General features: G+C 39.5%; 1 protein-coding gene and 2 long non-coding RNA genes across 3 annotated transcripts; all 3 read left to right on the top strand.

The window, feature by feature from the left end:
- The first annotated feature begins 21,034 nt into the window (after window positions 1-21,034).
- On the top strand, window positions 21,035-42,914 carry LOC130471885 (uncharacterized). Its single transcript, XM_056842226.1, has 6 exons — window positions 21,035-21,040; window positions 21,221-21,362; window positions 21,556-21,653; window positions 23,386-23,460; window positions 42,232-42,246; window positions 42,354-42,914. The coding sequence occupies exons 1-6, from the start codon at window positions 21,035-21,037 to the stop codon at window positions 42,912-42,914; spliced, it is 897 nt and encodes a 298-aa protein (XP_056698204.1).
- A 2,562-nt stretch (window positions 42,915-45,476) lies between these two features.
- LOC130472002 (uncharacterized) lies at window positions 45,477-46,146 on the top strand. Its single transcript, XR_008932213.1, has 3 exons — window positions 45,477-45,562; window positions 45,648-45,749; window positions 45,877-46,146. It is a non-coding gene; the product is annotated as an uncharacterized lncRNA (long non-coding RNA).
- An 18,080-nt stretch (window positions 46,147-64,226) lies between these two features.
- Window positions 64,227-66,176, top strand: LOC130459700 (uncharacterized). The gene is made up of 4 exons (XR_008919282.1): window positions 64,227-64,398; window positions 65,093-65,298; window positions 65,395-65,549; window positions 65,874-66,176. It is a non-coding gene; the product is annotated as an uncharacterized lncRNA (long non-coding RNA).
- Window positions 66,177-72,089: the final 5,913 nt, after the last annotated feature.

Genomic DNA, 72,089 nt, shown 5'->3' with positions numbered 1-72,089 from the left:
TTTCTTTCTTATTTTTATATCTGGGCAAAACATGGCTGGCAGAAAGATTCAGCGCCCAGGCTGGGGCGTTAAAGATATCGGCGCCCAGCCTTGGGCGTTGAAAATGGTTTCTGGGCAGAAATTTGACGGTTTTTTTTTATTGATTTTTTTTCGCTTTTGCCTTGGAACGAGGTAGACTGTGTAACGGGCGCTTGTAGGGCGAGCGTTATGTGCAGTAGTTTGATCGGAGTTTTGGTGACTCGCGATTTTCAGTTACCCTTGTTAGTGGGGTGACTTTATATATTCTAAGTAGTGTTTAGAATTTGGGAGGGGTTATAGCCATTCTAAGGTTCGTTTTACACGATTAAAGCTTAGGATTGAGCCCCTATGACATATGTATAGCATTAGCTTCGAGAATTTACCATAAAATCGTCATTTCGAGCATTTTTAGAGTGTTTTTCTCAAGCCCCCAATTGTAGCTACGGGATTGGCTTGGTGCTATAATGCTTTACATAGGTCTTTATGCATTCATGGTGACATGGATCATAAATAGTTTGAACCAGACTCGTTTAGTGCGAGGTACGTTCGAGTAGTGACCTGCTACTTCTCTTGTAAATGTCGTATTACGCGACATCGCCATGGTCAAGGTAGTAACATGTGGAAGTGTGCTTTGACCAAAAGTTAGGTGCCCTTCTTTACCCATAATCATATTTAGAAATTTCTTTGACTCGCTTGTAACATTGAGATAAACGCCTACTTAGCTTAAACCAACAACACTCTATTATGTTCGAAGAAGTCTTTGAAAATTATTTGAAAATTATTTAAAATCCGAGTCCTATTGTGTACAATCCGAGGTGTCCTAAGTAGGTTGACTTATAGAAGGGTTCGTACAGGATTACATGAGTGAATCAAAATACTGTTACGATTTTTTGAATGCTGTCTAAGGATTTGCTGGAAGCCAGGGTGCAGGCGTCAAGATATACTTGTGCCCGTTTGGCGTATGCTTTAGGCTTTTAGGGCCGTCTTTTCCAGAATTTGCGGGAATATAAATCGTTTTCAAATCGACTTAGATTTACTTGGTGTATGTCTGCATAAAAGGTCAAGGTATACTTAGTTCTTTCCCTAGCTCTTCATTTCAATTTTTAGCCCCTAGTTGCTATTATGTCTTCCCATTAATGATGCTTTTAGATTTCGATTTTAGATGCCCGTGTCATATGTCTGAGTAGGGTGAGCCTTGGTTAAGTGCCAAGTCCTATTGACAATGTCTGTTTTTTTTCTCTTTTCAAAGGGGATTCGCAAGCACTTGAATTACCATGAACGGGTGCCCTGAGTTCGAAGGAACGATGGGGTGATGCCGTAGAACAATCCTCTTTATTGCAAGCTTACTGCCCTTACTACTTGTCGGCGACTATGACTGTGTCTAGGGGTGAAAGAAGGTTTTTAAGCGAACGACTATGTCTAGTGGTGAAAGAAGGTCTTTTAGTGAGTTAGTTCACTTTAGGGAGGGTCAAGTTGAGTATTTTAGAGGTCATGGACGATTGCGCTAGCCCCCATTCAATTGAGGCAAAGCGGTCTTTTGAGTCTTGGCTAAGTGCCTAGGAGTGTGAGTGCTCCTTCTGGCAAGGGTACGTGCCCTTATTATTTCAATGTGTGCTCATTAATTTTGGCATCTTGGTGACTTGGATTCTTCCTTTGACTTAATTTTTTTCTTTCGACTTGGGTTGCAAGTAATTAAATTTCAATAAGGGACTTCTATTTTTTATTCTTGTTTTTCTATAGGCTTTAATATTTTTGCAAATTGGTTGGACCGAATCATGGATTGCCTACGTATCCGCCTTAAATAGATTTAATTTGGAATCAGGTCTTGCGTAGTTCTTAGCCTAGAAAATGGTTTCTTAGAATGCCGAATTCGATAAGTATGTTCTGAGGTGGAAACATATTATTTGAAACGGTAGAATAAGTGAAGTTTATTATTATTTTAATCTGCTGCCCTGCCGTAAGCCAAAAATTTGTTTTTTTTTTTTTTTGAGTACATGTATATTTTGGTGGTACGTATGTCTGAATACGAGCACTTCTGGACAAATTTTAGCAAGCAGAGAGAATCGGCGCCCAGACTGGGGCGCTAAATATTCCGGCGCCCAGCTCTGGGCGCTGAAAATGACATCTGGACAGATTTTTTTGGTTTTGTGCCAAATATTTGTGAATCTTTTTTGTGCGCTAAATGTTCTTTTTCTTTTTAAACGAATTTTTAAGGGCGCTTTGCAAAGTTCGCTTATTTATTATTTTTTTGTACTTTTCATTCGTTTCCTTTTTTATTCGTGACTCGAGATGGTTTGATAGGATAATTTGTATTGGTCAAGCATGAGGATTAAATCTGCTAGGACTCACAATTTGCAGCCTCAAGCTAGGGCCATGAGTTTACATCAACCAAGGCTAATGAGTAGCATGGGGACGGCTCAAGGGTATATCAACAGGATGTATCCAAACAAGTTACATGGTCATTATGCTGATGGTGGTGTAAGAGCAGGTTTTGGGCTTTGGAAATAATGGGCATGACGCACGTGTCAATGGCCGTGCGTGGTTAGCGGTTGATAACAAGTTCAAAAACAAGAGTTGAGGTAATGGTTTCTTGGGTTATGGCAATGAGAACATGGATGGGTTAAATGAGCTGAACAGGGACCCCAGAGCGAAGGCGTCTAAGAGCATAAGGATTGGAGAGGGTAGACATCGTAGAATTTTATGATTTGGATTGGTTGAATCAATTCTTTTCCTTCGTTTACTTGGGTAGATTTCGCACTTTGGGAGGTACGGGCTAAGTATTTCATGGCTCTTTTCGCTCTCCCTTTTCTCTTTCTCTTTTTTCTTTTAGCTTGGGATTTCTCCCCAACATAAATCCTTCAATCAATTTTTTTGTTTGGGCTAAAAGGTAGATGGTTGTGGTCTTTGAGTCACGAGGCGAGACTGAGTGAGCCTCGTTTGGTAGGCCTATAGTGGACCTTTAATTTTAGTAGGCCTAGGGTCGACCTTTAATTTTAGTTGGCCTAGGGTGGACCTTTAAATTGTCTTACTTTGCAAGCGTATTTACTCGTTTCTTAAAATGTTCAAATAGCGTAGATTCAAAATGTTGTTTTTACCTTATTGAAATTTAACGAAAGAATTACATCGAAAATGATTTTTTTTGTTTCTTTTCAGACTGCAGTTTCTGGGATTTAATTGGAAGTTGTGATTTAGACTCAAACTTTCATTAATTTTTCTGATTATAACCCGTGTATGAATACAAGGAGGTGGCCTAGACTCAAAATAATGATGGGGCGTAAGCTTATAACACTTGACCAAGCGACTCTCAGACTTAGGCTAATTGGACCATAACTTTCGTTGGTTGACACTTCAGATTTTAACCCTTGGGTATTCATTTGTCATGCGCCATTTTGCTTAATGTTGGCAAGGTAGTTAATTGGGGAGATCGAATTTTTATTTTTGCAAGGCTAGAATCATTAGTGCGGCTTCTCTCGTAGTGTGTATTGCTTTACCCCAATGGTAGCCTTATGGCATGCCGATTTGGGTATTTTCATGGTTTGTCATGTTGCATTCATGGAAAATCTTTTAGTCCGTACTTAAGAGTATTTAAAGGAGCGAGTGGCTCGAGAGGACTATGATAGTCGTGACCCAATGTGATCATAAGCCTTGAGGCCATTAATTTTTTGCTAACGGTATTGACACCTTAGGTTCACTTTGGGGGTTGTGCGACTATGGGGGAATGATTTCCAGAATGTGACCGTTTCCATTTTGCAAATACTATAATATATTCTTTTTATTGGTGAGAGAGCATTGAGGCCGTGGATTCCTAGCAAGGGATGACAATTACATATGGGTGCTCATTGATTTAAATGTTAGGAAGGGAGACTCAATATGGTTTAACCTTTTAGCTTGCAGAACGACACCAAGTATTAGGACCGATTCTATGGATAAGACAACTAAGACTTAGGATTTGGATTGTACTTTGGTATATCCTAGTCTAGACTCGGATTTATTTGAACATTTATTTTTTTCTTGAAGACTTTATTCGAACATTATTTTTTGAATATTTTGCCCATGTGACATTCAAGGTCGTTTAATTAGCATGCTCGGTTTTGGTGCCGAGCATTGTCGTCGTAGGAGGCCTAACAACGACACAAAGAGTTATTTATTTTTTTATTTTTTAGTCACTTTTAGAGTCGAGTGCCTTTTCATACACCCTTGCAGCAATTTTTACGAAAAGTTTTTTTTGCTACGTAAATTTTTTCATGCGCGGGCACCGAGGCTGTTGTGCCTGACCAAAAGGCCAGGCAGCAACTTCAACGCCCAACAGTGGGCGTGAGAAATTGTGGCGCCCAGCCAGGGGCGTTGAAAATGCGTCCCTGGCTGGTTCTCGTTTTCTGTTTGCGTATACTTTTGTTTTTGCGACTTTAATTTTGCGTGCTTGCCTTATAACGTCCTTTACGCGTTGTGCAGCGTTTGTGGGATTCGTTACAGGCCATCCCGAGCGTCGCTTATTTTTGTGGCGATCGTTCGGGTTTGCGGAACACGTATTTTGGTATAACTCTTTGGCCAATTGGTTTATGAATGTTTGGGTAATTTTTAAGGTCGTTGGTTTTTCTAGGATAGTTTGTCACACACAATCACATATTTCGCTACACATAACTAACATTCATCATGAGGCGATAATAACATGTCATGTAGTTTATGATAGGCTTCTATGGGTAGTTATTTGCGTCTGGCTTGGTACCGCTTCTATCGTAGATCCAACACATGCCCCGGTCGAGGTAGTGTCTTCAACAGACGAATTTCGTTCAAGAGGCCAACCCGTAAGTGCAAGCCAACGGGGCATGCAGGCGAGAGGGACCTAATGAGCGAGCGATTGGGTTCGGGATAGGTGTACTACCTGCACAAGTACCGAGTGGGCAACATGCGCGGTGTATGCACCCCCCTATTGGCGGAAAAAGGTATCCTTAGTCCCTACTCCCGAGGGAGTCGAGATTCGTTATGCTGTTCTGCCCGTTCACATTAATATGCTGATTTTCAGGTCGTCCCAACTTGATGGGGAAATAAACGCGGGGTAGGATCGTTTCATCCTTCGGCTATTTTGATTACCTACAAGCACGAGTATTTCCTTCACTATCCCCAGTGGAGTCGCCACTGTGAGGGGGTCGAAAAAGCACGAGGCTAATGCGTGACCTCGTCCCTCGTGGGTGTGACGATTCTTTTATTCAATCAAGTGTAATTGGATTTCCTGTGAGTATACACCCAATTGACTAGTAATATAGGAGTCGCCATTCAGTTTTTAACAACAATGAGAAAAACTGACAAAACCCGGTTATCGTGACATAAAGGGAGTGCAATTATGTTTGACCACGACGGCCGTAGGTTCCCTTATGATCCCTCGTGTGGGGATCTCTCAACATACACCCGCAAGGTAGAGATTGAGGGTTCGGGGGACTGTAACTACCGAGAGGAGTACTTCGCTCGTCGATAACTCCAGAGGAAGGATATCCTTACTAGCTCAGCATAAATAATTGAAGGGACATGCGTTAACTATTAAACTAATCTGAGTTGATTTTAGCAATATGCAACATATAATACTAGATCGATCGTGATTATCTGATTTAAATAGTATTAAGGGACCTAGCATGACAATCCAATTTCCCAAAAATATTATATTTGTTAGGCGTGATAGAACAATCAAATTTAGTTAGTTTAACAGTTCATAAAAAGGGCGAGGAAAGCAATTAAATCATCGAAAAGGGACACATTACGACGCACCCTTGAGAGGTGCGTCACGGTTCTCAGAAACTAACCACTTTGACTTTGCTATTTCTCCTTTTTATTTAAAGAATCTCAAATTATGGGACAGGATACGTTCTGTTCGATTTATGGATCGATTGCGACAGAACGCGTGAACAATTTCGCAGCGTGAGGCTTAGGCTTAGGGGTTTAGAGTCAATACTCAGAATATAATTGTGTGTTGTGTTCTTTTCACGTCGAATTTGGGGCTGTATTTATAGGGAAGAGTTCGTGGAAAGATAGAATTTGCAGAGTTCTAATCCACAAAGAATGAGGAAAACACACGTACCCATGTATTTTCAGCGCCCAGAGCCAGGTGTTGAAAATAGGGTCTGGGCTGTTTTCTTAGTCAGATTCGGATTCCTGAAATCCGTAGTGTTTGAGACTTAATCGAGTCTTTTAGTGCGTATCAATTTCATGACGGAATGCGTCTGGGCCCGTTACGAACTCTAGGCTCGTTAGGATTTTAATTAATACGTAAATCTTATTTCCGAATCATATTAGGAATAGGATTCTCGCAGTTTTCTATCTCATTTAGGATTTATGTTGGAGTGCAACACCTAATTCTGACAGGTTTCTATCTTTTATGACTTGCCACTTTTAGAAGCTACCCTTTACGGCAGTTACTATTTTTAGCAGGTTTCCATAAATAGCAGGCTTCGGGTGAAATGAAAAGGGGAATTGAGATTCGTTTATTTTATAGGAGATGCGTTGTCAAGTGGAGATTTATGTTCTCATCATTGAACCTTTCCCTTTCGGGAATGGGGACAAAAGTAGGTGTCTACACAATACTCTAATCTAAGCTACGCTAATCTTTGTTGCTGTTGCTTTGCTACGCTACTCTAATGCTCGCTGCTTATTTTTCTACACTCTTGTGCGGTGACTGCGTGTTTCCTTTTATACTACTGACTGCGTGCCTGCTGCGTGCTACCTGTGCGAACGCACATCTGGGTGTGTGTGAACACACGAAGAAATGGCTGAGTTCCTGATCCATTTTTGGCAAATCGTGTGCTCGCACTAGAACTACAGGCTGCTCGCACGGAAGCAGCTCGATCGCACAGCCTGACCCATACGATCGCACAGATCAGTTTGTTGTTTTGCGTGTTTGTTCCGCTGTGATATTCTGCAATGTTCTGTGATGTTGTAGCTGTTGTTCTTGTCTTAATAACCCTCCTTAGTTGCTGCTGTAAAGTCATTTAAAAGCTCGAGGAATTTGGTGAGCAACAACAAGGATTAAACAATCAACAACCAAGGAGAGAGCTGCGTGCATAGCTGTTGTGATGTTGCTGCAGCTGCTTTGCTTCTGCTGTGGCTGTGTGTACATGCTAATTTGCTACATGTTCTGCTCAGGTTGGTGCTGTAATGTGTAGCTGCTACAGAGCTTGAATCAAGGCACTCAAGGTGAGCACAAAGCTGCTGCAGTGGCAGATTGTTTCGTGTGCCATACTAAGCTATTCTTGCTGCTATTCTGCTCGAGCTATTACTGTGAGTGCACAGCTACTGTGGCTGATATTCTGCTTGTTGCTGCTGTTAAGATTGAGCTACAAGGCTGCCCTAAAGGCAGTGCAAAGGAGCTCGTCGCTGCACATTAGAAACTACGTATAGCATGTTAGAAAATCGTAACACATTTTATTAGTAATCGAAAATCAAAAATATTAATTCGTTTAACATTTTTACTAATCGTAAAGCATATAACTCGTCGACAAGCATAATGACACATTATTAACACGTTAATACTCAAAATGACTCTTACGCAATGACAATGCGCACAAAAAGGCATATTTAGAGCAAAAACGACTAAAATATGCGCAAGACGAGAAAATGTTACGATAAATGCAAAAATGCAATAAACAAACTAAAAACGATAAAACTAAGCGAAATAATAATAAAATGCTAATAAAATAAACTAAAATCCTAAGCTAAGAGCGACATAAATGTCGCTCATCATAGCCTCCCTTTATGGTGCGACGTTTAGCTAGCATCAAAGCGAACTGATTCTCAAACGAGCAGACATAATCGCTCATGTTCTGAGGAACGGTTTCTAATCACCATTAATGAGAACTACCTATGACATGACTTTAATCTCTTAAAGTGTTCTCATGGTCAATCCGATACAAGATCCAATAATTATCTACGCAAAAGATTCTGACATCCAGTCACTCTAGTTCAAGAAACAGAACTAAGAAATCTACTTGCAATCTAATCTTCATTAGTCATTGGTCGTCCACCTTTCAATGACTTGGATTAGGGATCCTTTGTGACTTTAATATTCAAGTTCACTTATGGGTGTTTCTTTGTCGAAGAATCCATCTTGACATCCCATTTGAATGATTTGAATCACATGGACTTATCATTTAATACTAAACCAAAATTAAATGAATATGAATATGAAATAATAAATTTCATCAATATGAAATGGTTAAACCAATTGTTTTAAATATTAACAGATGTTCTAAAACAATACTTAGAAAATCAAAGCCAATCTCCAATATGCTTGATTCCCATGGTTGCTACATGTGCGTTGTGTTTCACTTGTGGCAACGGTTTAGTCAATGGATCTGCGACGTTGTCGTTGGTTTCGACCTTGCAAATCTCGATTTCCTTTCTTTCAACGATCTCTCAAAGTATATGAAATCGCCGCAGTACGTGCTTGGACTTATGGTGGCTCCTAGGCTCCTTTGCCTGAGCAATGGCTCCGCTATTGTCGCAATACAAAGCCACTGGTCCTTTAATGGAGGGGACAACCCCAAGTTCTCCAATGAACTTCTGAATCCAAACAGCTTCCTTTGCTGCTTCTGAGGCAGCAATGTACTCGGCTTCAGTTGTAGAATCCGCAATAGTGCTTTGCTTAGCACTTTTCCAGCTTACTGCTCCGCCGTTGAGGCAGAACACAAACCAAGACTGTGATCTGAAATCATCTCTGTCGGTTTGAAAGCTTGCGTCCGTATAGCCCTTAACAATCAACTCATCTGTACCACCAGAAACTGATCCTTAGTCCTTTTCAGGTACTTTAGGATGTTTTTGGCAGCAGTCCAATGTGCCTCACCTGGTTTTGACTGGTACCTGCTCGTTGCACTGAGTGCGAACGAAACATCCGGCCTTGTACAAATCATAGCATACATGATGGATCCAATAGCCGAAGTCTATGGAATTCCACTCATCTTTCTACGCTCATCAGATGTTCTAGGACACTGATTCTTGCTTAGATATGTGCCATGTGACATGGGTAGATGGCCTCTCTTGGCTTCCATCATATTGAACCTAGCTAGCACTTTGTCAATGTAAGTGCTCTGCTTAGTCCAATCATCCTCTTAGATCTATCCCTATAAATCTTGATGCCCAATATGTATTGTGCCTCTCCTAAGTCCTTCATTGAGAAACACTTTCCAAGCCAAGTCTTTACAGACTCCAACATAGGAATGTCGTTTTCAATTAGCAGTATGTCATCAACATACAAGACTAGGAATGCAATTTTGCTCCCACTGACCTTCATGTATACACAAGATTCGTCCTGATTCTTGATGAAGCCAAACTTATTGACTGCTTCATCAAATCGTTTGTTCCAACTCCTTGATTCCTTATTTAGTCCGTAGATGGACTTCTTAAGCTTGCATACCTTTCCTTGGTTCTTTTGATCGACCAAATCCTCCGGCTGCGTCATAAACACAGTCTCTTCAAGAACACCATTCAAGAAAGCAGTTTTGACATCCATTTTCCATATTTCATAGTCATGAAAAGCGGCAATCACAAGGATTATCCGAATAGACTTAAGCATCGCAACTGGAGAAATGGTTTCATCGTCGTCAACGTCGTAAACTTGCCTGTAACCTTTTGCTACCAATCTATCCTTGTATATGTATACAATTCCATCTTTGTCTTTCTTCAATTTGAAGACCCATTTGCATCCGATAGGTGTAAACCCATCTGGCAAATCAACCAAATCCCAGACTTGATTTTCAGACATGGAGTCTATTTCAGATTTCATAGCCTCTAACCATTTAGTGGAGCTTGGCCTCGCCATAGCTTGCTTGTAAGTCATAGGTTCATCACTATCCAATATGAGAACGTCTAAGTTTTCAGTTAAGAGGACTCCTGTCCATTTGTCCGGCTGAAATATAGTTCTACTTGACTTACGAGGGGCAACAACGTTTTGAGGAACTACTCCGTTTTCCTCTTCTAATGACCTTGGAGGTTCATCAAACTGAACTGCTTCTAAAGAGTTCTTAGTTCGTTATTCGTCTCGAATCTCTTCAAGGTCTATTATTCTCCCACTTGTTAATTTGGAAATATGATTCCTTTCCAAAAAGACGCCGTCACAAGCAACGAATACCTTGTTGTCTGACTTGTTGTAGAAATAATACCCCTTTGTTTCATTTAGATACCCAACGAAGAAACATTTGTCAGATTATGGTTCGAGCTTGTCCGAAATTAATCGCTTGACATATGCTTCGCAACCCCAAATCTTCAGAAAAGACAACTTTGGAAGTTTCCCAGTCCATAATTCGTATGGAGTCTTTTCAACAACTTTTGACGGAGCACGATTCAGTGTGAGTGCTGCAGTTTGCAACGCATGTCCCCAAAATTGTAAAGGAAGTTCAGCTTGACCCATCATTGACCTGACCATATCGAGTAAGGTCCTGTTTCTCCATTCTGACACTCCATTCCATTGAGGTGTACCCGGAGCAGTCAATTCAGAAAGAATACCGCATTCTTTTAGATGGTCATCAAACTCGTGGCTAAGATATTCACCTCCTCGATCCGATCTTAGAGCTTTGATTTTCTTGCCATGTTGATTCTCTACTTCATTTTCAAATTCTCGGAATTTCTCAAACGATTCAGACTTGTGTTTCATTAAGTAAATATAACCATATCTACTGAAATCGTCCGTAAACGTTATGAAATAGGTGAACTCACCTCTAACTTTCGTACTCATAGGCCCACATACGTCCGTATGTATTAGCCCTAGTATTTCGATTGCTCTTTCTCCCACCTTTGAGAAAGGTTGCTTTGTCATTTTGGCAAGTAAACAAGATTCGCATTGATCAATCTTCTATAAGTCGAATGATTCTAGAATTCCTTTTCGTTGAAGTAATTCCATGCGCTTTGTGTTTATATGGCCTAATCGACAATGCCACAGAAATGTGAGATCCGAATCACCAGTTTTAGCCTTTTTAGTATTTATGTTATAAATGTGTTTGCTCGTATCTAGCACATATAGACCATTTTCTTGTTGTGCTAAACCATAAAACATTCCATTCAAAGCAAAAGAACAACTATTGTCTTTAAATTGAAAACTAAAACCTTTAGAATCCAAACTTGAAACGGAAATAATGTTTCTGGTGATACTAGGAACACAGTAACAGTTTTCTAGTTCCAAAACAAAACCATTAGGCAAAGAAATAAAATAAGATCCTATGGCTAATGCAGCAATCCGTGCTCCATTTCCCACGCGTAGATCCATATTTCCTTTATCAAGCCTTCTACTTCTCCTTAGTCCCTGTGAATTGGAACATAAGTGTGAGCCACAACCAGTATCTAGTACCCAAGAAGTAGAATTAGCAAGATTACAGTGTATAACATACATACCTGAAGTAGAAGCAACGTTCCCGTTCTTCTCATCTTCCTTTTTCTTCAAGCAATCCCTCTTCCAATGCCCCTTCTTCTTGCAGTAGAAGCATTCAGAGTCGGCAGGAGAACGAGTCACCCTCATCTGTTTACCAGAACTGGTGCCATTGGACTTGGTATGTTAGCATTCGGCCCAAACACTAATGTTATATCCTATGAGGGGTATGATGTAAATGGGTATTTCTTCTACACCGAGAGAAAGGATAGTACCAGTACCATGCAGAATAGCGGTGTTTCTTTAGAAGCGCCCGGTCTGCATTTTGCGAGTGCCAAGGATAATAGACCACTACATGCAAAGATTTTATACTATGGAGTAATTGAAGACATATTCGAACTTGATTTTAGTTAGTTTAGAGTTCTTGTGTTTCATTGCATGTGGATGGAAATAAGCAAAGGGGTTAAAACGAATGATTTAGGATATACATCAGTAAATTTTGGTAAATTGGGTCACCATGATGAGCCATTCGTAATGGCATCACAGGCAAAACAAGTACTTTACATGAGCAATCCATCTGAAAAATCATGGTCGATAGTTATTCAAGGAAAGAGACATGGTGTTGCGGTTGCTGACCTTGTGCCTGACGAGAAAGAACTTAATGAAGTTGATGAGATCCCTATTTTTGCAAGGTATCAAAATACACCAGTTAGTATAGACGACTTAACTGAACATTATTTGCGTGATGATCATAATGAAGGTGAATGGGATACACCGAAATGAAATCTAGATAGGTACTTATGTGTTTAAGACATGTTATATGTGTATTACATGTGTATATTACCTTGATCGTTTATTAACAAACATGTTATGTGTGATTTCATGTATTCTTTATTTTTTCTATGGATTCATCTTAGTGCCTGTGTGAAGGACTGATTTCTAAGAGGTAAGATTCCTTAGTGTCATATTATCCGGAGTTAATTATGTTAGTTACCATTTATTAGTGAAATCACATATCCTAGGATGAAATTTAAACTACATGACATGTTTATTAGAATAAAGCTTGAAATCTGAACTTCCATCTGCCTATAATTTGTTGTTTTCTAATCTGGTTCTGTTATATTTATGTAGCTGCTGTTGGGTTTTGGACTTCTGCCTAAGTGGATATGCTAGTGAATTGAAGGCTATTAGGGCAGCTTTAGCTAATTTCGTTTACCTCGGTTGACTTAACTAGCTTATTTTTTGTGTTTAGTTTTCTGTTATTTTGAATAGCTTTTAGGCTAGATTTATTCTTTTAAGCTTGCAGCTTGTTGCAGGCCTAAGTGGAAGTTTGAGCTTGTACAAACTTGAAAGCGCTTTTGATTAATAATTTTTCTTATTTACCAAAAAATATTATGGTTATTTATTTTCCTATTTCATTTTAATTTTTGAATTGTACTGTGACTCACCATAAACCAATTCTTTGTTAGGAAGTATTAATTTTTATGGCTTCTAGAGAAGATCATCCTCCTTCTCAGGGGGATACACAGGAGAAGACGAAGAAAAATGCAAGTCATAAAAGGAGAGGGCCTACAACGGCGAAGTATATCATGGAAGATGATGATGGATTATATGATCTTCAGTGGAGTGACGATGGTTCTGCTATTGGAGAATTCATGAATAAGTACATAGCCTATACTGGGTCAATTACTCGTTCAAAGGTCAAGATTCACATTACACACTGGAGCATGGTTGATGAAAAAACGAAGGAAAGATTACTGGTTTGTATCAAGGTATAATGCTTTTACTTTTGTGTCAGCACCCCTTCCCCACGTGTCATTCAATGTCTCGTGTGTACTTAAAATTAAAAATCATGTTTTTGTAGAAATTATTCATGTGTGACGATAATAAGAAAGAATTTGTGCCGAGGGATTGCAATAAAAGGTGGAAGGATTTCAAGACCAGATTGACGAGTGCTTATTTCAAGAAATGCACGAAAAATGAAGTGGACAACCCACCATGGCAGGAATACGCAGGTATTGATGAGGAAGATTGGAAAGTCTTTAAAGAGAAACGCGAATCAGATGAATTCAAATTGATTAAACTTACTTATATGTGTTTGTTTCAAACTCGGGAACTGTTGCCCCGAAGCAAGAATCAGACCACTAAACCAAATGCCTTGATATTTATGTTATGTGTGCTGAAGTCTTTTTTAGATTTTTTGCTTCTGGATATGCTGGATATGCTAGTTTCTGTGGCACGTACTAAATAAACTTGAATATATTCCTATATTGTGAGTTTGGAGGTCACAAGCTTGAATCCTAAATATTAACCCGTCATCTCATTTGCAAATCTGGGTGAGCTGATTCATCAGGGTTCTTGTGTTCTTGTCCTTTCTGAATTGAAAATCTGTACAGGATGTTATATCTATTATTCATTTATTTGTATTGATTAAAATGAGAGAGCCGAGGCTTTTTCCAAATATTTTCCCATTAAGTTAATTGGAATATAATCTGCGGATTCCATTCTTCTTCTACAACTGCTTCAGACACTACACTGTTGTGATAATTCTTGAGCATCTGAATCACATCCTTTCATAGTTGAGTTTATCAGACTGCACGTGAACCAATCAGTCAGAAGTTGAAACACTTAGTAAAGAATATGTAGAATTCGTGTAATTATCACTTAGTTGAAACACTTACTAAAGCATATATGTTGGTAGCCAAGCTGGTGATGTTGGAATTCCAACCCAAGAAACCTTTTAGTTATTGCCTTTCAACTTTGTTGGTATTGCCTTTTACATTTTAAGATGCCTATAGAATATAAACTCGTTCTGGTTTGCAAATGTGAGTAGTTTAATATTACATGATCATCTGTTCAGCTCATTTGCTGAGTGACTGAGTCAGTGAATGGCTTGGCCATATCTGAGCTTTCATTGTTTTACGGTTATACATTAGACTTTCTGCTTATATCCCTCAACGACATGCTTTGCCTTTATGTACCTCTGGTCATCCCTGCTTTAATAACTTCTGATGACACTAATTGAATGAGACAAGCATATTATTCACTTCTTGGTGTTGAAAAGAGTTTCTGATGATATTACATTATTAATGCACTTACAGTAATTTATTAGAGAATTTATATTTCTCACTCGACCTGCTGAAGCAATGCAAACTGGTTTTTGTTCTTGTTACATTTCCTGCTTGTAATTTTTTCCCCTCGTTTCGTAAAAGGTGTGGCTTTGTTTCAAACTAGCTTTAGAATACTCGAATCTAAACCATGTTTTTCATTTGAAGGGATCGGCGTGTTAACTCTTTCAGTTGTGCTGCCTTCCCACCAATTCATTTTCTTACCAAACAATTTCAATAATTTTCTCTCTATGTCTTGTGGCCATTGGGCAATCTGGTCATAAGCCTTGTGTCCAAGATTTGGAGCAAACCAGTTTGATGGACAAGATCCCGAGGAAAGCAAAGCCAAAAGTTCATTCTTCAATTGGTGGTACATGGGCATGTGTCTTGGTCCATTGCTAGTAATATCCGTCTTAAACTACATTCCGGATAATGTTGGTTGGGGGCTTGGATTTGGGATTCCTTGCATCATTATGACAACTGCTTTAGTCTCATCTAGTTAACTGCTCTTTTTACATATTTTAAAAATAGTTAATTATCAAGGAGGGCAATGGTAAACTTGTGTGATGATAAATCAACTGAAGTTATTAAGTGTTTAGTTAGTGAATTCATAGATTACATAATTCACTTTATTAAAATATTTTGTCTGATTATATTGTTCTGTTTGCAAACAGAATGAGCTAAGGGAAAAGGAAAAATTAGGGGAGTTTGTTTCTCATGGAAGTAATGACATTTTAACTGAAGCGCTTGGAAATCCTGAGCATGGAGGCCATGTAAGGGGAGTGGGCGAAAAAGCAACACTTACATAAGTTTTTAAAAGAAAGAGGCGTTCTAATCAAACAGAGGGTATGCTTACAATTAAACAAGTGGAAGAAATTGCAAATGTCCTCACTGAACATGTAAGGGAGCAGACAAGGGCTGAAATGAGAGTTGTTGCCCTTGATGTTTTGAAATCTTGTGGTATACAAGTACCTAAAGATTTGGAGGTTAATATGAATGTTCCCACTCGTACTAGTTGTCAATCTATTGATCCTGATCCTTTCGCGAATGGCTCTAAGGTTCTTATCTCCCTACCATCATTTGTTTTTTGTATTATTTTTGCAAGAAAGTAAGAGTATTGCAAGCAACTAGGTTATTTGTGTCACCCTTGTTCATGTATTTTTTATTTACTTTACAGGAGCCAATTCCTTGTGATATATTAGTACTTGTGGAAATCGAGTTGTGGCAAAAGGTACATTGTTGAAAAGCGAACCAGAGGAGCTTGTTCAAGGCGTTCCATTACCTAAAGATCATGTCAAGGTGAAAATCCTACATGTTGTTCAAGGTGAATAGAATACACCTCTACCCTTGCATTTTTTTGGGCATGAATCCCTTGGTGAGATAAAAGGAAGTTGGGCTCAATGGCCTCGTTCACAAGTTAAATTATCCATTGAGGTGACATTAACTAATACTTATTGATTTCAGCTTATCAATAAACGCTTATTGATTTTGATTGACACTAATCTAGTTTTTTTTCATAATAATATGTATAGAAGTTGATCGATCAACCGCCACCACCAAAGAAGATTAGAAATAATCTAATGGAGGGTAAGAAACTAATTGACGTCGATTCAGCTGTTGAATCTCGTTATAATGATAAGGAAGAAGAAATCGCCCCCTTCCTTATTGGCAATGACATGTTTTTGGCATTGCCAAATTGCTGCAAGCAAGTATACAACTTGTATAAGAATTGAGATGTTGATTTCAGCATTGATGTTGATTTCGAAGAGGATATCTTATACTATCCTGATCAAGTTTCTTTTACTGCTTACGTGTCTGGTGATGATCTTAAGAAATTATTGAACATGGAATACATACATACATCTTGTGTGGATATCTGGATAAGGTAAAAAAATGTGATCTCAAAAGTTTGTTTAACTTTAGCTAGATATGATTAATACAGGCTAACTAATATTTGTCTATTTGGTTAAGGTTTTTGCAAAACGAGATCACGAAAAACAAGCTCCAAGAATAAGTTGGATTTTTTTGTCCGCATAAGCTAGGGCTGGTTAAATTTCGTCCCACTGTGCACACAAAATATGTGAATCATTCAATTACCAAGCAAAGTAAGAAGAAATATATACTTGCCCCGATCCGTCAAGAGTAAGTACATTTATACTACTTATTGATTATAATGCTTTAAATCAGTCCATTTTTTTTCCTTTAAAACTAATATCTTCCTTGTTTATGAAGTAAATATCATTGGATGTTGGTTGTGATTTGCCTTGAAAAATGGGAAGCCTTTTTCTTTGATTCCATGCCTGATGGGTCGTTAGACACTTTGCATACCAAAGGCTCCTTGTCTGTGTAAGTACTCTAGCTAAACAGTTATGGAAATCTATTTTATAGTCCTGTTTCTATGCTTTTCCTCCTCTCTATGTAAATGTATAGTTGGTTTGAATAATCCTTGACAGCAAAATGATTTTCAATAAACAAAGGATATTTGATGTTGTCAATCATCAATAGTTAGGTCTCTCGAGAGTTGTTGATTCAAGTTACTTGATTCGTTTCCTTGCTTCTTACTTTTAAATAAGCAGCATTTTGGTTCAAACATTAGGTTGACCTCGATTACACTAGTTAAACTAGTCTTACTTTTGATGTTCCACTCTGCAAATTCTATATATTGTATGAAATCTATCTAAAATGTCTTGCTATATCTTCAACTATCACATACTATACCAATAACGCTTTCATTATGATCATTGTTGAAAACGCCTTTGCCAATTGCCATATACTCATCTAGATATACAAGCCTACAAGAAATGTCAATAACAAGCTAATAACAAGCTGCAATATTTATAGTGATGACACTATTTGAGTATTTTGTTATGTGTAAGGTGTTAAATTTATCAGGAAAAGCAGCTGCAAAACGCCTTAGTGAACTTCTGATCCCACTTCTAAGTTGTTGTTTTCTAGTTCTCTAGCATACAACTGTAAAATGTGTTAGTGTAGGGGGTGTTTTTGGTCGCATCGCAAGTATGCTCTTTCCCTACAAGGGGGCGGTTTTTTAGAAAACCAATGTATTTTTGTACCTCGAAGGAGTCGCCACCAAACATTATTTAAAGTCTCGTTTGGAAAGACCGCAAGTGACTCTATTTTGGATAAGGCTTTGAATCCTCGAAACGGATGGGTGAGATCCGGGCACGGGAACGAGATGCTTATTCCGCGAGCTTTAGAAATTATTCAAGTACGCGACATAGCATTTTCGAAAATATACCCTAGATTAGACTATGTGGGTTTGAATTTTAGGGCAAATAGAATCTCTAATTGTATGGTAGTCACTTTGCTTTAAAGGTAATTTAAAGGAACCTAAGATCGGTTTGTCCAAGAAATTATCTTTGTTAAGCGTGATGTAACCTTGCATTTTGTTGTATTTAGCATGTATGGTGATGAAAGCAATAAAGCAAATAAAGCAACATCACAATTGTAAATGAGTGCGGAATTAGTAAATATAAGACCCCCTAGAAACGGACTAGGGAGTAGGTCCACATTGCCTAGAAGGACTAGGCAAGTAAAGATGCGGAATTGAAAGTGCGATATTAAAATTACGGAATTGAAAGTGAGATATTGATAATGCGGTATTGAAAGTTGCATAATTGGAATTGCAATATTGAAAGGTGCATAATTAAAATTGCGATATTGAAATTTATACTTGGGCGTATGAGATTCGAACGCCAAGCGGCTCCTTAAAAATAAGTGCGCCCGACACGAATTCAAAGCCAAAAATCTCAACTTGGGAGACGTTGCTCATCCCAAAGTATCCTAGATTTTGCATTTAGAACTTGAACTTGAAAGTTTGAATCTTGAAATATTGAACTTGAAATAATTGAACTTGAACTTGAAATATTGAAACTTAAGAGACTTGAATCTCAAAGATCGGGCCTTTTAATGTTGAAAAGGGTTAGATCTTTGATGTGCTCTTACTTTGAAAGGATCCTAGTTTAGGGAAGTAGTCATGAGCAACCCTAAACATTGTGGGATCTTAAAATTTGAAAACTTGAACTTGTATATTGAAAAAATGGTGTCTTGAATCTCAAAAGATTAAACCTTTAGAAGCTAAAAAGGTGTCATCTTTCATTACTCTATACTTGAAAGTGATTCTAGTTCAAAGAAGTGATTGCAAACAACTTTGAACATCCTTGAATCTTGAAAGTTTGCATTTTTGTATTTTGAAAAGTTTGGATTTTGAAAAGATGTATGATTGTTGCAAGTGACATTTTTAGTAGTAAAAATGCCAACTTGCTAATCATTTTTGAAATAGGAAAATCAAAGAAACATGATTGAATATTGTGGGATTCGGAATTACCTATTTAGGTTTAGGCAAGAATTCCTTTTAGAGCTCCCAATTGCTTAGAACTTGAAGTTTGTATGTGTTTTTGAAGGATTTTTGGACTTGAACTTGAGTCGTAATTTTTGTATTACGACGTTGTATCTTCAAGCTGCCTCCCCAAATGCTGGAAATTAGGGGGTTTTTATAGGAAAAATGGCTGGAAACCACCAGCCATTGCCAGCGCAGCACGGGACGGGGCATGAGTGCTGCCAAAATCAAGGACGTGGGCTCCGTCCTTGATTTGTCTTGTATTGATGTACCTTCGTACGAATAGTACGATGTTTGGCACGTAGTGTTTTTTTGGAGGTTAAGACTTGATTTTGCGTAAAAAAAACAAGTCGTTTCTGGTTTTGAATTCCGGTTGTACGGGACGGGGCCCGGCTTGCTCGGTTTTGTGAGTCGGCGCCCGAATTTGACTTGCCTTATATGATTTTGAGTGGAAAATGCTTAGTAAAACCAATGGAATGGTCTACTAGATGAGATTATACTTGGATTTTGAAATTGGGTTTTGAAAATCGTATTTTGTACCGAGTTCCGGAAGGGGAACGGCCTCGGGGATTGGATTTTGGATCATGTATTTTGGAGATGTTCTTAGCAATTGGGATTTCCGCACGGAGTTGTTCCAACCGCCTAGTAAGGATAATGGTATCGTCATCATCCCAGAGGGGAGACACAAATTAGGTGTCTACAGAAGCCCCCACTTTGACTGAGCGTTCAGTTAGGAAAGCACAAGTCAAAGTATTTCGAAAGGCACGGAGAATGATCAAGATGTTCTGCAATCAAGACCATTCTTTGTACGACAGTACCTGCACAAAACAGGCGTTAGAGAAAAGAAAGGATAAATTCTACCTTTGTTCGGCTGTGACGACTCCGGTTTGTACTTGTACTGTTCTTCCGCCATCGGTTCGGACGGAGCTTGGCATCGAAATTTTTGAATTTTGAATTTTTGAATCTTGAATTTTGAATTTTGAATACCCGGAGTTGATCCGTTGGGGATGTGCTTTGCTGGGGATAAGAGCTTTTTACTGGCCTTTAAGATTTTGAAATTTCGGCTGACTTTCCTAGAGCTTGGGTCCGGTGGGAGTCGAACGCCTGAGTCGTTGTATTTTTTGGACTTTGTATGCTTGAAATATTCATCTGTTTGTACTTGGAGATACGGGTGTATACCCGCATTTTCGAAAGATGCTCTGATGCGACACTTGATGCTTAGTTCGAAAGACCGTAGCAGTAAAGGACGTGCAATCAGCACGGGAGACCGCACGCGGCAGATTCTGCGCATGCAGCAGGCAGCGCTCAGCGCGGGCCTCGGCGTCTGGCGCGGGGTCGAGCTATAAAAGCTCCCCTTGCCTTGCCATTTTGAGGCACATTCTCTTGAATTTCTTTTCTCTTTCTCTCAAAGGTCGATTAAGCTCTTCCCTTGGTCTTGTTCTTGCCTTGTCCATGTAAGTATTTCATGTTTTTGCTTATAAAATAACTCTAGGATTGCATGTAGTTTTGATTTTCTTGTACTTTGAGATACTTGTTAGTATGATGCTTGTATGATAGTAGGCTTCTTGAATCTTGTAGAAAATTGTTTGATAGCCACTCGAACTTGAACTGTTGGAACTTGTAGATTTGAATTTTTTTGAAAATTTTCTTGAATGTTGTACCTGGTATTCGTAGATAGTAGTCTCACTGGTGACCTTGCGGGGTCTCAGGAGACAATAGGCTAGGATGCCTAGATGTTGTTTGTAGAGTTTTGGAAATGCCGGCTTTGGGATGCGTAGCCTAGGCGTTGGTGTTGAACTTGTATACCTGCTTCGGCGTGGATAGCCTAGGCGTTGGTGTAGGACTTCTATACCTGCTTCGGCGTGGATAGCCTAGGCGTTAGTGTAGAACTGGTATACCTGCTTCGGCGTGGATAGCCTAGGCGTTGGTGTAGGACTTGAATTTTGAACCAGAGGTCCCAGGCTGGAATAGTACTGCCGCTGGGGATTTTTTTTTGAATTTTCGATTTTGTACCGGCTAGTATAGGATAGCCTTTTGAATTTTGATTTTTGCATGGGCTAGTATAGGATAGCCCCCAGTTTAGAGTCTTGACACTTTGTACTCTGCTTGATTTGCCTCGTCATACTCGGAGGAAGCTCGCCGAATCTTCGGTGGTTCGAGCTGCTGAGGAGGATGCTTCAGATGATGAAGCGGCTGCGATAAATGCGCTATATGGAGGTATGATTCCCCGGAGAGCACCCACTTTTATTGGTACTGGCTGGAGTCCTTCCGATCTGGTGTTTCGACCGGAGTTTCACTTGTCTCAGCGGCCTCGCGCTGGCTTGGTGAGTCTTGTACTGTGGTTTGAATTTGTATTTTGTACTTGTATAGGGTTTGAGCTGATTCGTTCATCTGCAGGCTGATGGAGAGCCGTTTCGCACCTTCTGGTCCTTGGCGGAGCTTCAGAAGGCTTTTGCAGCCATTCGTGCTGACGAGGAGGCCATAGAGATCTGGTTGCAGACAGACTTCGAGGAGAACAGGGATCAAACCCCGGCTATGGGCTTTGTTAGAGCGGTGGTGGGATACCACCAACACTTTTCATATGGCATGGGGGGAGATCACCATTACCCCTTTTGAGTTTGCCATGATCACGGGTCTTCCTTTTTCTGAGAGGAATATGACCTTTGATTCGGAGCTGACGTGGCGCTCGGCCGCTACCAGGGTCTTGCTCGGCCCTGTTGTTGACTTGTCAGAGGACGACACCCATGCTTCCGTGACGGTGATTGTGGATGCTATCCGTGGTGCGGGTGTGTCTGCACAGCAAAGGGTTAGGCTGTTCCTCTTAGCTTTGGTGAGTAGGGGTTGTGGCCCCGAGCAGGAACAGTCGGGTGCACATTAGATTCCTGTCAGTTTTGCAGGACTTGAGGGTTGTTCCGAGTTACAACTGGGATGGTTTGGCCTATAGCCACCTCTTGTACGAGATGAAGTGGGCCTCCCGGACTGCGCCGGAGAGCGAGCCGAGCATGGCTGCTCTGTGGAGTGTGCTGGAGGTATTGAAGGCTCCTTGTAATTTGTGCCTTGTACTTGTATGTTTGTATTTGAACTTGACTGATGTTTTGCTTTCTTTTTTGAAAGATTTGGATATATGAGCACTTTCCGACTTTGGCGCCGGATCATACTAGAGATGCGGCTTACCCGTATGCTGCCTCTTCAATAGGAGCGGTGCGCAAGAGGGTGCCTCTGGCGGCCTCCCGCAGAGCTTGGAGAGTTCTACCTGCTTATGAGGTAATCTTTTTGTATTATTTTGCTCTTTTATATTTGTATTTGTATAGTTGCCTGAGTTGTCTGCTTTGCAGGTAGTGTGGCGTCCTTTTGCCAACGCGCCTGTACCTGCCTCGGCTGCTCGCGCCCATTTCTTGTCTGGACGGCGGGTTTTGCTCCCAGGGGTGTACCGCCACATGTGGTATTTGGGGGAGCGAATGTCCCTTCAGCACAATTCGGGCAATAGGTTTGTCCCCAAGGACCCACCGGAGTCCATGCTGGCGCTGGATGAAGATCTTGCCCGGCTCTGTGTGAATGCCAGGGGCGATGCTGTTTGCCGCTCTTGGAAGGACTTTGTTCAAAGGAAGGGAAGCTATGACGACTTCCTAAGGAGGTTGGCTCCACCAGTACGCTTCGTACTGGCGGTGAGCTTTTGAACTTTGTATCTTGTATTCTTGTATTCTTGTATGATTGGATGATTGTATGTTTGTATGTAGGAGGAGGAGGAGGAGATTGATCCTGAGGACATTTTCCATGCTGATAGGATCCTCCGCTATGAGAACTCGGACGGGGAACAGGTGGAGGTGACCATTCCTGTAGCTTCTCCTCCGCACCAAAGATTGTATTATGTTGTACCTGAGCATTATGTCGCTGTAAGTACTGTTGCGTTTTCTTGAAACTGATTATAATCTTGTATTTGGGAATTGATCTTGAATTTTGTATGCAGGCGCCTCGGGTGAGAGTGCGTCGCTGGATGCTCTTGATTGATTCCTGGAAGAGGTATTGTGCCAAGCTGACCCATAAGCTTTCTGGCCGGGACAGAGAGGTGCATTTCTTAATTTTGAAATTTGTATTCCGGAAACTTGAACTTGGATGTTGATTCTTGAAATTTGTGTTTTGTATAGGAGCGTCGTCGAGATCGCAGGGGATCCGTTGACAGGGAGCCCCAGGGAGAGGCTTTCTCGAGGCAGGAGGGACCGAGCTTGGACCTAGGAATGGGGTCCGGTGCTGGAGCTCATTAGAGGCATTCGGATGCTGATCAGAGAGCTCCCTCTTTTGTACATGCTGATCCTACCAGGCATTCGTTTGGAGGTGCAAGCAGTTCGAGGCCCTTTGTTTCTCCTCCCAGTTACTACTTCGGAGGGAGTGGTCCTCAGCCTTGGGGTGCAGATTCATGGGCTTACTATGCGGAGATGGAGAGGATGCGTCAGGCTCAGATGTTTGCGCGGTACAAATTCCTGGCGATGCCGCCGCCTTATCAGTATCCTTCTCCTCAGCAGGGAATTCATCCCTCTCCTGGCACTCTTCGTGTCTCGTAGCAGGATCCTGGTTCCCCTGGAACAGAGCTGGATCGGGATCTGGAGTTCCTTAGGAGGCGAAACAGGGACAAGGAGCCTGTGATGGACGTTACAGCTGATGATGACTCGGACTGACCCTGCATGGTAGCGAGTTCCAGCTTGCCTGGGCTGATTTTGTATAGGCTGGATTGTATTTGTATGGATTTGTATGGTTCGGAACTTGAATTTTGTATGGTTGTATGGCTTTGAACTTGAATTGGTTTGGAAATTTTTTGAAGTTTTGGCTTTTGTATGTTTGAATGTTTGATCTTGTATGCGTTGTGTGTGCCTTGAAATTTGTAGCTATATGCATGCATGATAATTTTGCAAAAAAATTGCCCATTTTTTCGAGTGTATATACCCACTATAAGCCCCCACTTTGACTGAGGTTTTTTGGTGAGGAAAAGCGCAAGTCAAAGTATATTCAACTTTTGCTGTGCATATGCAGACTCGACTTAGGACGCCGATCGATCTAGGACTAGAATGCTTGAATTTTGAATAAATTGACCCGAAATCTGCCCGAAGCGTTGATCCGGACTGCTTGAATTTGCGCGGCTTGCGGCTTTGGAATCTTGAATAATGGAGGTTTGTACTTTGCTGTCCGAAACACTAAAGAGTGTGTACTCGGAGTCATAAATAGGATGGTGGCCATCGATGCAGGCCCCTACGCCTAGCGCATGACATGGCGCTTGGCGCCAGTGTGTTGTCGTGCAAGCCGACTCTTGTATAAATAGGGAGTATTTCGGATCATTTCTTGCATCAATCCTTCCCTGCTATTCCTTTTATACTGCTTCCTCACGAAAAAGAAGAGAGAAAATGGCTATGTCCTTTGAAAATGCCTTGCACTTGTGGCTTGGTTCGCTAGGCAAATTGGAGAAAAGGGAGCTTGATGGCATGCATCTTGGGGTGCTCGCCTCCTTCCGGTTTGTAAAGCTTGATGTGCACTTCATTCTTGCTTCTTTGGAGGGTTGGGATCCGAATCATCATGTCTTCCGCTTTGGGAATAATGATGTATGTCCCCTGCCTGAAGAGTTTAGCGCCATATTGGGGTGGCCCATTATGCCAGAGCCATGGATGCCCAATGTTGACGAACACTTTTTCTTGGGTTTGGAAAGATATTTGGGCTTAAAGCCCCCACTTTTTAGTGTTGTTGTATATGGAAGAAGGGTGGATTTGTCCCTCCTTGTCACCTACTTTGATGGGCTAGATGTTCCCAAAGTTTTCCGTTTGAGGGCCTTGAGCTTTTGTATCTTTGCTCGCTTCCTCTTTTCGAAGCAGGGGCTTGCCAATGGTGATGCCTCCCTAATAGAAATCGTAGAGCAGTTTGCTAATGGTCGGGACCCAATGCCGCTTTTGATTGGCGAAACATTGTTGGGCCTTGACTTGCTGAAGTCGGACCCCTCTTCTTTGCCGTCGGGAAGTCCGGTATTACTCCAAGTAAGGATCTGGAGCCTTCTTGCATGTTGAATTTGTACTTGTATTTGAATGTTGAATTTTGAAATGCGTTTCTTGTATACTCCCCAAGGTTTGGCTTATGGAGAGGCTCATGCTGGTGGCACCACCGGAAAACATGGAAAGCTAGAATAGAAAAGGGTTCACTGTGCGGCACATGATGTATGGCCGGCTTTCATTGGACGAGTGGCGAAGCGCACTCTCTGGAATTGAATCTTGTATAATGTGGGTAGTTCCTTGGTGGGGAATTTCTGCCATGAGACATGCCCCTGATTCTACTGCTTTGAGGGTGCCAAGCCTCACAATGCTGGTCTTCTACTCGCCTGCTTGAGTGGTGAGACAATATGGCTTGAAACAGGAGATCCCGGACTGTGCTGAAGAGAACCCGAAACCCGTTGTGCTGAATGCCAATCGACTTGAAGTTTGGAGGCGGTATTGGGTCGCCAAACCATTCCTGAGTATCCAGTTCCCACCTGAGTCAGTTACTCTGTCTGCGGTATACATTGTATGGATGAGAGGCCTAAGTCAAAGGGACATTTCTCTCTCCGGACCAGCTAGAGTCCGAGGTTCTAGAGCTAGACGTCCTGCATCAACTGACTATGAGGAAGGTGACGGCAGTGTGGCCCATCCGGTGCTTGACCGTTCGGAGTCCAAAGGAGGTTCTTCGTCCTCCCGTCTTGGAAGGCTAGCAAGTTCCTTCTCCCACCGCTTGGGCAAGGGGAAGATTGATGATTGATTGCGGGAGGAGCCAGGGGATAGTACTCAAGGTGCCAAGACTCGAGAGCATAGTCGCCCGACCCTAGATCTTTGTAGGCTAAATGTGTTTGAAATTATATTGGAAGGAATTGTCACTACTACAAAAACGGGCTAAGGAACCATTGCTAGGGCACCGTATAAGTCACTTATTAGGTTTCTTTGATGAAGAAACCAATTATCTTAGAAGTGTGGTTTCTTAGGAAAAATATAAGAAACCGCATACCTGAAATATTTGGTTCCCTAAATAGTATTATATTTAAGAAAGAATCAAAGAAACTGTAGATCTTTCAAATCCAGTTTCTTACTAATATATTATATAAAATTATCATATTTATTTTTTAATGTAATTAAGGTTGTGAATTTTTTTTCCCTTTTTGGATTTCCGCCTAAACCTTACCCACGCACAGTCAAGAAAGAAAATAACTTCTCTTCCTGAACCCACGATTTCAAGTTTATCTTCTCTTCAATTTTTTCCTTTAATTCGTAAAACCTAACTTCAATTCATCAAGAACCGAATTCACAGAGCTCAACCAATTCACCACCGCACCACCGCACCATCGCCGGCAAAGGGAGACTCGTTCTGGTTCCCAATCGCTTCTCCATCTTCCTAATTTCTTCTACTTTGTGGTATGATTGGAACTTCCGCAGCTACCGCAACCACCGTCTCCACCACCACGTACGACCTCCGTTCTGCCGCCAGTTCTTCAGCTCCTGTAATTTTAGGTAATACCTCTTCTCACCTTTTCCCCTAATTATGATTTTACAATTTTCTCTCCTGACTTGTGTTTGAGTGATAATTTGGTTGAAATTTCATCTGAAATTAAATTTTCTGTGATGATATGAACGAATTTTTAAAAAAATGAATACAAGGGTTAGGAGAAGTTTCAGCAAAAAAAACAGGTGAACAACTACTTTGTAATTTTCTGATATAATTAGCTTCAAATTTGTAATTGGTTTTTTTATGTTAGCTTTGGCCTTTTCTGTTATTATGACAATGCCTTATAACTTAAGTCAAATGATTGTTCTCTCTTCACTATTCACTACCTCAAATTCTGATTATGTGATGCTACATTGTATATATTATAAGTTGTGATCGAATGCCCATCTAAATCACTCTTGTGCGTGTCTCCCTTTGGTTATATGTACGTCTATGATGGTTGTATAGAGGGTGCCAATTAGCACTAGTACAAAAATGCTCATTTGCGCCGCCATAATTGCCTCGCTTATTGTAATTTTCTACTTGTATTTATACCATGGAATATACTGCAGTTCTACATTTTTTGGAATTATGTAAATGTGGATTAATTTGGTTAATTTTATGTAGTCTTGCAATCTGATTTGGTTCTAGAGTTTGATGAAGGAAGCTGAAAAGGAGATAAAAGGGGTGTGTTCTTTGAGCAGGATCCCCCTAAAATGGACCCTTTGAAACTCCGTCAAACTCTATCTCCTTATGATGAAATTCTGCGCATTTATTTGGCTCCTTAAGGTTTATACTTCTATTCTTGCTCATTGCTCATTGAATGTAGTGTCTTTATAGTAGTTTTGATGTACAGGTAGTCATGTACGAAGTACGATATATGTGAATGAATTAGGCAGCATTGTCTTGCTGTGTTACTGAAGCCACAACTTAGTTAGTCTAAAATAAGTGTCAATTGAGAGTTTCGACTTGGGCTATGAATAAAACATAATAAATTAACCACCTTGTATCCTTAATGGATCTATTTTTTTAATTGATGTTTAACTTAATCTTTAGGGTATATATTGAGAGGTGGACTTGTAAAATTCGATCCAATAAATTGCGGTTTGACTTTGTTTTGACTGAGTGAAGGAAATTCTGTTCTTACTGGAGTGAATGAAGAAAATTTTGTTTTCTACGAATTGGACTTGTGAAAAGTTTAGGTTGGACTTAGATTCAAAACTTAAGACTTGGCAACATGAAATCTAATCCATCCAATTAATTTACACCCCTAGGTGTTAGTTTAGGTGTCCTGAACTGCTGATGTTCCAAGATTTAGTCCTCACTTCATGTTGTACTTGTACATATCCTGAAAAATGTATCTTAATCTCTAGACAGTACTAGGAGGAACTAATTTCAAGATATAGCCATAGAGGAACTAGTGTGGGTTTTATTGACTTCGAACTGTTTGCAGTAAGGTAAGGTTTTAATCAGTTGTGCACCTTAGACTTCTGTAATCAAACTCGACTATATTTAGGTTTGATTTGTTTTCTAACTATGCTTCCAATATAAAATTGAATTCCTGTCTCCAATTTGTCTGTACTTCTTACGGAAAGGCTGAGCTGTTGATCAAATTTGTACAGCTTGAGAAGTTTATAAGAATGATGTCTTACTTTTTCTTTTGACTCGGCTTTTCAAATATGAAATCATATCATGTTTTTCTCATCCTTGTCACTCAGTGGCAAGATTGAAGTTGTGTCTATATATTCCTGCATTAAGCTGATTATTAATTGAATCTTCTGAGTTCTGACCAAAGCTATAACATGTTGAATCCAAGTATTGGTTTACACGTAGTTGATTGTTCGGTCTGTTGAGCTTATGCATGCCTTTATTAATCACGTGTTAGTTGAGTTTTTCCCTTTGTCTAGTTGTGCTGATTTATTTTCGTTCATACAGCTTTGAACCGTGTGTTTAGTCAGATTTTGTAGGTTGTACATTGTGGATTCTTTGGTAGGAGATATAACTGTAGGGGAATACAGTTAAACATAATAACATGTGCGGAACAATCCCCAAAGCCAGGAAACATGTATAAAACACAGATTAAGCATACTTACATTCGAAGCGTGTTTTCCATAATAATCTGTCAACGAACACGAACAAAGAACTCCAATTGTCGTTCCTCTACTTGGTTCACCGACACGATCAGATCCGTCTTGATAATCGTAGCTTAGATAATTAATCAAGATACTTTGCTTTTTGGGAAGAACTCACGTTGGAGGCACAGAGAGAATTAGGCTTCTCTGTGTGTCTAGGGTTTTGAGTAATCTGAATTGTGATTGCAGTAAGTTGGATATTAGGTCATAAGGTTATTTACATAACCTTACTAACCGACCAAGGCTGGAGGCAAGGCCGGCTTGCAAGCCACGCGTGAGACAAGCACAGCGCGCTGGGCCATGGGCCTCGCTGCTGTGGCTGTGTCGCTGCATAGGCCCGCGCGCACACGCGCAGCTCCGCTCGGCCATGGGCCAGCGCTGCCGTGTTGCCTTGGCCTTTGCTTGCTCGCCTAGCGCCCGCCCATGGGCCTCGAGTGCTTCGTGCACTCGGCTCGTGGGCCGCTCTTCGTATTCGCGTTTAATATATTTCCGATATATTATTTATCGTTTTGTATACGACGAATCACCGTCGTACGATACGATTTATTCGTTTCGCCTAGCTTACGAATATTCGCGATACGATATACGATTCCGATGCAAGGTCGTATCGTATAATAGGTTTCCAACTTAAATCCCGAAAAGCGATTAAATGAATTTCCGATTCATTTAATCCGGTAATCTGTTACGTGTCATTAGTGTGACCTTGTAGGTTCAGTCAAGAGTAAGTTGTGAGTTCAATATCCATTAGAACTCACTGATCGGAAGCATTGCTCCAGCTAGCTGTTCCGATCACTTGATCTCACTGAATTAATTGTTCGCAATTAATCTGAACCTTGGTATTAGACTTAATGCACCTTGGGTGAAGGACATATTTCCTTCAATCTCCCACTTGTCATTAAGACAAGTGTGCATCCACATTCCTTTGTCGCTTCGTGTTACTTACTGAACATAAGGTAAGATCCAAGCCATCCTTATTAGGTCCAGAAGTGTTTCTTGGATTACAGAGTTCAACTGTCAAACTTTTGCAGAAGGTTAAGCCTAACCATTCTGAGCACGGCCATGCATTTTACAGTATCTAACTCTCCGAGAGGCCTTGTTACACAACAACACCATATCCTATCAAAGATAGGAGGACAATCCATTCTTGCAATCTATGAATACTCATTTTGATTCATAGTACGCCCAATAACTGCTTTTATAGCCTCCTTTTACGGTGGGACGTTCAGCTAGTATCAAAGCGAACTAATTCTCAAACGAGCAGACATAATCGCTCATGTTCTGAGGAACGGTTTCTAATCACCATTAATGAGAACTACCTATGACATGACTTTAATCTCTTAAAGCCCTCTCATGGTCAATCCGATACAAGATCCAATAAGTATCTATGCAAAAGATTCTGACATCCAGTCACTCTAGTTCAAGAAACAGAACTAAGTAATCTACTTGCAATCTAATCTTCATTAGTCATTGGTCGTCCACCTTTAAATGACCTGGATTAGGGATCCTTTGTGACTTCAATATTCAAGTTCACTTATGGGTGTTTATTTGTCAAAGAATCCATCTTGACATCCCATTTGAATGATTTGAATCACATGGACTTATCATTTAATTCTAAACCACAATTAAATGAATATGAAACAAAAAATTTCATAAATATGATATGGTTAAACCAATTGTTTTAAACATAGATCTAACAGATGTTGTAAAACAATACTTAGAAAATCAAAGCCATTCTCCAACATGCTTGATTCCCATGGTTGCTACATGTGCGTTGTGTTTCACTTGTGGCAACGGTTTAGTCAATGGATCCGCGACGTTGTCGTCAGTTCCAACCTTGCAAATTTCGATTTCCTTTCTTTCAACGATCTCTCGGAGTATATGAAATCGCCGCAGTACGTGCTTGGACTTCTGGTGGCTCCTAGGCTCCTTTGCCTGGGCAATGGCTCCGCTATTGTCACAATACAAAGCCACTGGTCCTTTAATGGAGGGGACAACACCAAGTTCTTCGATGAACTTCCGAATCCAAATATCTTCCTTTGCTACTTCTGAGGCAGCAATGTACTCGGCTTCAGTTGTAGAATCCGCAATAGTGCTTTTCTTAGCACTTTTCCAGCTTACTGCTCCGCCGTTGAGGCAGAACACAAACCCAGACTGTGATTTGAAATCATCTCTGTCGGTTTGAAAGCTTGCGTCCGTATAGCCCTTAACAATCAACTCATCTGTACCACCATAAATCAGAAACTGATCCTTAGTCCTTTTCAGGTACTTTAGGATGTTCTTGGCAGCAGTCCAATGCGCCTCACCTGGTTTTCTACTGGTACCTGCTCGTTGCACTGAGTGCGAACGAAACATCCGGCCTTGTACAAATCATAGCATACATGATGGATCCAATAGCCGAAGCGTATGGAATTCCACTCATCTCTCTACGCTCATCAGATGTTTTGGGACACTGATTCTTGCTTAGATATACGCCAACTGACATGGGTAGATGGCCTCTCTTGGCTTCCATCATATTGAACCTAGCTAGCACTTTGTCAATGTAAGTGCTTTGGCTTAGTCCAATCATCCTCTTAGATCTATCCCTATAGATCTTGATGCCCAATATGTATTGTGCCTCTGCTAAGTCCTTCATTGAGAAACACTTCCCGAGCCAAGTCTTTACAGACTCCAACATAGGAATGTCGTTTCCAATAAGCAGTATGTCGTCAACATACAAGAATAGGAATGCAATTTTACTCCCACTGACCTTCTTGTATACACAAGATTCGTCCTGATTCTTGATGAAGCCAAACTTATTGACTGTTTCATCAAATCGTTTATTCCAACTCCTTGATGCCTGCTTTAGTCCGTAGATGGACTTCTTAAGCTTGCATACCTTTCGTTGGTTCTTTTGATCGACAAAACCCTCCGGCTGTGTCATGAACACAGTCTCTTCAAGAACACCGTTCAAGAAGGCAGTTTTGACATCCATTTGCCATATTTCATAGTCATGAAAAGCGGCAATCGCAAGGATTATCCGAATAGACTTAAGCATCGTGACTGGAGAAAAGGTTTCATCGTAGTCAACGCCATGAACTTGCCTGTAACCTTTTGCTACCAATCTTACCTTGTATATGTATACAATTCCATCTTTGTCTTTCTTCAACTTGAAGACCCATTTTCATCCGATAGGTGTGAACCCATCCGGCAAATCAACCAAATCCCAAACTTGATTTTCAGACATGGAGTCTATTTCAGATTGCATGGACTCTAACAATTTAATGGAGCTTGGGCTCGTCATAGCTTGCTTGTAATTCAAAGGTTCATCACTATCCAATATGAGAACGTCTAAGTTTTCAGTCAAGAGGACGCCTGTCCATCTGTCCGACTGAAAAATAGTTCTATTTGACCTACGAGGGGCAACAACGTTTTGAGGAACTACTCCCACTAGCTCTTCTAAAGACCTTGGAGGTTCATCAACTTGAACTGCTTCTAAAGAGTTCTGAGTTCGTTGTTCGTCTCGAATCTCTTGGAGTTCTATTATTCTCCCACTTGTCAATTTGGAAATATGATTTCTTTCCAAAAAGACACCGTCACGAGCAACGAATACCTTGTTGTCTGACTTGTTGTAGAAGTAATACCCCATAGTTTCTTTTGGATACCCAACGAAGAAACATTTGTCAGATTTAGGTTGCAGCTTGTCCGAAATTAATCGCTTGACATATGCTTCGAAACCCCAAATCTTCAGAAAAGACAACTTTGGAAGTTTCCCAATCCATAATTCGTATGGAGTCTTTTCAACAGCTTTTGACGGAGCACGATTCAGTGTGAGTGCTGCAGTTTGCAACGCATGTCCCCATAACTGTAAAGGAAGTTCGGCCTAACCCATCATTAACCTGACCATATCGAGTAAGGTCCTGTTTCTCCGTTCCGACACTCCATTCCATTGAGGTGTCCCCGGAGCAGTCAATTCAGAAAGAATACCGCATTCTCTTAGATGGTCATCAAACTCGTGGCTAAGATATTCACCTCCTCGATCCGATCTTAGAGCTTTGATTTTCTTGCCATGTTGATTCTCTACTTCATTTTGAAATTCTCGGAATTTCTCAAACGATTCAGACTTGTGCTTCATTAAGTAAATATAGCCATATCTACTGAAGTCGTCCGTAAACGTTATGAAATAGCTGAACTCACCTCTAGCTTTCGTACTCATGGGCCCACATACGTCCGTATGTATTAGCCCTAGTAGTTCGCTTGCTCTTTCTCCCACCTTTGAGAAAGGTTGCTTTGTCATTTTGCCAAGTAAAACAGATTCGCATTGATCAATCTTCTCTAAGTCGAATGATTCTAGAATTCCTTTCCGTTGAAGTAATTCCATGCGCTTTATGTTTATATGGCCTAATCGACAATGCCACAGAAATGTGAGATTCGAATCACTAGTTTTAGCCTTTTTGGTATTTATGTTATAAATGTGTTTGCTCGTATCTAGCACGTAAAGACCGTTTTCTTGTTGTGCTGAACCATAAAACATTCCATTCAAAGCAAAAGAACAACTATTGTCTTTAAATTGAAAACTAAAGCCTTTAGAATCCAAACTTGAAACGGAATGATGTTTCTGGTGATACTAGGAACATAGTAACAGTTTTCTAGTTCCAAAACAAACACACTAGGCAAAGAAATAAAATAAGATCCTACGGCTAATGCAGCAATCCGTGCTCCATTTCCCACGTGTAGATCCATCTCGCCTTTATCAAGCTTTCTACTTCTCCTTAGTCCCTGTGGATTGGAACATAAGTGTGAGCCACAACCAATATCTAATACCCAAGAAGTAGAATTAGCTAGATTACAATGTATAACATACATACCTGAAGTAGAAGCAACGTTCCCGTTCTTCTCATCTTCCTTCTCCTTCAAGCAATCCCTCTTCCAATGCCCCTTCTTCTTGCAGTAGAAGCATTCAGAGTCGGCAGGAGAACGAGTCGCCCTTTCCTGTTTACCAGAACCGGCGCCATTGGACTTGGATGAGGGCGAAGCCTTGCCCTTACCCTTCTTGCCCTTGTTCTTGCCTGATTTCTTGAAGTTCTTGCCCTTACGCACCATAAGCATATCATGCTTATTCTCTTGCTTGAGCGTCTTTTCAGCGGTTTTCAGCATACCGTGAAGCTCAGTAAGAGATTTCTCCATGATGTTCATGTTGTAATTCAACTTGAACTGATCATAGCCATTATGAAGCGAATGGAGAATGATGTCAATAGCCATTTCATTTGAGACGTCAAAATCTAGAGCTCTCATGTTCTCAAAGAGTCCAATCATTTTAAGAACATGTGGGCTCACTGGTTCTCCTTTCTTGAGCTTAGTCTCAAGGATCAACCTCTGAGTCTCGAATCTTTCGATTCTGGCTTGGTCCTGAAACATGTTCTTCAACTCCGAGATGATTTGGTAAGCATCCGAGTTAATGAACATTTTCTGAAGTTCAGGACTCACGGATGCAAGCATCACACATTTGACATCCCTGTTGGCCTGAATCCAACTATTAAGGGCAGCTTGAGTTACCTCCGGCCCAGCCTCTTCCGGTAACTCTTCCTCAAGGACATATTCTTTTTCCTCATGCATAAGAACTATTTGTAAGTTCCTTAGATAGTCGAGGAAATTGTTTCCATTCAACTTCTCTTTGTCGAGAATTCAACGCAGGTTGAAAGTGTTATTGTTTGCGGCCATTTTTTATTACTACAATCGAAAAGAATTTGCAATAAATAACCACTCATACAATTCAATAACTTTGAAATAAAAGCAAACATGCAATCATTAAAGCTATTAAAAAACATTTCATTCATGCAAAAAGCAAAAACATGGTCCTAAATGAATGAAACGATTCCAAGACCCCAAAAGTCCTAAATCCTTAAGCAGCTTTAGCATGTCTTAAGTAGTTTAAGATTTTAGGTAAGCAAAACCTATTGCTAGTAATCTCCAAATTACTCTTGGTTAATAAATTAATGCCATAATTTAACCCATTGCCACAACTTAATGCCATTGTTGTTTGAGTTGTAACCACAATCAACGTGCTCCTTTAGGACGCCTTACCATCTAAGTCAACTAAAATAGCACCTCGCTTTAGCGTCAACCTAATATCTTAGATCCCTAGATTTTTGTAAGTGTTGATTTGGAAGGCAATTTTTAAAACTCAATATTACTTGGACCTAGCTGTTTCTATGTTAGTTCGATTATTTAGTGAACTTAAAACGAATCGATTCATAGGAAACAACCTGTTCATGCAAAGCATACATACATTCATACATTCACGCATAATATATAAATATTAAATTGCATAAATAATTGGTGATCTAGTATGGCCCAAAACTTCTTGTCTTGAAGCATCCAATCTTCATCACCTCCTTGTTAGCTTGCCATCGTCTTGAATCTTCGTTCAAATGCTAACTTAAAGTTCTAAACTAGAAATACTTGAAAATAATAAATTACATCAAAATGTCCATGGTACGCAGACCATATTTAAAACTTTACATTCAAAGATAGAACGGTGCGCAGACCGTATTTAACTATCCTAAATTTGGCCATACTAGTCACCTGGAGTACCTGCATTGCATAAAATATATATTCTACGCATTCACCCATTCGTATGCTAAAACGAATGACCCATGTTAATATACAAGTATTTACGTGAATAAATTAAAATTCATGTTCACATAAACGCGTCCTAAAAAGATTAATCAATTTCCAAATTATTAATCCTTAGACTTTATTCTAATTAAAATTGAACTTAATTAAAATAATGCGACCTACGAAACAATTAAAATAATTATTTCATTTTAATTTCATTTAGTGGCTCCCACTCAAACCAATAATTATTCCGGATAATTAATTATGAAATATTAAATTAAAACTCGCGGCCCGGCCCAAGCAAATAAAATATTAAATTAAATATCCCGTTAGCCCAAATTAATGCAAATATACGAAGCCCAACTAATTAAACGATTCAACAAAAAGTTCAATTAAACGGCCTAGGCTTGCGCCCAGCCCGTCGTGCGAGAGGCCCAAGAGCACACGAGCACTGCCCGCGCGCCCCAGCCCATCGTGCGAGAGGCCCAGGAGCACACGAGCACTGCTCGCGCACCTCGCCCCATCGCTCGCGCCCCATCGCTCGCGCGCACGCATCGCGTACCCGCAGCCTAGCTGCCCCTGCGCTGCGTGTGTGTTGTGCGTCGAGTGTGCTGGACGTCGCAAGCCTTGTGCTTGCTTTGTCGCAGCCCCGCAAGCAACATGCCTGCCCCTTCCTTGCCTAGCTCGCACGAGGCACGCAGCCTTGTGCTGCTGCCCGTGTCGCATGGCGCGGCGAGCACAATGGCCTCGTATGGCTCGACGAGCCATACTTCCATCATGCCCATGTTCATGTTTTTGGTTCATAAAACGGACCAACTTAATTAAAATTAAATTTAATTCACGAACTTGCATTAATTTTATTTTTCAAAAAGGTTACGATTTAATTTTTGAAAAACAACGATTTTTAACGATTTGATAAACTTTAACGACAATCCAATTTCGTAAAATTAATAAATCAAGGGCTAAAAATATTCAAACTTTTAAGAACGATCGAATCAACTTTAAAGTTTGAACTTTTAATTAATAAAATCCGAAACTTTATATCATTCATAAACAATTAAATTTCAGATTATTAATAATTTGGTTTAAGTGTGATTAAAATTAACGAAACCATTCAAAATTTTAATCCAATAATTTTTAAAATTAGCCACTGACCCATGGAATTATACCCCTTTCCCCAATTAACCGAATTATTAATCCAAAATTAATTAAAATTCAATTAGGGTTGTAAATTTTACGAATTGGGGAAAGGCAAAATTAGGGTTTATACTTATCGTAAAAAAATCTGAAACTTTTACCATAGATCAAGAATGTACCCAGCAACATTGTGTCAAAATTTCAAGCAATTCCGAGTAGTTTAGGTCGACCTTTTAATTGAATTACTGTCCGACACTTTTAATTTTTAATTAAAAATTAACAAAAACGCCTAAAAAACGATGCTTCGAGGCCTGTTTTCGCAATTCTACGCCCAAAAAAATGATCTTGGAAAATCATTTTCCATCAGTTTAGGGTTTTAAAAATCGAAAAGGCGAATATTTTTGATTTCGGAACTGCCAATTTCGCAATTAATCCCATAATTCGAAAAAATTCCGAAAAATCAACACAAATTCCAAAAATTTCGAAAATGCAAAAACAATAAAAAATCATGCTAATTCATGCTTTGAATACATAAGACTCATGATACCACTGTAGGGGAATACAGTTAAACATAATAACATGTGCGGAACAATCCCCAAAGCCAGGAAACATGTATAAAGCACAGATTAAGCATACTTACATTCAAAGCATGTTTTCCACAATAATCCGTCAACGAACACGAACAAAGAACTCCAATTGTCGTTCCTCTACTTGGTTCACCGACACGATCAGATCCGTCTTAATAATAGTAGCTTAGACAATTAATCAAGATACTTTGCTTTTGGGAAGAACTCACGTTGGAGGCACAGAGAGAATTAGGGTTCTCTGTGTCTCTAGGGTTTTGAGTAATCTGAATTGTGATTGCAGTAAGTTGGAGATTAGGTCATAAGGTTATTTACATAACCTTACTAACCGACCAAGCCCGGAGGCAAGGCCGGCTAGCAAGCCACGCGTGAGACAAGCACAGCGCGCTGGGCCATGGGCCTCGCTGATGTGGTTGTGTCGCTGCATAGGCCCGCGCGCACACGCACAGCTCCGCTCGGCCATGGGCCAGCGCTGCCGTGTTGCCTTGGCCTTTGCCTGCTCGCCTAGCGCCCGCCCATGGGCCTCGAGTGCTTCGTGCACTCGGCTCGTGGGCCGCTCTTCGTATTCGCGTTTAATATATTTCCGATATTGTAGACAACTACTTTTGTCCCCATTCCCGAAAGGGAAAGGTTCGATGATGAAAACGTAAATCTCCACTTGACAACGCATCTCCTATAAAATAACGAATCTCAATTCCCCTTTTCATTTCACCCGAAACCTGCTATTTATAGAAGCCTGCTATTTATGGAAACCTGCTAAAAATAGTAACTGCCGTAATGGGTAGTTGTTAAAAGTGGCAAGTCATAAAAGATAGAAACCTGTTAGAATTAGGCGTTGCACTCCAACATAAATCCTAAATGAGATAGAAAACTGCGAGAATCCTATTTCTAATATGATTCGGAAATAAGAGTTACGTATTAATTAAAATCCTAACGAGCCTAGAGTTCGTAACGGGCCTAGACGCATTCCGTCATAAAATTAATACGCACTAAAAGACTCGATTAAGTCTCATTCACTCCGGATTCTAAGAATCCGAATCTGACAAAGAAACGGCCCAAACAGCAATTTCAACGCCCAGCCCTGGGCCCTGAAATTGCCTGGATCCTATTTCCAACGCCCAGAGCTGGGCGCCGAAATCTTTGACGCCCAGCCCTGGGCGCTGAAAATACCTGGGACGGGTTATTTCCTAATTCCTCGTGGATTAGAGCTCTGCAATTCTATCTTTCCATAAACTTTTCCCTATAAATACAGCCCCAAATTCGACGTGAGAAAACACAACACACAATTCATATTCTGAGTATTGACTCCAACCCTTAGCCTAAGCCTCACGCTGCGAAATTGTTCACGCGTTCTGTCGCAATCGATCCATAAATCGAACAGAACGTATCCTGTCCCATAATTTGAGATTCGTTAAATAAAAAGGAGAAATAGCAAAGTCAAAGTGGTTAGTTTTCTGAGAACCGTGACGCACCTCTCAAGGGTGCGTCTTAATGTGTCCCTTTTCGATGATTTAATTGCTTTCCTTGCCCTTTTTATGAACTGTTAAACTAACTAAATCTGATTGTTCTATCACGCCTAACAAATATAATATTTTTGGGAAATTGGATTATCATGCTAGGTCCCTTAATACTATTTAAATCAGATAATCACGATCGATCTAGTATTATATGTTGCATATTGCTAAAATCAACTCAGATTAGTTTAATAGTTAACGCATGTCCCTTCAATTATTTATGCTGAGCTAGTAAGGATATCCTGCCTCTGGAGTTATCGACGAGCGAGTACTCCTCTCGGTAGTTACAGTCCCCCGAACCCTCAATCTCTACCTTGCGGGTGTATGTTGAGAGATCCCCGCACCAGGGATCACAAGGGAACCTACGGCCGTCGTGGTCAAACATAATTGCACTCCCTTTATGTCACGATAACCGGGTTTTGTCAGTTTTTCTCATTGTCGTTAAAAACTGAATGGCGACTCCTATATTACTAGTCAGTTGGGTGTAAACTCACAGGAAATCCAATTACACTTGATTGAATAAAAAGAATCGTCACACCCACGAGGGACGAGGTCACGCATTAGCCTCGTGCTTTTTCGACCCCCCTCACAGTGGCGACTCCACTGGGGATAGTGAAGGAAATACTCGTGCTTGTAGGTAATCAAAATAGCCGAAGGGTGAAAGGATCCTACCCCGCGTTTATTTCCCCATCAAGTTGGGACGACGTGAAAATCAGCATATTAATGTGAACGGGCAGAACAGCATAACAAATCTCGGCTCCCTCGGGAGTTGGGACTAAGGATACCTTTTTTCGCCAATAGGGGGGTGCATACGCCGTGCATGTTGCCCACGTGGTACTTGTGCAGGTAGTACACCTATCCCGAACCCAATCGCTCGCTCATTAGGTCCCTCTCGCCTGCATGCCCCCTTGGCTTGCACTTGCGGGTTGGCCTCTTGAGCGAAATTCGTCTGTTGAAGACACTACCTCGACCGGGGCATGTGTTGGATCTACGATAGAAGCGGTACCAAGCCAGGCGCAAATAACTACCCATAGAAGCTTATCATAAACTACATGACATATTATTATTTTGCTTCATGATGCAATGTTAGTTATGTGTAGCGAATTATGTGATTGTGTGTTACAAATAATGCTAGAAAACCAACGACCTTAAAAAATTGCCCAAACACTCATAAACCAATTGGCCAAAGAGTTATACCAAAATACGTGTTCCGCAAACCCGAACGATCGCCACAAAAATAAGCGACGCTCGGGATGGCCTGTAACGAATCCCACAAAATGCTGCAACGCGTAAAGGACGTTATTAGGCAAGCACGCAAAATCGAAGTCGCATAAACAAAAGTAGACGCAAACAGAAAACAAGAACCAGCCAAGGACGCATTTTCAACGCCCCTGGCTGGGCGCTAGAATTTCTCACGCCCTACGCTGGGCGCTGAAGTTGCTGCTTGGCCTTCTGGTCAGGCACAGCAGCCTCGGTGCCCGCGCATGAAAAAATATAAGTAGCAAAAAAAAACTTTTCGTAAAAATTGCTGCAAGGGCGTATGAAAAGGCACTCGACTCTAAAAGCGACGAAAAATAAGAAATAAATAACTCTTTGTGTCGTTGTTAGGCCTCCTACGACGACAATGCTCGGCACCAAAACCGAGCATGCTAATTAAACGACCTTGAATGTCACATGGGAAAAATATTCAAAAAAATAATGTTCGAATAAAGTCTTCAAGAAAAAAAAAATATTGTTCAAATAAATCCGAGTCTAGACTAGGCTATGCCAAAGTACAATCCAAATGCTAAGTCTTAGTTGTCTTATTCATAGAATCGGTCCTAATGCTTGGTGTCGTTCTGCAAGTTAAAAGGTTAAAACATATTGAGTCTCCCTTCCTAACATTTAAATCAATAAGCACCCATACTTAATTGTCATCCCTTGCTAAGAGTCTACGGCCTCAATACTCTCTCTCACCAATAAAAAGAATATATTGTAGTATTTGCAAAATGGAAACGGTCACATTCTGGAAATCATTCCCCCATAGTCGCATTACCCCCAAAGTGAACCTAAGGTGTTAATACCATTGGCAAAGAAAAAATTAATGGCCCCAAGGCTTATAATCACATTGGGTCACGACTATCATAGTCCTCTCGAGTCACTCGCTCCTCGAAATACTACTAAGTACGGACTAAAAGATTTTCCATGAATGCAACATGACCAACCATGAAAATACCGAAATCGGCATACCATAAGGCTACCATTGGGGTAAAGCAATACACACTAAGAGAGAAGCCGCACTAATGATTCTAGTCTTGCAAAAATAAAAATTCGATCTCCCCAATTAACTACCTTGCCAACATTAAGCAAAATGGCGCATGACAAATGAACACCCAAGGGTTAAAATCTAAAGTGTCAACCAACGAAAGTTATGGTCCAATTAGCCTAAGTCTGAGAGTCGCTTGGTCAAGTATTATAGGCTTACGCCATGTCATTATTTTGAGTCTAGGCCACCTCCTTGTATTCATACACGGGTTATAATCAGAAAGATTAATGAAAGTTTGAGTCTAAATCACAACTTCCAATTAAATCCCAGAAACTGGAATCTGAAAAGAAGCAAAAAAATTATTTTCGATGTAATTCTTTCGTTAAAATTCAGTAAGGTAAAAACAACATTTTGAATCTACGCTATTTGCACATTTTAAGAAACGACTAAATACGCTTGCAAAGTAAGACAATTTAAAGGTCCACCCTAGGCCTACTAAAATTAAAGGTCCACTATAGGCCTACCAAACGAGGCTCATTCAGTCTCGCCTCGTGACTCAAAGACCACAACAATCTACCTTTTAGCCCAAATAAAAATTTATGTTGAGGGGGGAAATCCCGAGCAAAAAAGAAAAAAATAGAAAGAGAAAAGGGAGAGCGAAAAGAGCAAGCCATGAAATACTTAGCCCGTACCTCCCAAAGTGCAAAATTTACACAAGTAAAACGAAGAAGAGAATTGAGTCAACCAATCCAAATCATAAAGTTCTACGATGTCTACCCTTTCCAATCCTTATGTTCTTAGACGCCTTTGCTCTGGGGTCCCTGTTCAGCTCATTTAACCCATCCATGTTCTCATTGCCATAACCCAAGAAACCATTACCTCAACTCACTAGTAGAAAAAACCCCTGTTGCAGCCCCCTTGTTGCAGCGTACATGTATAAATACGCTTCAACAACCAGTCGGTCATCGCGGGTCAAACCCTTTAAAGGGTTATCGCAGCGTACATTTTAGTTGTTCGCAGCAAATGTGTTTGTTGCAGCGTACAAAATAAAAGCCCGCAGCAACAACCCGACTTTATTGCAGCGTACATGCTATTGCCCGCTGCAACAAGTCCGCGTTTCAAAATTTTTTACTTTCCTAGATTGCAACAAACCGCGCTCAAACGTACGTTGTTCCTTCTCTGCTCCAAGCTTTTTCCCTTAAACAAATATCCAAGCAAGCCGTCGAACTCAGCCGTCGAACTCAGCCCTGCGTCGCCGTCGAACTCAGCCCTGCGTCGCCGTCGAACCCAAGCGTTGTTCAGCCCTGCGTCGCTGTCTTCGCCGGTGTGTGGTGTTCTCGCCTCATCTCCCCCATGCCGTTCTGTTCTCGCGCGGCCTGTCACTGAAAGGTAATATTCTTGGTCGGCCGGGGGTTCAGCATCTCCCCGTCGCGTCGTGGTTCCGGTGGTTGCTCGGCGTCGTGGTCCCGGTGGTTTCGGTATGGTGTGTTCAATTTTTATTTTCGTTTTTTATTTTCGTTTTCAGATTAGGGTTCAATTTTAGTTTTTGATTTTCGTTTTGATTATTGTTTTTGATTTTCGTTTTTGATTTTCGTTTTGATTTTCGTTTTGATTTTCGTTTTTGATTTTCGTTTTGATTTTCGTTTTGATTTTCGTTTTTGATTTTCGTTTTGATTTTCGTTTTGATTTTCGTTTTGGTTTTCGTTTTGATTTTTGCCAGGGTGCTGATGGAAAGGTAATCAAGTCAAATTAAAATTTGATAAATTTCTTTGTCCAACTTGATTTATAAATTATGAGAGTTAGATTGACAATTGAGCTGACTAATCTGTTGTATCTGTCAAGATATGGAGAGCATGGTGCTTAACTGTGCATTCAATTAGCCAGGATTGCGGGGCCATTGCCCTAAATTATGAGACTGGTTTGTCATTTTTGAAGGCAAGTACTAATGGTCTGTTTATTGCTTGTTTTGTTTCTTTAGCTCTGTTAGTGGGGTTGCCAAGATATGGAGTATATGTTGCATTTTCTCCTGTAAGTGACAATGTAGCAACTGCCTCAGCTGATCGTACTGCAAAGTTGTGGAACACAGATGGCACTTTATTGAGAACATTTGAAGGTCATTTAGACCGCCTAGCTCGTATTTCCTTCCATCCATCTGGGAAGTACTTGGGCACTACAAGTTTTGACAAAACTTGGCGTTTGTGGGATATCGAAAGTGGTGCTGAGTTGCTTCTTCAAGAAGGCCATAGCAGGAGTGTTTATGCCATATCTTTCCATCCGGATGGATCATTGTTAGCATCATGTGGACTGGATTCTCTTACACGTGTCTGGGATCTTCGAACAGGGAGAAGTATTCTTGCTTTGGAAGGCCACATCAAACCTGTAAATTTCTTCTCTTGTCATTAACATTTATTTTTGTGATACTAACTCTGATTGTTGACTCATGTTTTTTCTTTTTCCTCTCAGGTTTATGGAGTTTATTTCTCTCCTAATGGCTATCATTTGGCCACTGGTTCTGAGGATAACACTTGTAGGATTTGGGACTTGAGAAAGAAAAAGTCATTGTACATAATTCCTGCCCATTCAAAGCTTATTTCACAGGTCAAATTTGAGCCTCAGGAGGGATATTATTTGGTCACTGCTTCATATGATACAACTGTTAAGGTATGAGACTTGGCACTCAATTACTCTCAGTAGTCTGTTTTGTTAAGTTACAAGGAGTGTTTTGTCTCATTTTGCCCTATTTCATCAGGTATGGTCATCTCGAGACTTCAAGCTTATCAGGACATTGTCAGGACATGAAGCAAGAGTTACACCCTTAGATGTCACAGGAGGTAAGATCTTTTCTCTTGGTAAACTGTAGTAAAAGTGATGCGTGCAAAATGGGAACTTATAGTAGCATCTCATTACAAGTTTATAACTGTCATCTTGGGATGGAATTATGGTAAAGTTTATGGAAGTTGCCACTCAAAAACTGAATTTGTTTAAATACGTTACATTCAACAACAGAGATAAAGTGAATGCAATTTGTCCCTTAAAATCCAAGGGGGCGTTTGGTTCACACATGGTAAAGGGAACCGAAGAAAGGGAAGGAATAGAAATGAAACCCTTTGATATAAAATATTGTATGGGTAACCTATCTCTAAGATCTCACCTCTCTCACTAAGTCTCACTCCAGCGACAAATCTGAAATTTGACTACCTAAACAACCAAAATCCGCCGGGAAAACAGTAAATCCGGCGTGTCAAGGGAACAGGTGGCATGGTTGGGTCGTTATAGGTCATATATTGAGCTAAAATGACATTTTCGCTCCCAACTTTGAACTAAAGAACCTAAGGACTCATTTGATTCTTATTACATGACTAATATGCATAGTTTTAAGTTTCTAAAACTCATTCGAACCTATTTATGCACATTTATGGCTCGTTGGGTCGTTATAGGTCATATATAGAGCTAAAATGACATTTTCGCTCCCAACTTTGAACTAAAGAACCTAAGGACTCATTTGATTCTTATTACATGACTAATATGCATAGTTTTAAGTTTCTAAAACTCATTCCAACCTATTTATGCACATTTATGGCTCGTTGGGTCGTTATAGGTCATATATAGAGCTAAAATGACATTTTCGCTCCCAACTTTGAACTAAAGAACCTAAGGACTCATTTGATTCTTGTTACATGACTAATATGCATAGTTTTAAGTTTCTAAATCTCATTCGAACCTATTTATGCACATTTAAGGTTCGTTGGGTTGTTATAGGTCATATATAGAGCTAAAATGACATTTTCGCTCCCAACTTTGAACTAAAGAACCTAAGGACTCATTTGATTCTTATTACATGACTAATATGCATAGTTTTAAGTTTCTAAAACTCATTCGAACCTATTTATGCACATTTATGGCTCGTTGGGTCGTTATAGGTCATATATAGAGCTAAAATGACATTTTCGCTCCCAACTTTGAACTAAAGAACCTAAGGACTCATTTGATTCTTGTTACATGACTAATATGCATAGTTTTAAGTTTCTAAATCTCATTCGAACCTATTTATGCACATTTAAGGTTCGTTGGGTTGTTAAAGGTCATATATAGAGCTAAAATGACATTTTCGCTCCCAACTTTGAACTAAAGAACCTAAGGACTCATTTGATTCTTATTACATGACTAATATGCATAGTTTTAAGTTTCTAAAACTCATTCGAACCTATTTATGCACATTTATGGCTCGTTGGGTCGTTATAGGTCATATATAGAGCTAAAATGACATTTTCGCTCCCAACTTTGAACTAAAGAACCTAAGGACTCATTTGATTCTTGTTACATGACTAATATGCATAGTTTTAAGTTTCTAAATCTCATTCGAACCTATTTATGCACATTTAAGGTTCGTTGGGTTGTTATAGGTCATATATAGAGCTAAAATGACATTTTCGCTCCCAACTTTGAACTAAAGAACCTAAGGACTCATTTGATTCTTATTACATGACTAATGTTAATTGACTATTGTTATAGGAATTTTCGCATCCAAAGAAGTCGAATTCTAAGCCTAAGTCCAACTTAGAGGTCGTGGGTAGTTGTGATCGTAAAACACAAGAATTAACCACCAAAAGCAAGAAAGCGGGACTTGTACACGATGCAATTCAAGGTCTTGGCCCACCAATTGGTTTTTAATCCCATATAATCAAGAGTAAGTGTGTTATATAAGTTTCATATAAAATATTATTTATTATTGTTATTAAATATATAATATATCATTTATAAATTATACAGAAATCATTGGAATTTATACGTGATGGACCTACGTAGAGGTTATGTATATATTTTCGATTCTGCTAGAGATCCACGTCGAACAGATTATGCATGGGGAATCTCGAGTTTGTAAGTTCTTTTGCTTACAAATTACATTAGTCTTTAAGAAACCTAAGCCAAAATCATATTCATGAGTACCCATGTTTCGTTAATTTTCTAGGGCATACCAAGTGTACAAGTGCAATGGTGGGAATTGTCCGAATAAAACGAGTTTTAAGTCGTGTAAACCCATTCATATAGAGGTATAACATGTTTCTTATTTAGCTTTTTGCTTTGTTTTTATTAACTATTGGCCTTGCAAGATAAAGTATTATGTTTCTTAATCAGTGTGCTCAACAAATCGGCGGAACTGAGTGTGGCTATTACGTTATGAAGTTCATGTTAGAGATAGTCACGTTACAACATGACTATGAAGGCCGGCTAGATGAGGTAAGTAACTAATTGATTCGTATTCTAGACTATTAATACATTGTCATTAGTTGCTTGAATGTTAAAATGTGACATTTCATTTGCATTTAATTGATCTAATGCTCCATCAAATTTTTGTTTTTGTAAGGTCTATACTCCGAGGACTGCGCCTTATGCTAGTGAGGAAATTGATGTGGTTCGTGAGCAATGGGCGAAGTTTTTTACCACCAAGTATTTATTATTGACCTGAGGGCGCTTGATCGTGTTGGTTTAGATGTTATAGAACAATCTTTTATGTTAAAATGTATGCGTACGTTGAAATTGGAACGTAAATATATTTAAATGTATCGGTATGTGCACTTTTGGTTTTGGGATATATACAAAACTCCAGTTGTTGTTTTTATATTTGTTATACAGGTTGCGTTATTCTATTATTGTTTTGACAGGTTTCTATATTTGGTGCAAGGCACTCTAGGTATCCCTAAACAAAATTAGAATTTTCCCGCCAAAAGTGCTTTGTTGCAGCGTACATATATGTTGTACGCTGCAACAAGGGAAAAAAATTTCGCAAAATTCCAGACTTGTTGCAGCGTACAAATAAATGTACGCTACAAAAAGTTGAGTCTTTTGCAGCGTACATATATATGTACGCTGCAACAAGTCCAAATTTTTGCCAATTTTTTGGCACTTGTTGCAGCGTACATACATATGTACGCTGCAAAAAACACCTTTTAGCAGCGAACATTGTACGCTGCAACAAGTTCAGACTTGTTGCAGGCCCCCAGTTGCAGCATACGATGTACGCTGCAACAGGGGTCTAAAAGCCCGCTGCAATAAGGGTTTTTTCTACTAGTGTCTTGTTTTTGAACTCGTTATCAACCGCAAACCACGTACGGCCATGGACACGTGCGTCATGCCCATTATTTCCAAAAGCCCAAACCTGTTCTTACACCACCATTAGCATAATGACCATATAACTTGTGTGGATACATCCTGTTGATATACCCTTGAGCCGTCCCAATGCTACTCATTGGCCTTAGTTGATGTAAACTCGTGACACTAGGTTGAGACTGCAAATTATGAGTCCTAGCAGATGTAACCCTCATGCTTGACTAAATACCTATACAAATTATCCTATCAACCCATCTTTCAAGCCGTCTTGAGTCACAAATAAAAAAGGAAGACAAATGAAAAGTGCACAAAAAAAAAATGTGAATAATAAAAAAGAAACTTTGCAAAAGCGCCTCTAAAGTTAGTCTAAAAAGAAATAAAGAAGCATTTAGCACACATAAAAAGATCCGCCCATAAATAATTTTCAGCGCCCACACCTGGGCGCCGAAAACTTTGACGCCCCAGCCTGGGCGCTGAATCTCTCTGCTTGCTAAAATTTTGTCCAGAAGTGCTCGTCATTTTATCCGCACATGCACGGAAAAATAACGAACACTTGGAAGGGTACAGCACGTATTCGGATATACGTACCAAAAAATACATGTACTCAAAAAAATTATGTACTCAAAAAATATAAAACAAATTTTTGGCTTACGGCGAAGCGGCAGATTAAAATAATAATAAACTTCACTTATTCTACCGTTTCAAATAATATGTTTCCATCTCAGAACATACTTATCGAATTCGGCATTCTAAGTAACCATTTTCTAGGCTAAGAACTACGCAAGATCTGATTCCAAATTAAATCTATTTAAGGCGGATACGTAGGCAATCCATGATTCGGTCCAACCAATTTGCAAAAATATTAAAGCCTATAGAATAACAAGAATAAGAAATAGAGTCCCTTATTGAAATTTAATTACTTGCAATCCAAGTCGAAAGAAAAATTTAAATCAAAGGAAGAATCCAAGTCATCAAAATGCCAAAATTAATGAGCACACATCGAAAAATAATAAGGGCACGTACCCTCGCCGGAAGGAGCACTCACACTCCTAGGCACTTAGCCAAGACTCAAAAGATCGCTTTGCCTCAATTGAATGGGGCTAGCGCAAACGTCCATGACCTCTAAAAGTACTCGACTTGACCCTCCCTAAAGCGAACTAACTCACTTAAAGACTTTCTTTCACCACTAGACATAGTCGTTCGCTTAAAGACCTTCTTTCACCACTAGACACAGTCATAATCGCCAACAAGTAGTAAAGGCAGTAAGCTTGCAATAAAGAGGATTGTTCTACGGCGTCGCCCCATCGTTCATTTGAACTCAGGGCACCCGTTCATGGTAATTCGAATGCTTGCGAATCCCCTTTGAAAAAAATCAGACATTGTCAATAGGACTTGGCACTTAACCAAGGCTCACCCTACTCAGACATATGACACGGGCATCTAAAATCAAAATCTAAAAGCATCATTAATGAGAAGACATAACAGCAACTGGGGGCTAAAAATTGAAATGAAAGAGCTAGGGAAAGAACTGAGTATACCTTGACCTTTTGTGCAGACATACACCAAGTAAATCTAAGTCAATTTGAAAACGGTTTATATTCCCGCAATTCTAGAAAAGATGGCCCTAAAAGCCTAAAGCAAATGCCAAACGGGCACAAGTAATATCTTGACGCCTGCACCCTGGCTTCCAGCAAATCCTTAGACAGCATTCCAAAAATCGTAACAGTATTTTGATTCACTCATGTAATCTTGTACGAACCCTTCTATAAGTCAACTTGCTTAGGACACCTTGGATTGTACACAATAGGACTCGTATTTTAAACAATTTTCAAATAATTTTCAAAGACTTCTTCGAACATAATAAAGAGTCGTTGGTTTAATCTAAGTGTGCGTTTATCCCGATGTTGCAAGTAAGTCAAAAGATTTCTAAATATGATTATGGGTAAAGAAAGGCACCTAGCTTTTGAACAAGGCACACTTCAACATGTGGCTACCTTGACCATGGCAATGTCGCACAATACGACATTTACAAGAGAAGTAGCAAATCACTACTCGAACGTACCTCGCACTAAACGAGTCTGGTTCAAACTATTCATGATCCATGTCACCATGAATGCATAAAGACGTATGTAAAGCATTATAGCACCAAGCCCATCCCGTAGCTACAGTTGGAGGCTTGAGAAAAACACTCTAAAATGCTCGAAATGACGATTTTATCGCAAATTCTCGACGCTAATGCTATACACACGTCATAGGGGCACAATCCTAAGCTTTAATCGTGTAAAACGAACCTTAGAATGGCTACAACCCCTCCCAAATTCTAAAGCACTACTTAGAATATATAAAGTCACCCCACTAACAAAGGGTAACTGAAAATCGCGAGCCACCAAAACTCCGATCAAACTACTGCACATAACGCTTGCCCTACAAGCGCCCGTTACACAGTCTACCTCGTTCCAAAGCAAAAGCGAAAGAAAAATCAAGGATAAGAACTGTCAAAATATACCCAGAAATCATTTTCAACGCCCAGAGCTGGGCGCCGATATCTTTAACGCCCCAGCCTGGGCGCTGAATCTTTCTGCTTGTCAAATTTTGCCCAGATATAAAAACAAGAAATAAACATCTATGAATCCTCGCATCGAACGAAGTAAAAAGCCGTGCAAACCCACGTAGAAGGTGCTACACTTGTTCGAGCACCTGAAGGAGGCGTGATGAAGTACTCCAATGCAATGATATCCCAACACCTGGAGAAATGTTCTAATACATGTTGTTAGGCCACACAAGCCTACGTCGCACCATAAGTTCAGCCATCCCACGATGCAAGTCTAAAAAACGAGAGTAAGGCATATTGCACTAATGTAGGCACGACCAAGAGCACGTGTAAAAAAGGCAAAGACTACTTATCGCCCAAATTCAAAATGCAAGCCACACGACTTCTACATTAAGGATTAAAGGTAGCAAAATATTACCTACCACGGAAGGGATAGCTCGCACCTACACGAGCGGAACCCCAAGGCATCTTTCTCAAAAGAACCTAGCAAAAATCGTACGCCAAAAGGAAGCATCCCAACATGCATACTTGGGGGCTCCAAGCTACGAAACAACCATAGCAAAATAAAAAAAAAATAAAAAAATCTCTCTCAAAGCAAATGTTCGAACAATCAAAAGGGCACGATGTTTGAGCCCACTTCATGAATGGGCCTGACCCCTATCAAGCTTCTAAGCAAACTATTCAAAATCAGTCATTGTTCAACGAAAATGATTCAAGCAAACTGATTAATGGACCGCACACAACGGCCATTCTATGAACGCTCGTTCGTACATACATATCATCTTTTCTAAGTACCGAACATTTACGAACGCGTTCCAAAGAAAAAAAGAAAACGAACGAACAAGAGGCCAACTGTGTCATCAAAAAAAACCTCGCCAGAAATTATTTTCAGCGCCCAGCGCTGGGCGCCGAAATCTTTAATGCCCAGGCATGGGCGCCGAAAATGATCCCAGACCCAAAAAGGCCCCTGACTGTTAGGTTATGATACATATGACAATTCATAAATCATGCGGAAAAACCATAAAGCCAGGAAAACATATTATTTACACATAATCATTTAGCATAGTTTAGATGCATACTCTTTGTTGCGTGCCCTCCCTAGCTGCGCCCGAACCGAACAAGAACAAGTCTTTAGGACTCCAAGTGTCGTCCCTCCGTAGATAGTCCACAGCACGTCCGGATCCGCCTTAAGATTGACCAACTAGAATCGCCCCTAAGGTACTTAGAATTTTCGGCACTTTATAGGCAATTGTATGACTGAATTTTGCTCTCAAAAACTCACTTTGAATACTTGAATGCTCGATGTAAATATGTGACCCTAGGCACCTATTTATAGAGTTATGGAAAAGGATTTGGAATCCTATTAGGATACTAATTTATTTAATTATAATCCTACTAGGACTCTAATTAAATAAACTAAATCTTTTAGGATTAGATTTAATCATATGACAAACCCCGGTAGCTTTAGGATTCGAGTAGCACACAAACACACACGCACGCATAGCAGCCCACGAGGGGCGCCATGCGCGCGCGATCAGCCCGCGAGCTCGCAGCCCACTGCCGCAAGCCCACACGCTGCCGTACCCTTGGCATGTGCTGGGCCTGCCTTGCGGTGGGCCTGGCGCAGCCTTGGCTGGTGCGTTTGTGGCGCGCTGGCTTGCTGGGCGATGGCCCGGCTTCGTGCTGGGCCTTCGTCTGGCAGGCCTCGTCCGATGCTAATTCGTACGATACGCTTCCGATTAATTTCCCGATTCCGGAAATCATTTCCGATACGAACAATATTCAATATTTCCGATTCCGGAATCAATTTCCGTTTCGAACAAATATTTAATATTTCCGTTTCCGGAATTATTTTCCGATTCCGATAATATTTCCGATTCTGACAATATTTCCGTTTCCGGCAATATTTCCGATTCCGGCAATATTTCCATTTCCGATAATATTTTCCGATACGTACCATGTTTCCGTTTCCGGCAACATCTACGACTTGGATAATATTTATATTTCCGATACGATCCATATTTCCGTTTCCGGCAATATCATCGTTTCCGGAGTATTCATTTCTTGCCTGTGACGATCTCAGCTCCCACTGAAACCAAGATCCGTCGATTCCGAATATCCATAGATGGAGTATTTAATGCCATTAAATACTTGATCCGTTTACGTACTATTTGTGTGACCCTACGGGTTCAGTCAAGAGTAAGCTGTGGATTAATATCATTAATTCCACTTGAACTGAAGCGGCCTCTAGCTAGGCATTCAGCTCACTTGATCTCACTGAATTATTAACTTGTTAATTAATACTGAACCGCACTTATTAGACTTAACATAGAATGCATACTTGGACCAAGGGCATTATTTCCTTCAGTCTTCCACTTGTCCTTAGGGACAAGTGTGCATTTCCTAATTCCTTTGTCGCTCGATGCTTGCTCTTGAACATAAGGTAAGAGTTGTCATCCTTATTATGTCCAGAGGTGTTTCTCGGTTTCAGAGTTCAACTTATCAAATAAACAGATAATCATAGCCTATGATTCATCCGAGCACGGCCATGCATTTCACAGTTTCTAGCTCTCCGAGTGGCCTTGTACAACTTTTAAGCATCTCATCCCGATTGATGGGAGGACAATCCCAATCTTGCGATCTTGAGATTAGACTTCGTTTGATATGTGATTACCTGAGCGTTGCCTTTATAGCCTCCTTTTACGGTGCGACGGTTGGTCAACGTCAAAGCAACCAGTTCTCAAACAAGTAATCTCAAATCACTCAGGTATTGAGGATTTAGTGTCTAATAATTTTAATGAAATTTACTTATGACAGATTTTCATCTCTTACAGTAAAGTTTCATAGGTCTTGTCCGATACTAGTCTTCCCAAAGTAAGTATCTATGCAAATGATTATGACATTGCCATGTCCACATAGTTCAAGAAACAGAACTACTAGTCATCTTGCATTCTAGTCGTCTAACGTTTTCTATGCGTCCAATTTTATAGAAAACTCCGACTAGGGACCATTTTCAACCTTTGACATTCAAGTTCACTTGATAGACATTTCTTAGTCACAGGACTGGTCCTGACAGTCTATCTTGAATATATCGTCAAATTGAAGGGACTCATCATTTAATACTAAACCAAGATTAAATGGAATATGAAAATACATTTCATATATGATAAATGTTCAACCCCATTGTTTTACAACCATGGGCCTCAAACCCATCTTTAAAACAGTTCATGGAATTCAAAGCTATGCTTGATTTCCAGTGCTACAACGTGAGTGTTGCTTCTCACTTGTTGCATAGGTTTAGTTATCATGCTTTGCCAATCTTAATATCCTTTTCATCGAATGTTCTTCGAGATATGATGATAAGAACTTTTGAGTATGTTTATTTTGTGATCTTAGTCTTTCTTGCTACATTAGTGGTTCTACGCATTTTGCAATGAAGAACCATTAAGTCAACAGACATGTGATCTTCCCAAGTTCAATGAAGAACTCATATAAACAACTCTATTTTATTGCTTCTTAGGCAATAAGTACTTTTACTTCAACTTTATAGGTTGCTAGTGATGCTTTGTTTGGAATTACTTATCCAAGCAGTTCACAGATATGTGGAATACTTTCCAGCTGTATCTTAGAACATAGAAATTAATATTTTAATTTCCCACGCAACAACTCATGGTCTCCAATCCATGTTGCCATTTCAAAACACAATGCTCTATAGCTCGTCCTTGTCAATGGTTAACTTCAAAGGAACCTTGCTTGATCCTTTGCAAGTGTTTATGCGTGTAGCATCAATATTTAGCATATCTTGAATTTCCTTGAATCAAGAACTATTCCTATGTACCTTTTCAAGTACCATAAGTTTTTCTTGATCTCAATCTAGTTGATCTTCACTTAGATCAATAGAGATTGGTATATGTTCGTTATGCCTAAAGCCATACGATACATTTTTGGCGATCCTCATATTATATCATACATGATAAATTCTTTTGCAGAATAATTCCCAATTGAATTCTATTCATGTAACTTTAGCTCATCTAGTTTCAGTAGATACTAAATCCAGCTAAATTTTTTGACATATAATATAGGTTAAGAATCTCATTTAGACTCTTTGATGTTTAACTTAGTAAATGCTTATACATAGTTCAAACATCCTTTACTTAGATTTATTCATATGGATCAAATATCTCCAATGGAGTCTTTCGTGTATGATTTAGTAAATGTCATTACTTAATCCAAAACAATATCATAAGATCTTTGTAAATAGATCTTAATACCCAGTATGTACTAAGTTTCGCCATGGTCCATCATTGATGAATAATCTCAAATCTAAGTCATTAGCATTTGAATGTTATTTTACAATAGAGAGATATGTGTGTGATACACATAGGACCAATTAAGTTTTTATGTACTCCCACTAAACTTCTTATATATCTATAAGAATCATGTATATTTTATGAAACTAAAATACTTATTAGCTTCACTAAAATACAGTTCCAATTCCCAATTGCTTGCTTAAATCTGTACTTAGATTTCATAAGCTAGCATTCCTTTTCAAGCATTTATTTGGATCCACAAATCCTATGACATACCATGTACATAGTTTCTTCCAACATTTGACTGAGGAAGATGTTTTGTCATCCAATTGCCATATGTACCAATATGCAATCATTGCTTGATTTATAGACTTGAGCATTATGATTATGCATGAGGTTTCAACACAATCCACGCCGTGAATTTGCTTGTAACCTTTAGCAACTAATCTAGCTTAGTGTGTGAACACAATATCAGGTTTGATGGTTTTTATCCTTGCAACCAATAGGTGTGAAACTATTCTTGCAAATCAACAAAATTTCAATTTTGTCATCAAAACATTGAGTATGTTTTATGGCCTCTAACCATTTAAAACATTTGAGTCTATATATGGCCTCTAACCATTTTAGGGAATCTGGGTTTCGTCATAGCTTTCTTACAAGTCACAAACTCATTAATCTACATGATAATAGTTTGACTGCAAGTTGTAGGTTTCTTCACTATCTAATAGAAGAATTTCATAGTTTCATTGACCAGAACTCTATGTTTCTTTACTATCTAATAGAAGAATCTCATAGTTCCAGTGACTTGAACTCTATGCCTACTTGGGTATAGAACATCAAACAATAGAATATCAACAGGCACTTTGAGAGTCCTTTGAATATTCTATTCTCTTTGAAGCACTTGTAAAGTCTTCTAAGAGATGTCTATTCTTTAAAGCCACTTCTAAAGTCCTTAAAGAATAAGTTCGGTTTTTCTGAAGCACTTCGAAAAGCCTCCGGAATGTCCGTTTATGTTTGTTGTTCGCCTCGAAGACTTTCGAGGTCTATTTTCTCCCACTTGTCATTTTGGAAATGAATCTCCAAAAGGACATTATTTCGAGCAAACAAACATTATGTTCTCAAAAATTCGTGGTAGAAACAATACCCTTGTGTCTCATTTGAATAAATCACAATGAAACATATATCTAGACTTGGGCCTTAGTTTGTTGAATAACAAACACTAAGCTCCCACTGAGTTTAGCAACTCTTTAGATATGATTGAAAAGATATCCTGAAATTACTTTTCAATAGCTTTGACGAATTTGGTTTAGTTTGGTGGTAGTTGAGCATTTTGTTTTAGAAATTATAGGAAAAGTCTTTATGATTCATCATTGATCGAATCAAGTACTAATTGACTTCGATTATTTCAACTAAGATATGCCATATCTTATGGACCTAGATTGTGAAATTACAACACACAATCATTGATGATCATATTTGGTCTCAAGTAATCATCAACATGATCTAACCTAGATCTTTATGATTTCTTGCCAAGTGGATTTTATACTTCTGAATCTTTGAACTAGCCAAACAGATTCAACTTATATCACTTTTGAGTAAATAAACCTATATTCACTCAAATGTGAAATAATAAAGTCATAAAATCTTTCTTTAGCTTTGAACTCTATTGTCTAGGCGTTCTAACAATAGTTCATATCTTTTGTTACTTTCAACAAGTAAGACTAGCTTGTCTTGAATGATCTAGAAATCAATCAACTTTCAAAAGTCCATCAAAATAGAGATTTTGAATGTTAACTTGTTGATATGGTCTAAGCAACAATGCCAAAGATTAGTGGAACTCAAATCAAGGGGTTGATTTGAACCTAGTAAAGTTCTTTAAAGAGTTGTTTGTTTTAATCAAGCATATTGACTCATCCCGTAAATGTCCATTTCATTCAAATAAACAAACAAACAAGCATTGTTTTTGTTCTTCTGAATGTGAGTCTTTCTGTGTTTGAAGCAGAAATTTAGGTATGCTGATTATGGAACAAAATAGCCATTTAGTTCCAGCCTTTAAAACAAACTAGATGACCCTACAACTAATGTAGCATTGCCATGCTTCATTTCCCACTTGTAGGCCATTAGTGTAGCCTAGCTTCCATTATTTGAGTTATTACCGAAGTAAGAACCTCAAGCTGTATATGATACCAAGGAAGTTTGATTCCTAGGTCACTTCTCTTTAAACATAAACTTATAGGTAGAAAAGGAATTATAAATTCCTTTCATTTGTTCCTTTGTTTTCCTATTTCTTGTACCCTTTCTTATAGTCTTAAGAATTGAATTCTTTAGTGTTGACTTTTATACTTTGTTAGACATGTCCAATGTCACCAACAAGGTTCTTTCCATTTAATTTATGTTGAACATTCTGTTTCAACTAGATGATCTTACCAGAAGCTTCTAAAGTTCTCTAAGCATCGATCTATTCGAATGTCTAGGGACTAGACTCATTCGAGAATTAAATGGACAAAGATATTAGGTTGTTAACCATTGGTAAAGCTGAGCGTTTTAAGCTCAATGCTTTATGATCTCAAAACTACATTGTATTTTGAATTCACAAGCACCAATTGGTTTGCCATTCGATTTTGATGTTCGAAAACAACCATAAAAGTCGCTATAAGAAACGTACATTTTAAATTGCTCACTTTCTCTCATTTCCGTGAATCGTTCTTGGATTCACTACCAATCGAGGAAATTTACTGTTACCTTTCTAAAAGGATTTATTGCAGTGCAAGATATTTAATTATAAACAATAATTAAAACATACATTGAAGCATGCAAAGTCTAAACATTTATCATGAATAATAACTTGAAAAGCAATCATGCAATTTAAACAAGTTATTAGCATTTTATTCGAATTTATTGTTCCGGCAGGTGTGAATAAAATGATTCCAAGATCCTAAAATCATTGAAGAACTAAGCACAGTTTGTCGACTTAATCCTAAAACATTTTAGGTAAGCAAAAGCCTTTTGCTAATAGTCTAGAAACTACTCTTGGTTGATAGGTACGTCTAAGAACTTATTAGGTAAACCTATCGATTTTTCCACGACATAAAAGGACTCCTTACTTATATCGTTGAGTTTCACCAAAACTAACATGTACTCACAATTATTTGTGTACCTTGCCCCTTTAGGACCAATAAGTAACACCTCGCTGAGCGAAAACTAGCTATTACTAGATTGATGTAAAGGATATCCAAGCAAGTGTATATTTTGGCATGGCACCTTTTAACTCAATTTTTAAGTTTGGAACTTAATGCTCTTACTATGTTGGTTAGATTTTAAGTGAACTAAAATCCTTAATCATGCAACATAATCAAGCTTTGATCTCATGCATTTTAAGACATATTTAAAAGCAATAAATAACTTAAAACATGCATAAGATAAATGTGATCTAGTATGGCCCGACTTCATCTTGAAGCTTTAACTTCAAAGTCCGTCTTGAAAATCTCCGTGGGAGGCACCATTTTCTTCAAATAGGATAAGCTATAATTAAAACTAATTACAACTATTTGATGGTACGCAGACCATATTTGAATTGAAAAACAACTTTGGTACTTTAGACCAATTACATTCAAATTAATGGTACGCAGACCATATTTTCTATCCTATTTGGGCCATACTAGTCACTTCATAACCTGCAAAACAGTACATATACAATATATACCATTCACCCATTCATTATCATGAATGGCCCACATAGCTGGTTAGTAAAACACATTATGCATCACGTAAACATTTGCAACAATTAATCAAGGGCACCAATAATCTACCAATTATTCAGTCCTTATTAATTCTAATCAAGTTGTTTTAACCTTAAGGATTTGTAGACCTAATCAAGAGTTTATGACTAAAAGGGCTCCCACTTAAACCAATAAATTCATATGCTTTACTAATTTTAAACATAAAAATGTATTTCTAGTCTAACCGGAAACATACAAATTTAATTAAAATTTAAAGCTCATATAAATTTATAATTGAATCCAAAAAGTTTAATTTAATTTCAGTCGTATTTAAATTAATTCATGATTTTAATTTTAGTAAAATAATTAGAATAAGTAAAATTTATTATAATTACAATATTCAAAATTAAAATCCAAGAAAATAATTTAAATTATTAATTTTAAAATTAATTAAAATTACGTAAACTGAAAATTTCAAATTAAAATTTCAAAACGATCCACTCGCAACGCAACAACCCCACGCAACGCACGCCCATGGGCCACACGCACACAGCCATCGCTGGCCATGTGCGCGCAGCCCATGCGCTGCGTCGCATCGCTGCTGCTGCTCTCCTTCGCAAGGCATCACGCGAGCTGGTGCTCGCTGCGCGCGCCAGCACTCGATGCACGCGAGCCATCGCTCGCTTCATGCGAGCCAGCGCTCGCTGCGCGCGCTCGCCAGCGCTCGCTTTATGCGGGCCATTGCTCGCTGCGCGCGCTTGCCAGCGCTCGATCCTGCGAGCCTCGCTCGCTGCGCGAGGCATCGACGCTGGGCGTAGCACTCGTGGCACGCGAGCTTGCGCTCGCTGCGCGCGAGGCTCCGGACGCTTGCGCGAGGCAGTGCGCGCTGTGGCGCAGCTCGCTTGCTGCCCACACGCGACTGCTGTGCCTTGCTTTCGCCCTCGCCCATTCGTCCATTACTCACAGCCCACGACACAAGGCAGGGTTGCTGCCTTGTGCTCGTGCACCATGGCCTTGCTCATTGCATTCGTGCCGCATGGGCGACGAGCTCCCTTGCTCGTCGTCACATGCCCGCACTATACAACACCCCTTAAGGGTAACACGTAGCGTCCATTGCTTTGTGCGTGCAAGTTATATGAGCGAATCGCATAAAATTTAAAAAATTTATATTTAAAATTAATGACAAATTAATAAATAATATTAATTTCATAATTTTAGGGCGAAAAATCGAAAATTTATTATTCAATTGATTTCCGATTAACATGGATTCAAGTCTAGGTCATAAAAAATTAAAATTTAACATAAATTTACAATTTTTATGGTGGTTTTTAATCATAGGTATCTAATTAAATTATAATAAATTATGAAAATCAAATTAATTCTAAATTATTCTAATTTTCAACAAATTAATCATAATTACAAATTAGATTGCATAATTAACAAGGCTAGGCATTCAAACTTGTTAAGCATATACAGTAGGTCAATCAAAAATTCAAGATTTATCAACAAGAATCGCAAATATTTAATTTAACATCTTAAATTTACGAAATTTTGCATTCGAAAAACTAAAACCTCCGAAAAGTCATAGTTAGGCTTCAAATTTGAGAATTCTGGGTTCGGCAGAAAAATAATACTTTTGTCAAAATTTTAGAATGCCTTTTACATGCGGAATTGACACAAAAATCACTCGATTTGGATGAGTAACGAAGAAACTGCCGAAAAATTGCGTACGTATAATTAAATAAACGCAATTTGCAATTAATTAACAATTACGAAAATTAATCACCCCTTTTAAATTCTTGCAAATTTGTAATATTTAACCATGTTCATGCAATTTAGATTATGAAAATAATAAGAGGCTCGTGATACCACTGTTAGGTTATGATACATATGACAATTCATAAATCATGCGGAAAAACCATAAAACCAGGAAAACATATTATTTACACATAATCATTTAGCATAGTTTAGATGCATACTCTTTGTTGCGTGCCCTCCCTAGCTGCGCCCGAACCAAACAAGAACAAGTCTTTAGGACTCCAAGTGTCGTCCCTCCGTAGATAGTCCACAGCACATCCGGATCCGCCTTAAGATTGACCAACTAGAATCGCCCCTAAGGTACTTAGAATTTTCGGCACTTTATAGGCAATTGTATGACTGAATTTTGCTCTCAAAAACTCACTTTGAATACTTGAATGCTCGATGTAAATATGTGACCCTAGGCACCTATTTATAGAGTTATGGAAAAGGATTTGGAATCCTATTAGGATACTAATTTATTTAATTATAATCCTACTAGGACTCTAATTAAATAAACTAAATCTTTTAGGATTAGATTTAATCATATGACAAATTCCGGTAGCTTTAGGATTCGAGTAGCACACAAACACACACGCACGCACAGCAGCCCACGAGGGGCGCCATGCGCGCGCGCGCAGCCCGCGAGCTCGCAGCCCACTGCCGCAAGCCCACACGCTGCCGTAGCCTTGGCGTGCGCTGGGCCTGCCTTGCGGTGGGCCTGGCGCAGCCTTGGCTGGTGCGTTTGTGGCGCGCTGGCTTGCTGGGCGATGGCCCGGCTTCGTGCTGGGCCTTCGTCTGGCAGGCCTCGTCCGATGCTAATTCGTACGATACGCTTCCGATTAATTTCCCGATTCCGGAAATCATTTCCGATACGAACAATATTCAATATTTCCGATTCCGGAATCAATTTCCGTTTCGAACAAATATTTAATATTTCCGTTTCCGGAATTATTTTCCGATTCCGATAATATTTCCGATTCTGACAATATTTCCGTTTCCGGCAATATTTCCGATTCCGGCAATATTTCCATTTCCGATAATATTTTCCGATACGTACCATGTTTCCGTTTCCGGCAACATCTACGACTTGGATAATATTTATATTTCCGATACGATCCATATTTCCGTTTCCGGCAATATCATCGTTTCCGGAGTATTCATTTCTTGCCTGTGACGATCTCAGCTCCCACTGAAACCAAGATCCGTCGATTCCGAATATCCATAGATGGAGTATTTAATGCCATTAAATACTTGATCCGTTTACGTACTATTTGTGTGACCCTACGGGTTAAGTCAAGAGTAAGCTGTGGATTAATATCATTAATTCCACTTGAACTGAAGCGCCCTCTAGCTAGGCATTCAGCTCACTTGATCTCACTGAATTATTAACTTGTTAATTTATACTGAACCGCACTTACTAGACTTAACATAGAATGCATACTTAGACCAAGGGTATTATTTCCTTCACTGACTTCTATAGGGCCCTGCCGTATCCATTCGACTCGAAAATCGCCGATCTCTTTACTGAAAGTCGCACCTCACGGCTTTGTTAAGAGTAGCACACCACTACGAAGATCACTCGCACTTACGAGCACGATCCCGAACACGATCAAGGACATTACAAAATGCGTATCCCCGAGGAACCTCTTTGACAAGAAATGACCGTCAAGCACGAATGCTTGGGGGCTCGAAAGAAAATATATATTTCAAAAGAGAGTATGCAAAGTTAAAACAATATTCCCAGACTACGTTGTACGAAGTCCCGTGTTTGGATGTCTCAAAAAATAAAACCAGTTTACGACCTCAAGACGAAGGTCGCCGTTGATACTTATACATAGTCCCCTAATCAAGGACCCAGGTAGTGGCAAGATTGAGCCGTAAAGACTAGCTCAAAACCATGAAAGATGATGACCACAAGACAATGGTCCGTCTAAGCACGTTGTCAACCCACATTCAGGTTACAACTAAACCCGAGCATCCCTCGAAAGAATTCGCTCCTGCGAGAATGAATAAGAAAAGAAATTCTCAAAGAAATCACAAGAACAAAAGAAATAGGGACTTGCCCACCACAATCGGGCAAGATCGCGCCACGAACCGCGCGAGTTCCAAATAGAAAAACGAAATCAGGTTCGCTCGCCTCCAGCGAGCGGGGCGTCCACCCTTAGCGGACAAGGCTCGCCCACCTTCAGCGGGCGGGGTCTGCGTCACTAGCCGCGCAGATCCTCAGTTTTCGAAAAATAGAATCTTCAAAAAACAAAATGAAACAGGCTCGCCATCTTTAGCCGGCGGGGTCTACGTCACAAGCCGCGTAGGTCCTTATTTTCAAATTTCAAAAACAAGATTCGTCCACTTTTTCGGACGGGGCGTCCACCCTTAGCGGACAGGCTCGCCGTCTTTAGCCGGCGGGGTCTACGTCACAAGCCGCGTAGGTCCTGATTTTCAAATTTCAAAACAGATTCGTCCACTTCTATCGGACGAGGTGTCTACCCTTAGCGGACAGGCTCGCCATCTTTAGCCGGCGGGGTCTACGTCACAAGTCGCTTAGGTCCTTAGTCGCTGCAGCGATAACTTTTTCTAGTTTTCCCTTTTCCAAAAATTAAAAGGATTGGTTTTCCGTTTTTCCAAAAAAGAGCGATGTGCTGGATTTTCCTTCGTTTTACGTCCCATAAAAAACAAGGGGGTTTTCCCGTTTAGCTAGCCCTGAAAATGAGAATCTTTAAAAACATTTTTACCTCGTGATTGGGCTTGGCCAGGCCCAATTACACTTTATAGCTTTAATTTCGAAAACATCTGTAGCTACTCCCAATGACAAAGTGAGGGAGTTTCTACGCACCTTTAGATCCTTCCAATGACAAAGTGAGGAAGTTTCTATACCATCAGTTGACAAATCCCAATGACACGTGAGGGATGTGTCGACACTTCAAAGTGATGACCCTTAAGTCAAATGTTATCACTCGGGGGCTCGTGAGACCCTCGCAAAACAGGTCACATACACCATGGCTTGTGTGACGCACTCCGTCTAGTACTTTGACCATCGTCTTAGTCCAAGACTCAGTCAAAGTGGGGGCTAACTGTAGACACCTACTTTTGTCCCCATTCCCGAAAGGGAAAGGTTCGATGATGAAAACGTAAATCTCCACTTGACAACGCATCTCCTATAAAATAACGAATCTCAATTCCCCTTTTCATTTCACCCGAAACCTGCTATTTATAGAAGCTTGCTATTTATGGAAACCTGCTAAAAATAGTAATTGCCGGAATGGGTAGTTGTTAAAAGTGGCAAGTCATAAAAGATAGAAACCTGTCAGAATTAGGTGTTGCACTCCAACATAAATCCTAAATGAGATAGAAAACTGCGAGAATCCTATTCCTAATATGATTCGGAAATAAGAGTTACGTATTAATTAAAATCCTAACGAGCCTAGAGTTCGTAACGGGCCTAGACGCATTCCGTCATAAAATTAATACGCACTAAAAGACTCGATTAAGTCTCATACACTCCGGATTCTAAGAATCCGAATCTGACAAAGAAACGGCCCAAACAGCAATTTCAACGCCCAGCCTTGGGCGCTGAAATTGCCTGGATCCTATTTCCAACGCCCAGAGCTGGGCGCCGAAATCTTTGACGCCCAGCCCTGGGCGCTGAAAATACCTGGGACGAGTTAATTCCTAATTCCTCGTGGATTAGAGCTCTGCAATTCTATCTTTCCACAAACTCTTCCCTATAAATACAGCCCCAAATTCGACGTGAAAAAAACACAACACACAATTCATATTCTGAGTATTGACTCCAACCCTTAGCCTAAGCCTCACGCTGCGAAATTGTTCACGCGTTCTGTCGCAATCGATCCATAAATCGAACAGAACGTATCCTGTCCCATAATTTGAGATTCGTTAAATAAAAAGGAGAAATAGCAAAGTCAAAGTGGTTAGTTTTCTGAGAACCGTGACGCACCTCTCAAGGGTGCGTCGTAATGTGTCCCTTTTCGATGATTTAATTGCTTTCCTCGCCCTTTATATGAACTGTTAAACTAACTAAATCTGATTGTTCTATCACGCCTAACAAATATAATATTTTTGGGAAATTGGATTATCATGCTAGGTCCCTTAATACTATTTAAATCAGATAATCACGATCGATCTAGTATTATATGTTGCATATTGCTAAAATCAACTCAGATTAGTTTAATAGTTCACGCATGTCCCTTCAATTATTTATGCTGAGCTAGTAAGGATATCCTGCCTCTGGAGTTATCGACGAGCGAGTACTCCTCTCGGTAGTTACAGTCCCCCGAACCCTCAATCTGTACCTTGCGGGTGTATGTTGAGAGATCCCCACACCAGGGATCACAAGGGAACCTACGGCCGTCGTGGTCAAACATAATTGCACTCCCTTTATGTCACGATAACCGGGTTTTGTCAGTTTTTCTCATTGTCGTTAAAAACTGAATGGCGACTCCTATATTACTAGTCAATTGGGTGTAAACTCACAGGAAATCCAATTACACTTGATTGAATAAAAAGAATCGTCACACCCACGAGGGACGAGGTCACGCATTAGCCTCGTGCTTTTTCGACCCCCCTCACAGATATATTATTTATCGTTTCGTATACGACGAATCGCCGTCGTACGATACGATTTATTCGTTTCGCCTAGCTTACGAATATTCGCGATACGATATACGATTCGGATGCAAGGTCGTATCGTATAATAGGTTTCCAACTTAAATCCCGAAAAGCTATTCAATGAATTTCCGATTCATTTAATCCGGTGATCTGTTATGTGTCATTGGTGTGACCTTGTAGGTTCAGTCAAGAGTAAGTTGTGAGTTCAATATCCATTAGAACTCACTGATCGGAAGCATTGCTCCAGCTAGCTGTTCCGATCACTTGATCTCACTGAATTAATTGTTCGCAATTTATCTGAACCTTGGTATTAGACTTAATGCACCTTGGGTGAAGGACATATTTCCTTCAATAACTTACCGTTCAAATATTTAAACGTCTGCGTAAAACTAACACTGTAAGTTAACTTAATCTGATTAGCCTAGTTTATAGGTACAGTAAGTGAGGCATAGATGGTACATATGAAACCCCTAAGGCGCTTAAGGCGCTTAATATTTTTCCTCCATTTCTTGCCGTCTCACGTGAGGAAGTAGGTATTAAGGGTTACATGTTTGATTTAGCGCATTGTAACGGAAAGGTGAAAGTTAGTCCTATTGCTTCTTTTTCTTTATTTAATTTTTGTTGAAAAGTATACATTTCCATTGTTCCTTTATGCTTGTGTCGCAAATTTATTTCCACAATTTTGAGCAATTGTCTTTGAATAATTGGTTTGATTGTTTATCTAGAGCAAGAGCGCTGCTGTCAGTTGATCGATGTGTTTTCTACATGAAAAGGTATACTAGTATCTGTAGTAAACTAATAGGTGTGCTTCTTAACTATCTTGATTTTATAAATAGACGGAAATCAATGGTCGGCTAATTTTCTGTCCATTTGTTGTTGCACTGAATGCTTCTAGTCCTTTTTAAAAGGAAACAATCAAATATAATCAGTTGAATGGAATGCTTGAAATTTTGATGGATGTTGATAACTATCTAAATAGGGATGCGTTGTCTTGGATATCATATTCACTTGTAGTTAATTTCCATTTGTTGGAACTAGTTTTCTATTACTTCAAGAACGAGCTTATGTTTAATTCTCCTTTTTTTCTTAATAAGAAACAAACAGATGAAGCATATGAATTGTGTCCCTTCTTTGTAATCATGTGAACTTTTACCTTGTTTGCACAAGGTTTCTGATATTTGTTGCAAAAGTTACTAGGGAGTAGGACTCTGTAAACACTAGTTTTGAATGATTTGGGATTTTTCAGGGGATTGGTTATAGCAGCAATGTAAACATTTGAATTTGGCAAGTAAGAGAGGGAAGAAAATCACTAATATTCTTTGTATCCGTTAATTGGTTGCAATATGACATTTATTAATTTATCCTGCCCCAATGCATTTATCAGTTACATAGCTCCGATGTTCTATTATGGGATTATACTGAGTTTGGTTTGATTATGGACAATTATTGCACATATTTGTTTTGCAGCAAAAGCTTTGCTTACAGTGAGTGATGATGAGTTCTGGGAAGGCGTTTCACCTTTAGAGTTTGGGATATTACCTGCTCTTCAAGATGTTGTGACTGTTGTAGTTTATCCAATAGGAGGGGATACAATCTCTGCTACCTGTGGAGTTGTCTCATGTATTGAGATCCTTTCCTATGTTCATGGGTCAACTGAATCGTTGGGGTTCCAGGTGTTTATGCAGAATTCTAGCTTCCATGCTTTTAGTTTTTCCCTTTTGCTCTCGTATTATTGACTCCTTCTACATTTATGCTGCCATAAATTCCAGAAATTCTGGGGGTCCAGCTTTTAACGACAAAGGAAGTTGTGTGGGCATTGCATTTCAGTCACTGAAACATGAAGATGCAAAGAATATTGGTTATGTTATACCTACATCTGTCATCACATTTATTCAGTATTATGAGAAGAATGGAGCATATACAAGTAGGTTAAGTTGCCTATTATTTACCTTTTTCTATGTTGATGGTGTTGTGGTCATATTCAGATAAATCTGGTGATTGCCGGAAGTCTCTGGCCAGCTTGTTTTCCAGGAGTTTCATTAATTTGTTATGAGCCAGGATTGCTATATCCTAGGTTCACATACATTGCTTATTTTTCCCTTCGGGCAGCTGATAAATTTTTCAGAAAGCCAGTGATTTCTGTTTATTTTAATGGTGTTTCTTCTTTATAGTAAAAGCTCATGGTTGGTTTATGGACCAGTCAATTTAACATATACCTATTCTAATCGTTTTTATGTCTTGTATGTAGTACTTTCCTCAAGTTCCTTCCACTTATTCTCAAGCGATGATTGATGAGACACGGGATACTTTGGGTATATATTTTTTCAAGCAAATCAAGTTATCATTGATCAGATTGATGAAGATGAAGAAAATGATCTTCTGGACGTTGATCATGAATGATCTTTTTAGCTAGTGCATATTGTACCTTTCTAACAAATATTTTTGGAATCTCGTAGCAAGTTAATACATTTGAAGTACTTTGGATTTGAACTTGCGATTGGAGTTTGAAGAATGTTATGTTACCATTATTTTATTTTATTTATTGCGCGCTTTGGAGAACAAGAAGTTGGTACATTGGTCTGTTTGGAGAATTTTTATGCATATATAGAGTTGATGGATTATTATTATACTATTGAGCCAATTTGGATATTGGATGGAATCTAACAGGTACCATGTAATTTGAAAAATATATTATCTGCCAATAATTTATTGGTTGTAGCAGACATTTAAAATTTAATAAAGAAAAATTAAAAATCAAAGAAACCAGATATTTAAGAAATCTGGTTCTTAGACTGCATACAGGAGGAGTGTCAAAGAAACCGTAGATACTTCAAATATAGTCTCTTAGCAAAATCAAAGGAACCGCACTTTGTAACAAAGTGGTTTCCTAGTACAGTCAAAGAAACTGCATATTCCATCAATTCGATTCCTTATTCTTTGTATTTAAATTTACAGCAAAGGATCTAAGAAACCGGTTTTTTGTCAAAATCGGTTTCCTATAAATATCAAAGAAACCAGGCAAAAATTCCGGTGTCTTATGCTAAGAGACCTACTACCTAGGCACCGTATAAAGTGAGGTTTCTTTGCCTTATTTCGCCCGGTTTCTTTGGCTATTTTTGTAGTAGTGTGTGTTTAGAATGTGTTTGGAAGATGTGTTTAGAAAATGTGTTTAGGAAGTGAAAAGGCTTTGAACTTTGCTTCACTTGATCCTGACTTTGTATTTGAATTAGCTTTGAAGGCCTTAGAGCCAAATAAAGAGTTATTCTGTTAAATTCCGCTTGAACATGCTTTGCTTTGAATTGGCACATTTGGAATAAAGACAACAACAACTGAGTTTTGAAATTTTATTTGATTTTTAGAATTCCCTTAATTGGGGAAATTTCGAATTTTTTGTATTAAAGTGGAAATTTTGAATTTTTTTGTATTAAAGTGGCCGGGCCTCGAATTGAGGTTGCCTACGTGTCCCGTTAGGGAATCAGGCCGGACGTAGTTCTGACTACCTTACGGGACTTTGAATTGGATTCTTGAATTTGAACATGGAACTTAGACATAGAACTTCTTGAGTTGATCAAGGTTGGTCAGAGATCTGAATTCTGTTTCATCGACGTCTGTTAGTTCGACTGCTCCCAGGATCTTCTTGACAATGTACGGGCCAGCCCAGTTGGGTTTGAATTTTCACCTTGGGTCCATGGTGCTTTTGCGAAGGGCTTTCAGGACAAGCTCGCCTTCTTTGATGTTTCGGGTTCTGACCCTTTTGTTGAAATGTCTGGCCACTTGGCGCTGATAGACTTGTACATGGTGAGCGGCTTGAAGCCGACGCTCATCGAGCATGACTAGCTCGTCATATCTTGCTTGTACCTATGCACCTTCTGGGATTTTGCTTTCGAGGACTATCCTTAGAGAAGGTATCTCCAGCTCGATAGGTTGTACTGCCTCTATTCCATAGACCAATGAGAATGGGGTTACACTAGTTGAAGTGCGAATTGAAGTTCAATACCCCCACAATGCGAAGTGCAACGTCTAGGGCCAGTCTTTCTAATTGGTTGTCATTTTCATGATGATGGCTTTGACATTCTTGTTGGCTGCTTCGACTGCCCCATTAGTTTGCAGGCGATAAGGCGAAGAATGGTGATGTGGAATTTCCCGGAGCATGGGTCCGTTGGGATTGTTTTATTGAAGATTGTACGGTACCCCCTTTTGAAGTTTGAACTATTGAAGCTTGTAGATGTTTTTAGAACTTGAACCTTTGTAACTTGAATTTTGTACTTTGGAATTGTTGATGCCTTGCTTGGCACAACCTTTCTCGGTTAGATATTATAGAACATGAATTTTGAATCTTGTACTTGTTGAATGGGCTTTCACATTCTCCTTGGAAATGGGTTCCCTGGTCACTGATGAACTTGTGAGGAACACCGTATATGCATATAATGTTTTCTTGAATGAACTAGGACACTTTCTTGGAACTCAATACCTTGTAAGATCTGGATACTTGGCCTCTTGAATAAACCCGGTCTCTAGCTGCTTGGAGACCTCTTCTTGTATTTTGAGGGAAACGTCCGGTTTCATGCGACGGAGCTTCTACTTGATGGGCTTTGAACCTGGAATAAGGGGAATTGTATGCTGATCGATTCTTGGATCAACCCCTGGCATATCATGATAGGACCATGCGAAGACGTCTATGTACTCTGAAAGTAGCTTGTTAAGATCATCCCGCTCTGCTTGAGATAGAGTTAAACCAATCTGAACTAGCTTTGAATCACTGTTGTTAGAAAGGTTGATTTTTTCTGTTTCCTCAATTATGGGCGTCCTGTTTTCATAATTTTCGATAGCTTTTAGAATTTCAAAGTCAGTTTCTTATGAAGAAAAGTTGTTTGGATTAGGATTGTGTTTTGAATTAGAACTCGAAGAGTAAGTAGAAATTGAAGTGTTATTGAAATCTGCAATCATTACATAGATTGTTTTGACTTGAAGCTCGGCCTTTAGAGGCTCTTGATTTATGCAAGACTCTAGTTCTAGACTCTTAGACTCATTGCTAGACTCAGATCTAGACTCATCCTCCGACTCGGACTCGCTCAACATAGATCTAGACTCATCCCACGGTAATCTTGAACATCTTGCCATTTGGAGCAGATATCTTGAGAGACTTTCTCCAGCCATTGACCATCTTCTCACTTGGAGTAATTAGCTTAGATGGGTCAAAATCTTCGATTTGAGTGATCATCTGAACCATGGTGTCTTCGGAAATGGTTGGGGTTATTTCCTGGCCAAACAATAGACCGAAAGCTGACGAATCAAGGCATTCAGGGGTAGCCTTGTCTTGTATTGGAGGAGCATCCTCTAGAAAGTGAAAAAATGAAAGATCTCGAATCCGGGGTAAAGGATCCCCTCTGAAGAGTCATAGAAAGGCTCTGGAAATTCTAAGTACAGGTCATCCTCTCCTTTTACGAATTGCCCATTGAGTGTAAGTTGATGAGGAGGTATTTTGAATTGATCATTGCCAGCTCGACGGGCCTTTAACTTAGCCTTTTGCTGCCTGTCATCGAACTTAGTTGGTTTGTATCCCAGACCGCAACAGTTGGTTTGTCCTTTGGCCTTGAAAGGAGATTCGGTAGGCGGTGCCAGAGTAGTGCCCAAGAAGCGCCCACGCTTGATCATCATGCGCTTTCCCATGGGATTCATTTTGGACTCGATGGCACCAACTTCAGCACTGAATCCCCAAAGGTCTTCATCATTGTCATCATGTTCGATTAATATCAGAGCTTTGTCAGCTATCTTGGTCCTCGGATGGGACGCATGCAGGGTAATGACATTTCCTTGGAACTCCATTCGGACTTTCTGATGGAGTAAGGATGGCGCTGCTTTGAGGTCATGGATCCAAGGTCTCCCCAAAAGGAGATTGAAACTTGCTTTGATGTTGAGCACTTGAAAGCTTACTTTGCGCTCGATCGGTCCTGTGCGGAGTACTAGAGTGAGAGTTCCCATTGCTTGCCGGCGAGTGTTGTCATTGGCACGAACACCTTGGGAGGAACTAGAAAAGTCACTAGGGGTGAAACCCAAATTTTTAGCAGTGCGAAGAGGACACACGTTGATGGCTGACCCATTCTCCACTGGAGTCATGGGAATGATTTTGTCTTTGTATTCAACAGTCAGATAGAGAGCTTTGTGATGGCCTGCCCCCTCAGGTGGGAGGTCTTCATTTATAAAGGTGATTCCTTCTTCCAGATTTGTAAAGGTGATCAACTCGTCAGGAGTGACTTCTAGATGACATTCAACTTGACAAGAGCATTGATAAGAGCAGTGCGGTGCTCCACAGAGGAAGCCATGAGTTGCCAAATATTAACCTCTGCCTTAGTGCGCTTCAATTGTTTGATCAAAGGGTTCTCCTCGATGGGTAGAGGGATATTAGTTGCCGGTGTCGTCCAGTTGACTTCACTAGTAGAAAAAACCCTTATTGAAGCGGGCTTTTAGACCCCTGTTGCAGCGTACATCGTATGCTGCAACTGGGGGGCGTGCAACAAGTCTGAACTTGTTGCAGCGTACAATGTTCGCTGCGAAAAGTGGTTTTTTGCAGCGTACATATGCCTGTACGCTGCAACAAGTGTCTAAATTTTGGCTAAAATCTTGACTTGTTGCAGCGTACAAATAGGTGTACGCTGTAAAAAACCCAACCTGTTGCAGCGAACATCTATTTGTACGCTGCAATAGGTCTGGTTTTTTGCCAAATTTTACACCCTTGTTGCAGCGTACATATATATGTACGCTGCAACAAGGGTGTAAAATTTTAGTTTTAGGGATACCTAGATTGCCCAAATACAGAAACCTGTCACAACAATAATAGAATATCGCAACCTGTATAACAAATATAAAATCAATAAATAGTATTTTGAAGATATCCCAAAACAAAAGTGCACGTACCATATACATTTAAATATATGTATGTTCCAATTTCAACGTATGCATACATTTTAACATAAAAGATTGTTCTATAATATCTAAACTAACTCGATCAAGCGCCCCTAGGCCAATAATAAATACTTGCAGCCCATTGCTCACGAACCACATCAATTTCCTCACTAGCATAAGACGTATTCCTCGGAGTATAGACCTTTACAAAATCAAAAAAAATATCACATTTTAACATTCAAGCAACTAATGGCAATGTCCTAATAGTCTAAAATACGAAGCAAGAGTAAGGAAAATTAATTAATTACCTCATCTAGCCTTAGGTTATGCATATTAAACATGTAATAAGTTTAAAATGAGTATTAGGTTCTATAGTTCAAAGTTGGGAGCGAAAATGCCTCATTTTAGCCTAAATATGACCTACAACGACCAAACAAGCCTTAAATGTACATAAGTAGATTAGAATAAGTCATAGAAACTTAAAAATAAGCATATTAATCATATAATAAGTTTAAAATGAGTCATTAGGTTATTTAGTTCAAAGTTGGGAGCGAAAATGTCTAAATATGACCTATAACGACCCAATGAGTCTTAAATGTGCATAAATAGATTGGAATGAGTATTATAAAGTTAAAACTAAGCACATTAATCATGTAAAAGGTTTAAAATGAGTCTTTATTTTATTTAGTTCATAGTTGGGAACGAAAATGTCATTTTAGCCTAAATATGTCCTATAATGACCAAACAAGCCTTAAATGTGCATAAATAGATTGGAATAAGTCTTAGAAAGTTAAAACTAAGCACATTAATCATGTAAAAGGTTTAGAATGACTCTTTAGGTTCTTTAGTTCAAAGTTGGGAACGAAAATGTCATTTTAGCCTAAATATGACCTATAACGACCCAATGAGCCTTAAACGTGCATAAATAGATTGGAACGAGTCTTAGAAAGTTAAAATTATGCATATTAAACATGTAATAAGTTTAAAATGAGTCCTTAGGTTCTTTATTTCAAAGTTGGGAGCGAAAATGCCTTATTTTAGCCTAAATATGACCTATAACGACCAAACAAGCCTTAAATGTACATAAGTAGATTAGAATAAGTCTTAGAAACTTAAAAATAAGCATATTAATCATATAATAAGTTTAAAATGAGTCCTTAGGTTATTTAGTTCAAAGTTTGGAGCGAAAATGTCATTTTAGGCTAAATATGACCTATAACGACGCAATGAGCTTCAAATGTGCATAAATAGATTAGAATGAGTCTTAGAAAGTCAAAACTAAGCATATAAAACATTTAGTAAGTTTAAAATGAGTCCTTAGGTTCTTTATTTAAAATTTGGGAGCGAAAATGCTCATTTAGCCTAAATATGACCTATAACGACCAAACAAGCCTTAAATGTGCATAAGTAGATTGGAATAAGTCTTGGAAACTTCAAGCTAAGCATATTGATCATGTAAAAGGTTTAAAATAAGTCCTTAGGTTCTTTATTTCAAAGTTGGGATCGAAAATGTCATTTTAGCCTAAATATGACCTATAACGACCCAATAATCCTTAAATGT

This window comes from Spinacia oleracea, chromosome 4, assembly GCF_020520425.1.
Source record: "Spinacia oleracea cultivar Varoflay chromosome 4, BTI_SOV_V1, whole genome shotgun sequence".
NCBI classification, from domain to species: Eukaryota; Viridiplantae; Streptophyta; class Magnoliopsida; order Caryophyllales; family Amaranthaceae; genus Spinacia; species Spinacia oleracea.
The sequence above is the reverse complement of the archived record's forward strand: the minus strand, read 5'-3'. Positions and strand labels throughout refer to the sequence as shown.

Excerpts from the sequence above, each read along its gene's own strand:
- LOC130471885 (XM_056842226.1), top strand. Across the intron at positions 21,363-21,555 it reads GGATCAAACCCCGGCTATGG|AGGACGACACCCATGCTTCC; the intron begins GCTTTGTTAGAG and ends TTGACTTGTCAG. Across the intron at positions 21,654-23,385 it reads GGCTGTTCCTCTTAGCTTTG|GATCCTGGTTCCCCTGGAAC; the intron begins GTGAGTAGGGGT and ends GTCTCGTAGCAG.